General features: G+C 43.4%; 1 protein-coding gene across 1 annotated transcript; it reads left to right on the plus strand.

Annotated features, from left to right (window-relative positions):
• Positions 1-17,347: 17,347 nt before the first annotated feature.
• On the plus strand, positions 17,348-54,871 carry atp1a3a (ATPase Na+/K+ transporting subunit alpha 3a; the record flags this gene model as incomplete). Its single annotated transcript, XM_083782256.1, has 23 exons — positions 17,348-17,365; positions 19,240-19,365; positions 23,220-23,279; positions 24,814-25,017; positions 27,058-27,171; positions 29,525-29,659; positions 30,400-30,517; positions 31,894-31,982; positions 32,553-32,732; positions 35,883-36,081; positions 39,392-39,636; positions 39,931-40,123; positions 41,984-42,159; positions 43,343-43,479; positions 45,014-45,164; positions 49,318-49,486; positions 50,124-50,278; positions 52,288-52,411; positions 52,615-52,760; positions 53,310-53,440; positions 53,923-54,024; positions 54,110-54,201; positions 54,775-54,871. The coding sequence occupies 23 exons, from the start codon at positions 17,348-17,350 to the stop codon at positions 54,801-54,803; spliced, it is 3,093 nt and encodes a 1,030-aa protein (XP_083638382.1). The 3' UTR covers positions 54,804-54,871.
• Positions 54,872-72,089: the final 17,218 nt, after the last annotated feature.

Here is a 72,089-nt window from a genome sequence, read left to right on the forward strand (position 1 = left end):
CATTATGGAAATTAAATGTGCAAATGAACGGTGACATGCGCGCAACCAGGACTGCGGACGATGTTATCTTAACATCACATCTGACTGCAGGTTCTAATAATCCTAGAAATGATCACTAAAGATGTCCCTCGGCAGCATTGTTTCATAATTGAGCCCCCAGACGTGCTTTTACATCGCTATGTCATGGTATTTGTAATTTATAATAACTAACCAGTATGAATGGGCGACACACAGTGAGGGTGGGGACTGGGAATAAATATCACCCATGTTAGGCTATTATATTAGTCTGCCCATTGCTTTGACATGGTGTTATATGTTGCTTGTTGTGGTGCTGTCATTTCCAATATGCCTTAGGTTGTGAATATGTTAAATCTTCGGGTATACCAAGTGGGTACAGAGACAACTGCGTCAAAATGGTTCCTCGGTGGTGGTGGTGGGTGCCCCCCAATGTTGATGAGTGGGGTCCCCATAATTATAGCCACAATAATCACATCAAGACTAGACTCAACGCTTCTTCCACCCGTTGTCATTTAAAGTCCAGCTTAGAATAGAATAGAAATGACGTGTTTCATAAAATGCATCCTGTTCGTCAGAGAGAGACCACTACATATAGACCTTACATGATGTCATCCTCTGTCCTGTCAATGCTGTGTGGAGGTACCCTTGCTCTCTCTCTCTCTCTCTCACGCTATGAGAGTGCAACTCGAAATGGTGTCACCCTGTCACGGTTTGTGGATGCTGTGTCCATTGGATTGCCGGAGGGGTACGCCGTGCACAACTCTCCGGCTACTGCGTCAAAGAGAGGGGAGAAGGATGGAGTGGGAGTGTGTGTGTGTGTGTGTGTGTGTGGGGGGGTGTAGTGGAAACTCCCGTTCAGAGGTCTGTGATTCGTTGACATTGAATTTGAGCCATGGAGGGTATAGAATGTAAAATGGATAAGATTAAGGAGGGGAAATGAGTGAGAAGGGTTATGGGGCAAGGGGCGAGAGGACGGGAGAGGGCTTCAGTTGAAAAGATAACCGTGGCCATCGGAACCGATCAATATGGGCCTCAAGCCATGGGAAGCAACGCTCAGGCTCCGCGGGCAGAGATGGAACGAAGGTCACCCGCCTGTAGGCCACGCTGAGAGGACGGTGATCCTCACAGCATCACACAGACCCACTGAGTAAAGCAGGAGGGGGGGGGGTGGTGGTGGGAGAGAGTCTGAGAGAGAGGGAAGGCTCTCCTCCTGTGAGTCACCTTGAGAAGGATGAACGGCTGTAGGATGGATTGAGGGACTAGGGGGAGGAATGTAGGTGGATTATATTAAGGAATGTGGTACCATAATGACACAATTATAAGCTGATGGTAAGGCTGGTATATGAAAAAGATGGAGGGAAATGGAGAGATAGGGAGAGAGAAGGTTGAGTTGAATGTATACACCTAGCCCTGGTCCATAGCTCTAATGCGTTGCATTTAGAACTATGTTACTGTCAACTTCCGGAGCTCGCATGAATGCAGACCAGCCTCTCGTCTTTAGCGTAAATAAAAATAATGCTTTTGCTACTCACCAAAACAAAGGCGGGTCGTGTCATTAGAAAGCCTACTTTCCTTAGTGGAAGCACTCTGAGCCCCCCACCACACGTATAAAAGGTAGCCTACTTTTTGGACAGAAAGGGATTTTTTTTTCACAGGAGGATAAATATTCTCCATGAGGCAATTCTCTGGGCAATATCAGTAGAGGGTGCATTGGAGTAACTAAAAGTATTTTTTTCCCGGTGGAAACAAAATCCCTTTTTGGCCTAAAAAGTACCGTTTATACGTGTGGTGGGGGGCCCAGAGTGCGTCCACTAAGGAAAGTAGGCTCTCTAATGACACAATCCGCCTTTGTTTTGGTGAGACGAGAAGCTTGTGTGTGTGTGTGTGTGTGTGTGTGTGTGTGTGTGTGTGTGTGTGTGTGTGTGTGTGTGTGTGTGTGTGTGTGTGTGTGTGTGTGTGTGTGTGTGTGTGTGTGTGTGTGTGTGTGTGTGTGTGTGTGTGTGTGTGTGTGTGTGTGTGTGTGTGTGTGTGTGTGTGTCAATTATAAATTATTTAGGTCCACTCACTCACTTGCTTTTTGATTTAACCAAAGAAATAATCTACCCAACCCTATACCCTTACCATTTAGTTTGCTATTAATTGCCAACTGTCATTCTCTCAGTCAGAATTATTTTTCTTCTAATTCAGAATTTGAAAACTGCAGCTTACTTAATACTTAACCATGACAAAGCTTCCATTCTGCATTCCTTCTTCATAGATGGAATGCACAGTATAACAGCCTCTCTTATAAGATTAATACTTCCCGCATTGGAACATCAAAGTTGAAATTCCACTTCCTGAGTTGAAAGAAAACAGAGGCTCATTTATAAGGATGATAGGAATGTTCTGTTCTGCTACAGAACACAGACATAATATTCTTGAACATCTGTGATGCTTCGGGAAATTCGTCCAGATCTAGGCTACAGCCTGTGGCTGTACTACTACTACGGTAGATTCTGACTCATCCATCTGTTCTGTCTGCATCTAAAAAAAGACATGTTCTATTGGAGTGAGTCCATAGTATCTACTATTATGTAGTCTAATTTAGTTCCAAATGTAGATGTAGATTGTTTATTTTAGTTAAAGGTGCCATCAAATCCAACAGGGTTTACAGAAAATGAAGAAAGAAATCACAGCTCTTAAGAAACAACTTAACTAAATGATTTACCATAGTTGGAAAGACCCCGATCGTCAAGGTTTTGAAGAGCAGATAGGTTCCGTCTCTCTTGTATGACTCACCCAGTGATGATGGGGACTGAGACAGTGGTTTATTATTAGGGATGCACCGATCCGATACTCGTATCGGAGATCGGCGCCGATCCAGGCTAAAATTCTAGATCGGGTATCAGATCGGTGGCCGATCCATTATCCGATCCGATCCGATCCTATGTGTAATTACAGTATGAAAACAACTCTACCTCCTCTGTGACACAGCAGTGTAGTATTGACAGTATAACATGTGGAATGCAGCCAGGCTAGCCTGCGCACACATTAACCTGGTCTAATTGTTGCACAGTTATTTAATAAATAATTCAGTGCATTTATATCTGTGTTTGTTACATTTTATTTTACAAAGTTGGGAAAGTAATGTTTAAGTCAAGCCTTGATGTTGCCTTACACAAAATAATGATTCCAGACTCCACACAGTGAGGCATACAGCTTAATAGGTTATTACGTTTCTTTGTGGGGGGTATCGGATCGGTACTCTGTATCGGCAGATACTGGACCCCCATGTATCGAAAACGGTATCGAATGCCAAAAAGCCGGATCGGTGCATCCCTATTTATTATCATCATCATCATTTTCGACCGCGGTCGAGATCATGGATTTCACAATGCCACGCCAGACTTTCCGGTCCTTTATTGCCATTCCCAGTTCCGGCTTACTGATGCAGCGATATAGCAATGACATCAGGGAACGACAGTTTTCTACCTCTGGTCTGCTTTGAGGCAGGACTCCAGAGAAGAAGGGAAGATATAACCTCATTTTCAGCTCTGTAGCAGTGGCCGGCAAACTGTGTTCTTCTGGATCGGACTAGTGAAGAAACACGGGGAAGGTTGCCGTATATTAGATTTGTCGATGGGTGGCTCTTCCAAGACAGATTTTGGGCTCTCATTAGAAGGCGGTGTAAGTGCCATCCAACAGTTTCTCTAATTTCTTTGAAAGTGTCCATGTCTTGGAGCCATAGAGTAGAATCGACTCAACGGTCGTGAGGGTCGTCCTAAATATTTTTACCTTTAACATCTTTCTAAGCTGGGATGACCAGATCTTATGCATGTCATTGCAGGCTGACCAGGCCATACCCTTCCTAGTTTGAAAGAAGAAGATATATATGAACCCAAATACTTGTAGTCATCAACCTGTTTCAGAGGAGTGTTGTTAAGTGTTTTTAACTTTTTATAATGTGGTTATTGTTGGATTTGCATATATTTACGTATTCAGTTTTCGTCTCGTTGAGATAAAGACCAACACAGTTGAGAGCCTGAGCGTATTCCAATGATTGACGGATAAGTGCGATGTCATCAGCGAAGTCAGTGTCGGTTAGGTATTTAGCAGGATGACGAGAGCTTCTCCTAGGGTTTAGTTGGTAATCCTTATCATTGATAGTATCAACTGACATACGAAGAACATATTAAACAACAATAATATATAGAATAGTTATATTATATATGTTATATTATGTTATATTACACACACAGTTAAGCATTGGGGACTGTGGGAAGAGTACCCATACAGTCAATGCAACCGGACACTGTCAGGTTGGAATTTAATTTACTGGCTGCATACTTATTTCCCCCAACACCATTTAACGTTAGGGATCAAAGTCAAAGTCATACTATTTGTCACACACGTTACCACAGTGAAATTTGTTCTCCGCATTTGACCCATCTCTTGGAGCGGTTGTCGAGCCGCAGCCAAGGAGCGGTGAGCTGCAGCCGTGCCGCGCTCGGGAATCATTTGATTTGTAGATTTGACCCCCCAAGCCAACCCTTTGATGCTGAGTGCCAAGCAGGGAGGCATTGGGTCCCATTTTTACAGTCTTTGGTATGATCACTTATTATCCCCATACATAGATGGTCATGTGACATCATCAGGGATGGACCTGATCTCATGGTAAATGCGACCTGCTGTCGCAATTAAGCCCATAATATAATATTATATGGAGATACTTGATGTCATCAATATTGGCCAGCAACTCTACCACTGACCTCAAACCCTTAGATCTCCATATCTGGATATACTGTATGCCAGAACCTGTTCTGACATTCCATATTATGTTGATCCTTCCCCATGCATCCGTCCTCTTCGATGTCTCCCTTTTGACTGATACCTGTCCATTCAAGACTGCCCCAAAGTTATTAGTGCAGCCACGCCCGGCAGCCAGCGAAAAGTAGAGTTCTCAACAGGCCCCGCTACCACCCTTAGATCTCCATATATGGAGCTGACCTGTTCTGACATTCCATATGTTGATCTGACCTCATCAAACCCTGTACACTCAAGACATGCTCCTTATATGGCCAGTACAGAATTCATTCCATGTTGATCTGACCCTCCATGCCAAAGCGCCAGCGTTCGCCCAGCAGTCTGCCGTCAATGAGGCGGATGTGCGCACACATCTTAGGCGTCTTACTGGTTGTTATTATCGTTTATCGTTATAAAAAAATAAAGGTTCACAATAATCATATCGTGGAGATTTAAGTTCGCGGAAATTGTCGTGAAATTGTCCTCCGTCATAGACTAGGATGAATTAGCTTTTGTTGAGCTGCAAATTCACTACCACCCTAAAAGATAAAAAATGAAAAATAGTAAAATACTATAGCCTACTGCTACTATACTATTTATATCCTATACATGATGAAGACTTTGTTGGAGACTTTGTTCGAACATGTTGGCTTATTTAAACTTTTCTAAATAAAGTAAGTACCTTAACTTTTATCCACCCTCTCGTCTTTTTTTTTATTATCCTTTGAGTGCTCGGATCGCTGCCTTTTCTTTAGTATTCCAGTCCCACTGATCTTTGAAGCCCTAGCCTACTTTACATTTAAACTTTTATTGCATCTTTTGTCACTACCACCCTCTATCTATATTTGATAAAACAGACCTGTAAAGAGTACATTTGGTATGCTCTTATTTAACTCTACACAATTCGATTCACCAACAAATAGCAATGCGTAGTGAGCTTGTAGATCGGGTATTTTTGGTGGACGTTCCAGCCAGAATAGGGATGCTGGGGGTTCAAGTGGTTAACAAAAGTCGCATTTTAAGTTTGAATTATCGATTTGATTATCGCGATATCGTTAATCAATTATTTTTGCCACTAATCGTGACATGTAATTTTCATATAGACCCTACCCTATGGCTTGGTACCGTATACACACTTTGCCACGTGAACGTGTATTGGTTATGGTCCACCTCTGGACCCAGATATGTACTATCTCAAGTCATGCCGTCTTAATTTTGACTGTCCTACTCTTTGTCACAATAAGGAAAAGAAAAAATACCAACTTACCAAGGTGCATGTTTATACTGGCCAAACAGGAGTGATGACAAAAAAAGCTACACTATAGAGTTTAACAGAGCAATGAAATACACCATCGTCATCTTTTTTTGTTTTGGTTGTGTTGCATAATGAGTCCAGTCTGTCAATATTTCCTCTGCATTGACTGTGACCACTCTGTTTCCTGCATGTCTAGTTTCCATCCTGTGTGTGTGTGTGTGTGTGCGCGTGTGTGCGTGCGTGTGCGTGCGGATCCATATTACTTCTACGTATCAGCAGTGAGGGTCATCCAATCTTCCGATAGCTGCCGTTTGTTCTGTTGGGGTGGCCACATGAAATCGCTATACTATGAGGTCACTATGACATCATTTCTTGTTTGGCGAGCAGAGCTGGGTGGGGTCCAGTTGTGTGTGAAGGGTAACTTGTGGTTTTACATGAGGGGGCAGGAAGGTTATAGAGCTTACAGGTGTTAATCGCAACACACAGAAGTGTGCAGTAAGGTTGTTAGCTCATTGGCGCATGGCCAATTATGTCATAATGGGTCTAATAATGTAGATTTATTGTTTGGTATTTCACAGGAGGAAATTAAGTGGCCCCTTATGTATGCTGAATGCTGTGTGGCTTGAGGGTACTAATGGAGGGCGAGAGAGATAGAAAGAGAATGTCAGAGAAATGAGAGCAAGAGCACACTACAGAGTGAAAACCTGCTTGCTCCTGATTAGCAAGGCATACAATAGAGCTAGTTCCAGGAATGGCATTGACATATTACATAACATACCTTCACATCAAGCGCGTCATGAAAATAAACGGGGATAAAAATCCAATATACTTTCCTATTTATTCACACAGGAGTCTTCAATTATTTGTGGGCCCAGACCCCAGTGGATTGGATGTTGCTAGGAAACCTCTCATCCCTATCCTTCAGCACAATGGAGACAGAAGCTGTCAATGCAATTCTGTCAACAGCCATTTTCTGTCAAGCTCTTTTCCCCAACATGCTGTGTTCTACAGTTGAAATGGACTGGCAGGAAATGTGGGCAAAACAATGTACTTGGCTTTATCCTTGATTCAGTCATCACTTTAGCTGTTGGGTCGATATTGTATTCTAAAATGGTTTAAAATGAGGGCAGTAAAAGGTCCATAATAACAATGACATAGATCTCTGGATTTCCTTCTTGTTTGTACTTATTGTCTCAGACCGTGTCTCTGTCAGTCTGTGAGCATCTCCGGCACTGAAACTTTGCACACACACTCCCTCCCAATAGGCCAAGTGAAAAAACCTCGGCCCAAATTCTTCAATCATGGTGGCGATTTGACAAAACCTCACATCTTGGCCTATAACTCTTGAACCAAGCAATGCCTTGCTAACACTGTTGGGCTACAGAGGGAATGGAACCCTGGTAATGTTTAGTGCCATTTTGCAACATAGATGATGTTAGTGATGTTGTTGGTGACGTTTAGAGCTAGGTTCTGCCCTTTATCTCCTGTGTATATCTGCATTGTATTGAGATATTATAGAACAGTTATGTCCAATTATACAGTATAATGGGCTTAAAGTTCTCAGTCCTGAGGATCTCATGGGGGTCATTTAATGAGATCAGATATCAAGATCAAGATATTCTAGCTTGAAAAAAGGTTTTAAAGTTAAAAATCAACCAAAAATGGAATATACATCACAAGTGATGTGTGTGAGCTTGATTAAACCTGCTGCAGTTGAGCAGATCAGAGAAGTAGTGAGGAGCAAGAGGGGAACAGATGGGAGGGCTTGAGGGAGAGAGGGGGAGGAGGTAGAGAGAGAAGTCATGTTTGCTGAATGTAAACAATGGCAGGGGAACGGATGAATGGATGGCTGGCCATAGCTGTATGTAAAGATAGATGTGATGGAGAGATGCACAGATTGACAGGTGGGTGGCTGGATAGATTGATGGTTGCCTGCCTGGGGGATAGGGTTGTTGAGGTAGCCAGCACTACCAGTGTTTCAGAGTGCGAGCATCTACTGATTATATATATTACTTGCATTTCCCACCGATAACCATATACAGTATATTATTTGTATTATTTAGAAAGTACTTTAGAAAGTAGATTCAGATGTGACCGACACCACACACAGTGTAAGTAACAAGTATCATCAGGTCATGGATTTTGGCTCTTCAAAATAAGGGTAAAACGGGGGGAAATCCTAGCGTGAATTATAGCGAATTAATTCATTCATCCTGGCACAATCAGTAATCACTAATTCAGGGCCCTACAGTATATGCGCCAGGCAAAAACACATGGCAGTGGGACAGTGGACACAAGCAAGCTAAGACATGATGCACTGGCAAAATGGGGCCCCCAGTCTTACTGGCATATTGGTAATTGGTATGAATATATTAATTGGTGGTAAAATAATCACACACGCAAGCTTATTGCCTGGATACAGGGATGAACAGATACTGAACATGTCTAGATTAATGACTGGATGCATAGACTAATGGGTGGATGGTTATATTGATGAATGGGCGATGGAGGATTTCTTGATCTTCTTTTTGTGTCAGTCAGTCAGTCAGTCGGTAGCTTTCTAGGTCGGTCCATCCACTGATGTGTGCACTAATGCATGTCATTGTATGCAATTGTGATGATCTTCTACATGGCCATCATGACTAATATACAGTACACTACTACTACTGAACTTCTACACTGAAATCAATGTACTGTACTGCCTCCTGCCTCTTATTTAAAACGTGGCACAGAATGGTAGTATTGGCACACAAAAGGTAGTAAACACACACACAGTGTCACGCACACGCACACGGACACACACACTCAAGAACAAAATTAAGTTCTTCCATTTTCCGGCATCGTTCCCATTTGTATCTGGGAAACCAAGGATTCTGAGCCAGCTGGTGTGCAGAATGTCACTTATCTCACCATGATGATTTTCTGAAGAGCCCTAGCTACTTTGCATATTAACTCGCAGAGAAGTAGCCACACAGACAGAGATAAAGACCCAGAGATAACATGGTTACCTCTGTCTGTGGGGATTAGGTTTTGGGATTGCAGACTGTTCAAACAGTGGCTTCCTTTCTAAAGTCTGTCGACACATTCCGTTCAACAATAACATTATATTATCTTTAACGGTGCCGCAGACGGACGGACACACGGACTCACACACACACACACACACACGTGACACACGGACGGAGTACAAAACTTACTCTCTCCCCATGCCTTCGGCCTGGTGCACAGAGCAATGTTTTGGTGAGCAGGCATAATCAAGCAGAATGGAGATGTTGTCAGGTCCATGTTAAAGAGATTGTAATTACTACCACCAGAAACATATCTTAAGTGCACAGTAGGGTGCATTTTAAATGACCTCATTATCGTTGTAGGGAAAACCAGTCTTGATGATCTTCCGGTGATATACGATTCTATATCACCAGTTGGAACAAGCTTAACTGTAGATTGGGAAATAGACTGTGTGTGAGGTTCCCTACGTTGAGAAGTAATTTGGGAAAAGCAAGGTTAGTGATATAGTATAAACCATCAGTCTTATCAAGTATAAACCATCAGTCTATCTAATCTAAGCTGCATCGTTCTCATAGTACAAATCTGTACAAATATAAATAGTAAATACTGTATATCTGGATTACAATACGTAGGCTATTTGAATTTACCTCCCGATTACAAATGTTATTTTTATGTACTCTACTATTCCATTCATGGAAACTGCAGCAGTATCCTGATCATTATTAAGTTGTGTGTATTTAAGCAGGGGTTTTCCGGAAATTAAAACAAAGCTTACATACAGACAGTATGCAGCCTACTTCAGACCTGTGCTGCTCTGCTGTGTCTACAGGCTAAATGGTGAAATTACATTCTGTTCAGACAATCTGTTCTGTTGTGGAATGTATAGAACATCTGGATGGATGCAGCATCGGTTCCACTGTCTGCAGAGACAGAGACGAGCAGAGAGACCACAGACGTAATTCATACATTTTAGTAAATACAATCTTTAATAGGTCACACCTTATAATTCCTGACAGGTACTTTTGTCAAATTGCAGCTGGTTAGTGCGCTTTGAGTATGGACACTCCAGGCTAGTTTGTGGATGGCTTACCCAGCTTCACTGCATAACCCGCTAAACACGCCTTTTATTCCATTGTCTTTCCCTGCGTAACACGCTTAAACGCGCAATTTCTTAATATGTTTAATTCGCCGTTTTTTTATGACTTTTATGAAAACCCGGTTTGTCGTGGACATCGTGACGAGGCCGACATGTTATGATGACGTACCCGGAAATCGACCTATAAAGGGCTTCTGGGAAACTGAGTCCAATGTAAAGTGAACGAGGTGGTATAGACAATCTGCTTTTTGTTTGTGAGCTGCATCACGGAAGTGGCTTATAGTCCGCTCAATAATAAACGATGTGAGTATTTTCAGCCGGATAATCATGATACGGAGCTAGAATTACAACGCATTGACTCTCCAAAGGTAACTGTAAACATCGGCAGCGACCGTAACTTATGATGTTAATCACGGCAATAAAGCTTAATGCCCACTCCCTTTCATCCGCTGTTGCACACTCTTATTGTATTGACATTGTGAAATATTGACTTGAGTGGTAGCCATGCCCACTAAACAAATATACATTTTTATAAATCAATTGTGCATTTTCACCCCATAGTTAATGATTTTTCGAGGCTTGATTATTGTGACAGCCTTAATGTCATCATAAACATACAGTACAACTCATATCCCTGAAAGGATATGGTCAGAGAATATCAGGAAGAAATGATATTCTAATGGAATGTGTTCGATTGCAATTGGCAAGCCTGGTTATCCATTGTAACGCCACTTATCTGATCAAGTGAAACGTAAGAACTTGCGAGTAAAACGGCAGTGTTTGGTTGGCAGCGTGTGAGTCAAAACTCTCGCCAGCCTTAGTTATTGTCATGAATGGTTGTGTGCATGTGGTTGTGTGCACATCCCCCACACACACACGTGTGTGTGTGTGTGTGTGTGTGTGTGTGGGGGGGGGGGGGGGTGAGGAAGGGGTTTAGAGGGGGGGGGGGGGGTGAGAGGGGTTTAGAGTGCTGGAATAGCCAATGGCAAAATGATGAGAGAGCAATCTGTGTCACGAACAGCCATAGGCGTAGCAAAGCTCAGATGCTTTCAAAAGCCTCCTGGGATTGGATGTTAGAGCAAGAAGTTAGACTTGTGGAGTCAACTCAGGCTGAATGCTATTGTGCCGGAACGCAAATGCAGTCGCGCCCTCTCTGATTGACAGAGGCAAATATATTCCTAGAGTTTTAGGGCGGGAAACATTTATTCCAGCAGCACAATGGATAGGTTTGCAGTTACACAGCAGCACATTCTGTACAGGTGGAGGAGCTAAATGACTTAATGAAAAGGGACTAGTCAAACTTGCACATTGTCTCCAGAATATTGCTGATGCAATCAAATCAAGAATGCTAATACTGGCCCAGGCCGTAGCGTAACGGTCTGGGCACCGGACTGGTGATCCAGTCGCGGTGTGCCGCGGGTTCGACTCCCGGACCCGACACGGCCTTTACCGCATGTCATCCCCCCATCTCTCTCCCGTTTCCTGTCAGCCTACTTTCTATCCCTTAAAAAAAATCAATAAAGGCGTAAGCCGCAAAAAAATATCTTAAAAAAAAAAAAAAATGCTAATACTATTTAGGAACCGTTGGGGTCAAATCCTGGTCACAAGGATACGGTTGAAATTGTCGGCAGGCGGCAAAGTAGCAGAGATGATGGCAGTGTAGCTTACGGTTATGCTCTCAAAGTAGCAGAGATAGTGTAGCTTACGGTTATGCTCTCAAAGTAGCAGAGATAGTGTAGCTTACGGTTATGCTCTCAAAGTAGCAGAGATAGTGTAGCTTACGGTTATGCTCTCATTTGAAGTGAATGAATTAATGAATAGTGCTCTGATGAAGGCTGCATAGCCGAAACGCGGAAGCGTTCCTTTTTGGTGTGTGCCAATAAAGAAATGGAAATGTGAGTACTTTGTATGCTCTACCTTTTTGGAATTTTTTTAATTCCTATTTTTTTAATGAATTGTTTATTTCTGCCTTAAATCATGTACAGGATAAATTACAGCAAACTTTACAGAAAATGTTTGGACCGAAAAGGTGTAGGCTGAAGCCGTAGCTTATAGTGCCTACCCTTTTTAACTTCATAATAATACGCTAATACAAGTAATAACAAAACAAACAACAAAACTTTGATACAACAGGCATTCCAAGAGGTTTATAGTAATGTTTTATATTGATCAACTATTTTATTTTTAGACAATTTCTTAAATGTATAGATTGTATTGCAACTTTTGTGGTCCTTATCACAACTATTCCATATTTCTGCTGCCATAACAGATGTTGAACATGTGCTAGTGAGAGGACTGCGGTACTAGAGAGAGGGATTAGTATTGTTCAGTGGGTTAATCTGGTGTAGTAAACAGGAATAATCTGAAGCCCTGTTGGACGCCACCGTCCTGGGGCGAACACAGCTGCTGTTCTGACAGATGGCCACACACACACACACACACACACACACACACACACACACACACACACACACACACACACACACACACACACACGTTTTAACCATTTATTTATGTTCGCACAAAGGAGATGCATACAAGTATTACAGTATACACAAATATTATAGGTGCAGTAGGGTTACATTTCAAGTCATGGCATGTGTTTTCATGATACAATACTCAGTACTCTATGGCTCTATGCCATATGGGTACAAGTCACACACACACACACACACACACACACACACACACACACACACACACGCACACACATAAAGAGTAATGCCTGCATGAATAGAAAGAGAAACCCACAGATACAAACTTCATATAGAAAAGTCACTTACACTTCAATACATTGGAGGATGTAAACACAATGAAACACAGAAAAGAACAATAAAGCACTTAAGCACCTACATCCACTCACTGAAAACCAGGTGTCGGGCAAAGTTCAGAATAGCAAAGAAGAAAGATAAGGTCCGCACTTAAAAGGTCTATTGAATAGTTCCTTTACACCATGGTGTAATGGAACCATTCAATAAACCTTTTAACCTCTGGAGTATCATCCAGTGTGCAGACCTTATCTATCTTCAACACAATGAAACGCATGACACAGTAACCGTGCACACACACACACACACACACACACACACACACACACACACACACACACACACACACACGCACACACTCCCGTGTGAGTAGAGATCTGCAACACAAGCTGCTTCCACTGGTCTCTGTTGCTCATTGCCACACCAAGTTCATTCACAGTCAGTCCTGTGTCCCTGACTCCCAACTCTGAACATCTGGAAATGTGAGTGGTCTTGTTCCTCTTGATGGGCAGGGTAGTCTCCACAGAATAATATATATACTGTATGCTCTGTGTCAGTGTCCAGCAAAGCAGAGTCTTCTTTCTGCCACAACAACTGAGATGGGGGCATGCCTCCGTAAACCTGAGCTTTGGTGGCTGTGAGGGCTGTGATCCCAGCCCCACAGTGAGATAAGACACTCACATTTGCATTCTACTCTAACCTCTAGTATTGACATTTGCAATGATTATTATATTATAATGCATAAAACACAATCAGTATTTGAAAATGGCTTGGTGACAATATGCACTGTTGTACTAATGTTCTGTTCTTTATTTAGTTCCTGAAATGGCAACATATGGGGCAGGGGGTGGAGTCAGCAGTGATGCAGAGGACCATACCAACATACTTGATTGAGAAGGGGGGAATTGGGAATTGGTTAGGGATTCCAGTTGGCTCTAATTGCTGTCCACCCCTTTGTGTGTTGATTGGTTTGGTCCACCAATATATAAGTCTCCCTCATGTGTCATTTGAACAGGTCGGTTGGTTGAGTTAATTTCCTGTTTGGGTCCACGTTATTTTAATTTAAGTTATTTTAATTTAAGTTATGTTAACCTCAAGGGCCCTACCACTTCAGTTGTTGAAACTTTTGTTAATTATTTGCTACTTATGACATTAAACCAAACTTTGAGTTTGAAAACCTGTGTCATCTTTAAGCTTTGACTGCTGGCCAGTCCCTCACAGTGGCCTTCCATGAGAGGTTCTGGACACGCATGAGGAGTCTTGCCTATGTTCCGTCAAGACGATCCCGAAACTCCTTATTCATTGTCCATGTTTCGGCACCATAAAGAAGGATACTTTCCACACAGGCTTTGAACAGGTTGAGTACACATACAATACTTACTCGCACATGCATACTCACACTCACAGAAATTATACACATACTGTACTATACACACTGTGTGCTATATACACACAAACAAACAAACAAATATCTAAAACAGCCAGATGTGTCCAAAGTGGGAGATAAAGTATGATGGTTTACCGCAGGATGGCTGTCTGTCACCAAGCCCTTTACTCTGCCAGGGCCTTATCTGGCCAGACAAAATTACACACATCACAAAGCCCTCAAATCAGCCTGAAACCTCCCAGCCCAGACTAATACTCATAATAGCTTTCACAAAACACATTATCCTCAGCCTCAGCTCATTACCACCAATGACCTACACTCTGTTGTGCATAGAAGGGTTTTACATGCACAAAACCTTGGTTTTTTTGGCTGTAGAATTGAGGAAGTTTTTCTCCGTTTTGATAAAGATTTTCTCAGCAATTTAATCATTATGTTAATTCCCCTCGAACAATGAACTACAAGTCGGTCCCCGTTGTTGCTAACCCCCACTTGTTGGTCTAGGCCGGGTGAGAACAGAAAACGACAAAGTGAAGTTGCATTTTCACTTTTTATTCTGCACTTACACAGAGGCGCCAAAGTGATTGAAATCGCTGTATTGTGCACGCCAAGTGGCTAGGTGGTGGCGGTGAGACTCTCTGCCAGACCAGTCACGCATGCGTAGAACCACTTCCGTTCTCCTTCCTATCACACAGCTGTTTGTTTACACTGAATTAATCTGTAATAGCATACACGCCGTGAGCCATGACGTCGCACGTTTTGCCGTTTCCCCACATATTGCATGTTTACATGGAGAGACGCAAAGATTTCCGCTCTGGAAAGGGGTTTCACTAGGTTTCACTAGGTTTCAACTACTGTGTACAAAGAGGCTCTACGCACACCAAAGTCCTTGTGGCAGTGCCGGCACACGGGAGAAAACTGTAGAGGAGATCTTGAATAAACAAGAAGGTGGCCGCACACACCAATAGCTAGAGTACCAATATTTATTAGGACAGCAGGTAAGACATGAATTATTCAACCCCAGAAAAGGCCATTGCCGTAACCGGAAGGCACATCTTCTATTTTATTTTGTGGTTTTCTCTAGAGACTATTAGAGTGAGTGTAGACGTGTGTCCTCATACACATGGAGTTGCCACTTGCCAGACATTTATTTTTACCCGACAGTGAAGAATTCCACCATTATATGACTGAATGAATTTTGTAAAATGACAACCATCATGTATTAACTTTTTCTGGTTAGATGATTATGAAAAACTTTGTTTTAGGAAAGGTATTTTTGTTTTAGCAGATTTCTTATGTAAAGCCTGGGAAAAATGCAGAATGTTGTGAAAGGGAGTTCGAAAAAACATTTTCATTTTTTAAATTGTACATTTATGCAATATTGAAGCAATGTTTTGTATGGTGTGTCCTACAGTATAAGTCCATGTGGGCTGGCACCTCTGGTGCATGACACATAAATAAAGAATCTATCTCTATCTAGCTCTGGTCCATAGCTCTAATGCGTTTAGAGCTATGTTACTCGACTTCCACCTCTCACATGAATGCAGACCAGCCTCTCGTCTTTAGTGTAAATAAAAAATAACGTTTTTGCTACTCACCAAAACAAAGGCGGGTCGTGTCATTAGAAAGGCTACTTTCCTTAGTGGGAGCACTCTGAGCCCCCCACCATATGTATACACGGTACTTTTTGGCCAGAAAGGGATTTCTTTTCACCGGAGGAAAAATATTCTCTATGCTATGAGGCAATTCTCTGGGCAATATCGGTAGAAGGCTAACTAAAAGTGTATTTTTTCCGCCTGTACCAACGAGATGCGGAAGGCCTGTAAAGTTTTCAGCACAAATGCGATTTAGTGTCCATTGCACTGTGGGCGGAGTAATCTGTCCCCAGTCTCCACAATGGAGGATGGGTACTTAACTCTTCTGCCACTCGGATTCCCTGGCTCATTTTGATAATGGTTTTATTTACATATTTCTTTCCCCCAAAAATGTGGTTTACGGTCTAAGAGGTGGATAAATGTGCATGTGTGCTTTACAGGTGCATTAGGTTGGACAATGTGTCAGAGAAGGAACAGAAAGATGTTCATATAAAATGTTGTTGTTTAATAGTGTAAGCTGAAATGGCAGATCTTCAACCTCACAACGTGTTGCAATGCCAGTGCGTATATGAAGACGCGTATCCATTCGTCATTAAAAAAACAAACATGCAAAGCGTTTCATAAGGAATTAGCGGATTTACCATACATGTGGGTCAAATGCTAGTGTGCTGGCGTTAGACCCCTCCAACGCTTTTCTTAAAGGACCAGCGCCCTATATCTTTATTTATTTTTTAATATTTTTTGGGGGGCCAATTTACATATTATCCACTTACTTTTGTAAAAAAAAAAAGGGTTAGGAAGAAATTCCCCCGTCAGTGATTATGGTGGGCTGACATTTTGCCTTCTCACTGAAGACCCTTTGGGTTTTTTTCCTGGATTGTGAGATGTATGCTGGCCTGGGAGACAGAGAGAGAAAGATGCATTCATCTTTGCTCCTGTGATCCCCCATCACATGTACACATGTAGCCCAATATGTACCAGATATAGTATAGATATGTATTGTGCAGTTTGCAGTAACGGTTACAAGCATACATGGACACCTCAATGATGCATGCGATGCAAGTTCACTCACATTGTTTCACACAACAGAGTGCATTGATTTACGTGTGTACATACACATACAGTAAAGGCACATGTGCAACTGCAAATACTATACATATGATGAACACAAGTACTGTACACACATCCACGCACCAATTTCCATATGATGTGATGCTATGCTAGGTGAGAATGCCGATTAGCCGACACCAACTCTTAATCACCTTGTGTCGGCTCCCACATGTGTCATTTTGCTCACTACCAGTTCCTTCTCTCTCTCTGAACTCATCCGTGACCCACAGGAGGTCTCCGTAGAGGTCCGCCCCCGTTTCATCAAGCGCCTTACATTTGTAGCATTCTTGTGTAAGACGCCATCCATGGCATTTTCCTGCTACATCCATGATGTCGTACAGCAACGACGTAGAGTCTGTGGGGGCCACGGGGCCATAGCCCCCATGAAGACTCCCAGGCCCCCTTTAGGCCCCCATGAAGATTTTCGTGGACATTTTACATTTACATTACATATTTTCTGGGAATTCCGAACATTTTGGACCTCTCCGCCGGCAATCTGAGAATCCCATCGTCAAATATTCGGGAAAACAGCGCCTCCCCTGTTGTTCCTCAATTGTTGCAAGGCAAGAGGTGTTAAAAAGTAGGCTATTCAAATGCTAATCAGGTTTCTTTTGTAGGCCTAGTTGTTCTTGAGTCGTGACATAATAACACTGATCAAGAATTCACCAAAGAGACCTAACCCTACACAGACTAGTGAGACTACACACTGACTCGAGAAAAGACATATCGTCCAAAATAGGCTGATCAGTCGCTGTCTGCGCTGTCTACGCACCCGCCGCCTATGATCTCTCTCTCCCTCCGTATCTCTCTATATCTCCCTCACCCTCTCTCTCTCTCTCTCTCTCTCTCTCTCTCTCTCTCTCTCTCTCTCTCTCTCTCTCTCTCTCTCTCTCTCTCTCTCTCTCTCTCTCTCTCTCTCTCTCTCTCTCTCTCTCTCTCTCTCTCTCTCTCTCTCTCTCTCTCTCTCTCTCTCTCTCTCTCTCTCTCTCTCTCTCTCTCTCTCTCTCATAATAATATAGTCCTGAAAGTCCTCACCTTGGCTTGGACATTGGCCTATAGAAGCTGCTTTAAAAGTACCAGCGAAAACAACTTATTTGTTTCCGCGCTGCTGCGGAGGGGGGGGGGGGGTGCGGGGAGGCGGGGGGGGGGGGGCCTTGAGGATTGATCAAACTCTTCGGCTCCGTCGTACAGCAGTACTGATTGCACTGTATACATTGTTTGTTCTTCTCTGTCTCTGTTCTCTGTCTCTCTTTAATCTTGTTTTTAAAATTTTCTATACAATATTATGCAAACATGTTTTTCTCTGTCCCTTTGTCTTTCCCTTTTTGCTTTTCTCTCTTAAGTCCCTCTATATTCCCCTCTCTCACCTCTCAGCCCAACTCTGCCTAGTCCTTTTGTCTCCCCCTCGTAGACAAAGTCAAATCTGTGTCTGTGTAACCTACCCACCAATGGCAGCTGTCTGAGTGGCAACCAGCACTCTGACAAGTCTGTCATCTACAGTGATGATACTTCTAATCACAGTGTCTCACTCAGCAGAGGATTGAGTCTCTGTTTGGATCACAATCTAGTTTTGATTGGGGGGTGTTGATGATTATGGAAGGAATCAGAGCTCCACTCCACTCATATTATTAGATTAGCCTCGGGGCGCCCGCTGGCCTAGTGGTCCAGGCGCATGCCACATATAGGCTCTGGCCTGGCGTTGCATGTTCGACTCCCGTTCATGACGACCTTTGCTGCATCTCAATCCCCTTCTCTCTCTCCCTCTTTCCTGTCTGTCTTCACTGTAACTCAATAAAGGTACAAAAGCCTGTGTGTGGACTGTGGAGCAGTCTGTCTGTCTGTCTGTCTGTCTGTCTGTCTGGGGCTGTCTGTCTGTCTGTCATGGGCAGTCTGTCTGTCTGTCATGGGCAGTCTGTCTGTCTGTCATGGGCAGTCTGTCTGTCTGTCATGGGCAGTCTGTCTGTCTGTCATGGACAGTCTATCTGGAGAAGGCAATGTTTCATATCCTCTAAGGGGGAGGAAAAAAATCATCTTCTGTTGAGTTGTTCTGTATGTCATCAATGTGTTATCCTCTGTGTGTTATTAAGCATGTGCAGCAGTTGTATCTGGTTTGACCACAATGTAACCTTCAGATTAGCGTTTGTATGTATTACAGTATGTATTGCGCTTTTTTGCTGCAGATACAAATACAAATAATGTGTGTGTGCTTGTGTGTGTTTCAGTATGGACGGTCTGACAGCTACCGCGTGGCCACCACGACGGACAAGGATGAGAAGGAGTCACCTTCCAAGAAGGAAAAGAAGGATAAGGGCAAGGACCTGGACGACCTCAAGAAGGAAGTCCCATTGGTATGTACACCACTGCCTGGTTCCACTGACTAGGGTTACTTGGGATCCTTTAGGATTTTAACAATGTCGGTTCCTTAACCATTCCTATAGGCCCAGGGATTCCATTTGTACACTCAGTTATGATGGTCTGTGAAATTCAAAAGTTTGAGAACCACTACAATTATAACAGACGTCGAGCCCCATTAAGAACGTCATATGGTATGACATATAATATGACAGATTTGAAGAGATGGAGGCGTGGCCAATGTCATTTTGCCATTATGAGCACGGTAAGATGCGACACCTCACCACGCACATCACGCACATTGTTCATTTGTCAAGCATTGGAAAACAGCTGTAAAAATATTTATTCTAGTTCATTTGATTCATAAATGAATAACTAAGCCTTTGAAATGGCACCTACTGTATACCTTTCAGATCGGAATGGAACTGCGAGTATATACGCCGCATATAGGCTGTCAATCCGCATGCGTAATGTTCCCGGAATCGTCTAACCCGAACATACGATCTCACGTGATATATTATTTAACTGGAACAATAGCATGATTTATCATACTATCATACAGCGAATGAAAGCAAACTTCTTAAGGATTATGGGGAATTTTACATTTAAAAAAACGGTTGAGAAATCACAGAATCATGGGCGTTTCAAATCTCAATTATTTTATGAAAGACAAGACATTAGACGGCAATCGACAAGGACCCGACAAGGACAAAGATATTGCATGATGTATATGCACTGTTGCACACACGCTCTTATTTGTTTCTATGGAAAAACAGCTGTAGTTTATTTTATTTTATGTCATTCGATTCATGTAAGAATAAGCGTCACCTGCAGTCACTGCAGTGCGTAGTGGAATGACATCAGGGGATCCCCGATGTTATGGTCTTCGCTTTATAGCGTTTTACTGAAGTAGAATTGAATCGGGTGTGATACAGCGTATGAATCCAAACTTATGGAAATGTTTAAAAAACATTTAAAGGTTGAGAAATGAGCGAACTATGACGATTTCAAATGTCAACATTTTACCAAAGAAAACCGTCCCTCCTGCAGCAGAGAGCGCTGTTGCCATGTCTCATAGAAACAAGTAAATAGGTCTATAAAATTAATCCCAAAAGAAGCGCCTATAACAGGTGTCTGCAACCTTTTTTAAATGAAGTGTCATGTTTTTATTTTCTAGATAGTGAGAGTGCCATATCAAGATCAATTTGACACATTAAAATTTCCAACATGTTTTGATTGTCCACAAATACATATAAAGTTCTTCCTTCTTTTTAAATATTTTCTTGCACATTATTATAATGATAATTATAAATATATATCCCCATGCACTGCATGCAGTCAGAGTTCATAGTTTTAATGAATGTATAGAATGTGCTGTGCAGAATTGTAATTTACATACAAATGTGGGGGATCTCATAGATGTTTAAACCGACAAGTGGTCACCACCCTTTGTGCCAATGTGGCACTGGTGCCCATTTACAAGCTCACAACGCGTCCTGATCATGATGTGATGCATTGTGAGCTTGTAGATCTGCTATTTTCAAAAGGAATCTTGGAAAAAAAGTGACAATTGTGGAATATCTTTTGAAACATTTTATTGAATCATTTAAAAACACAAATCTGTCAGGGCACAAAATATTTAGTTAGTTGGGCAAATGCATTCATCTGGGGGTCCTTGACATGGCAATGTCACTGTGTGAGGATCACTGATTTAAACAACATTAGGAGAAAAGCCCAAATAAGCACTTTAGAAACAAGAAAAGCAACCACAACTACCAATATTTACAAGCAACTATACAGAAAAAGAAGCCCAAAGATTATAATAAACAGACATGGCAACACTCCAAAGCAGCGCACAGAGCCGCTCTTGTGTAAAATCAAACATTGCTTTTTGCATTTAAGAGGTGGTCAGGTGGCCTGCAGGTGTATCGGTATGCGCAGAGTGTTTTTAGGTCAAGGGGCTTAATAGCAAATTGCGCAAAGCGAATATAATTAACATATGGATATGGACATACTCCCCCAATGCTAAAATATGCAGGAATGTGGTATGCCATATGTGTGTGCGTTCAGCACGGCTTCCATAATATGAAAGGGCGCAGAGCGAGGCCAAAAATCTGTAATACCGCATGGGTTTTGGACGTTCAAAATCCCAGTCAGTTATGTTCACACACGGAAAAAGTATACATCAGAGGACAAATTGATTGACATTGACATTACTTGCAACCAAGTATAAATCTTGCTTTAGTCAAACAGTACTACCAGCTCTGTGCCAAGAGACAAAAGCTAAAGTGACACAGAGCCTCAAACAAGCTGTGTTCATCACATTAACCACAGATGGATGGGTGGAATTCACAAGATACTCAGAGCAACAGTATATTACAGTCACAGCTCATGTTATGACAAGCGAATGGGAAATGAAATGTTGTGACCTACAGATTTGTTTTGTATTGTTGCTTACCTGGTGTACTTTATTTGATAAATACATCTATATTCTGATAGCAATCATTGTGATATAGGGGGCTTAAAATAGTTTCAGCCTAAAATATGTTTTTAGATCAGGATATGAATTTGAACCAGGATAGAGAACTTACAGAATACACAATACAGGATACACAAGTGATGGGGAAAAAAGATGATTTGAATTTAAGCTGATAAATGCTATTTGTGTGTTTCTCTCCTGATTGGATACAATTTGTGTCTATACAAATCTTTTGTTTACTGAACAAACACATAGTGCTCACAATGTTGGAATCAATATCAAAATAGTCTTCATTCTGAGGAGGTTGACACAATGCTAAAAGTGTGTAACCAATGAGGGTCAATTCTGTAATGTTGTTTCTTTCTTTATTTCATCAAACTCTCAATATACAGTAGACTCTTGAGAGAAAAACAGAATTCCGTAAACGGCATATTCCTGGCATTGATCCAGTTCTCACAACTCTGATCCTGAAGCAATGTAATTGATAGGGAGCTAAACCAAGTATTATTATTGAACTGTGGTCGTGGCATAGTTGTGTGGTTTGAGGTTAATATGCCAGAGAAATATAATCCCAGTGAAGGAGGGATTTCCTACTGTGTGGAGCCATGAGCTAAATATATAGGAATGTCCCTTCCTTTACACGGGGGACGGGGGAATCTATACTGTTAATGATCTGCTATGCGTGTGACATCATCATCATACTCAGAAGTTATGCGGGAACGCATACTGAGTGGCAGTAAAACCTACTTTCTGGCCTTGACAGCCCATACATCCAAACAGAAGAGTCCTATCTGATTGCATTTTACGACGTTAAACTCACTTTGCCACTCGTACTCGAGTTGCATGTGCATTATGCATGCCCTCTATTGAAGGATTTGAGGCATTACATTTTGATCGACTCTGTTCCACAAATATATATTGTGAAAATGGGCCGTGTAGATTATTTTTTTGCAGTAATGGTCTTTTTTTTTTTCTTTCTTTCTTTTTTTGACGCATTAAAAGATCTTAAAAGTCCTTGTCATGTGGGGACACAATCATGTGGGGACCCCCCTGGGTGTCCCAACCCACAAGTTCAGAACCACTGCCTTACCTGAGACCTGAGATCGGAATTGTCGAGCATGTCTACTGGTATGCCAAAGGATAAAGGAAATGCCAGGAATCAATTGAAGATAAAATTGACTCACGAATATATGCTAGAAAAACCTCACAGCCTTTTTTCTTCGTTTTTTTTTTTTAAGATTGTGCTTTGACTAGAAAGGTTTCATAATGATTGACAGTATTTTGTAAATACTCAATCCATGACAAAATGTCACTGAAATGTCAGCATATAATGGCTTATCCATAATTATGTTTGTTCTTTTCTTTCTACAGACAGAACACAAGATGTCCATTGAGGAGGTTTGCCGGAAATACAACACTGATATCGTCCAGGTAAATTGAGATTGGCAATTCTTTACGAAGATATTTAGTTTAGAGAGAAAATAAGAGGTTACCTAGTCTAGAGCCCTGGGGGACTCCATACAATGTATTATATAGGGTTTAAGTGGTTAAAGAACATTCAACCTTACCAGTGGACTGGCAATTAATTAAGTTTATCCCTTTGACTACGAGTCATTGTACAGTACCATACAGTAGTTAACACATCAGGGCGACTCTACAAAGTCAAGAAGTAAGCTTGTATATCTGCTGTTTTTGGATAGCCAATGCAATAATCTAAAATGACACAGATGCTTGACATTGCTGCTGATCCTTTTCTAAAGCATACTGCATGTCGTTTGTTTGACTAACAAGGAAGCCACTGGGATGTGGAAACCATTCATTTCAGTATCAGTGTTTTGCATTCAGGTATCAGTGCTGTTGTTGAATTTTTATCTAATTTATTAATGTATTTATGAGGATGGAAGACGCATCTGTTTTATGACAGAAAAACAGAGCAGAGATTAGAAGAGATTAGAGGAGACAAGAGAGAGGTGATAGCTCCATCCAGTCACGTTGAAAAGGTTTTTTGTGATTTTTATGCAATTTCAGAAAGTTGTGAAATTTCAGAAAGTTGTGAAATTTCGGAAAGTTGTGAAATATGCAGAAAGTTGCGAAATATGCGGAGAAATGCGAAAAGTTATATAGAAATATATGTTTGAATGTTATGTTAATATTCTACGTGTACAACAGAGGTCTAGGTACGGGAGTGTTGTAGGCTACTCTCTCTCTGAATAGCCCTGGGATCCGTCTAATTACTGTACAGAACGCCATATCTCTTCATAGGTCAATTAATTTTGCCCTCACCTGATCATCTCAGCATATGAAATGAAGTTAAACAAGCAGATATCACTGATCATATGATTGTCATTTGACGAGACAAAAAAAAGAGTCCTGCAACTTCACTCACTAGACTGTGATACCAAAAAGAACAGACCTACAAGCGAGCAACCATCGCGTCACAATGCATCAAGCTGAGACCTTGGGCTTTTTGTCAAGCAAGGAACACATCAATCATATACTGTGGGAAAGATAGACGCCTCAATATTACCCATGTTGGGTTTTGCATGGAGGGAGGTGGTCCACAGGCCACGTGACGTGACTCTGCGAAACATGTCACTCTCAAAGACACCTGATTTCTTATTTTGAATGCAAAAATATATATTTTTGCACCATCCACTGCAAAAATACAATACAGTAGGTAAAGCACTGTAGAAAAGCTTGTCAGACGTGTTTGGTGTTGTGTTATACTGCGTTTACTTGATGATGCGGAATTTGTCCGCAACTGTTCACAGACAGTGATACCATGTGATGTTCATTGATGAGCCATCCTGCTCTTCAACACCTACCTCTCTCACCACTCTTCAACCTGTTCTTTTCTCTCCTCCCTGCAATGGCTCTCAACCTCTATCTTTTCTTTCACTCCCTCTTTTGTCCACCTGACCGTCTTCCCTCTGCCCCCTCCTCCTCCTCCTCCCCGGGTGTTCAGGGTCTGACCAATGCCAGGGCAGCAGAGTACCTGGCCAGGGACGGCCCCAACGCCCTGACCCCACCCCCCACCACCCCGGAGTGGGTCAAGTTCTGTCGCCAGCTGTTCGGGGGTTTCTCCATTCTGCTGTGGACCGGAGCTATCCTCTGCTTCTTGGCCTATGCCATCCAGGCTGCCACCGAGGACGAGCCTGCCGGAGACAATGTAAGATGAGAGAGAGAGAGGGAGAGAGGGAGGTGTGGTGGGGCAGCAGGTTGGGTTGGTGGGTCGAGGGATTGGTGGGGAGGTACAGTAGACAGACATGGTGCCAGTGTTGATTTTGACGTCAAATTTTGATTTAGTTTTAGTCATATTTTAGTCATCTAAAATGTGTTAGTCTAGTCTAGAACTAAATATGAGATTTTAGTCGACTGAATCTACAGTTGATTTAGTCGACTAAAATGTATGTTGGTGGGCCTTGATGGTGTCATAATGCCTGATTTTACACTTGGTTGCATGCTGCAAATAGCAGATCTACAAGCTCACAACGCATCGCTCGCACTTGCTATTTTCAGAATGCAACCATACATTTTAGTCTAGTTTTTATTTTTTTGATGAAATCGTCAATATATAAGTTAGTCTTGGTTTTAGTCATCATAGCTTAGTTTATTTATTTATTTTTAATCAGTGAACATTCTTAGTTTCCGTCTACGAAATCACCACCGCAAGGTGGTGGGCTGCTCATGCCATCTGTGCTGCTACAGCGGTGGAACATGCAGATGCCAATGAGTAGATACAGAGAGGAAAGGGAAGGATACATAAGAGAAAGGGATTGATGGATGGTAGGATAAATACAGTAGGTAGTTCCATGCATCTTGGACGTGGACAAACGGCTGGATGCATAGACTGATGGATGTATAGAAATAGGGTGGATAGATAGAGGGTGTTTCCCCCTATAGACTAATCCATGGAGCAGTGCCCTGTAGGCCAGGTGCTGCGGTGTAAAGCTGCGCTTAATGGTACACCGCAGCTATGGCCGCGCCCTGGGGCACCCCTCCTTGGATTAGTAGACTATAGAGGCTTGTTTTCGGCAAGTCATGAAAAGAGAGCTTGGTGACAGCATGGCGTCAGCTGAGCTGCACCCGACAGACAGGACTCCTCTCAGGCCGACAGATAGCATCGTGTCAGTGTCTCTTTTGTTTCCGCCATGGGGGGAGCATCACTCACAGCAGGCCAAGAGCAAAGGTTTATGGGTCAGCGTTGTTTCGTGCCGGGTCAGCACGTAGTGCTGAAGTCTCAAGGCTAAACGGCGTTGACACGTACAGCGTGGAAGGGACAAAGTGACAGAGACAAGCCAATGGGCCGGACTCTGGGGAAAATGCACAGACAAAGCGAGGACACAGTTGCCAGAGTCGGCATGAAGGACTGAGACACACTAGTCATTTATACTTTGTTGTACAACCATGTCATCTGTTGAAAGTACCTGGTTTTCAACCAAAATCTTTCAGTTTAAAAATCCTCGTCTTTTCAGCGAGCAACATCCAGTTATTATGTCTTATGACGTACGTACGGTATAATGCATATTGTACGAATAGAATGGGAACTGGCCTTGTGCTTTTGTCATGTCCACCGACCACACTCCCTCCGATGTGTACAGATACTGTCATGTTGTCAGACTGGTCACCGAAGTATGCTACAAGAGCAGTCAGTGCAGATAGATAGATTTATTATCCTGTGGGGGGAAATCAGTCGCCCAGAGGCGGCATAGCAGTTAAGGTTACAACTACTTCAGGACACGTCTGCCCTCTCGGAGCGACAACTGTTACGTATATAAACTGTTATGCTGTTGAATCAGAGCACACACAGTGTACTAGCCTACTGTACTTTTAGATACAAAAAAAAAGTTTGTATCTAATTTATAACAAAATATACAAATATGTGATATGAGATGTATTGTTGCTCTGAATGTGACAGTAATATTTATATCCTGCTTCCTCTCTCTCTCTCTCTCTCTGTCTCTCTCTCCCTCTCCCTCTCATGGTTTATTGGTTTTGGGGCCTCTTTGTTCATATCCAGTGTATTTATAGACGGTTGTGAGAGATTAAATATGAAAGCCAGATCTGTAGACTTTCCCTGTAGTTGTCTGTTTACTGGTTATTATTTTCAGAGTATTTAAAATAATGAGATGTCACTGAACAAAATGAAGACTGTAACATCTCCCTTCTCTCTCTCTCTCTCTCTCTCTCTCTCTCTCTCTCTGTGTAGTTGTACCTGGGTATCGTGCTGTCAGCTGTGGTCATCATCACCGGCTGTTTCTCCTACTTCCAGGAGGCCAAGAGCTCCAAGATCATGGAGTCCTTCAAGAACATGGTGCCGCAGGTATGACACTGGCATTGGAATGAGCCTAATGGGGTTCAATATGGTCGCATACTATGTCCAACACTGTTACTTATCAGGAAACAGGGAAAAATAACTTTCATTGGTTAGATAAACTCAGCAACAATAGTTCGGGAACTTAACTTTGGTCCATTATCTCTCCACTTTAATAATGCCAAGTGGTATTGTATGTTATCATTAGTCACCTTTACAACCAGGTATAGATTGTAAGGATCGCGTGTTCTTGGAATAAGCAACACAGCTAAACATGTGGATAGCGCCTCCAAAAGATTTCCCAGAATGGCAAGTGGTTGGTATTCAACCCTTACTAGTGGATTGGATGATTGCACTTTCCCACAATAATCGGGGGGAAAAAATACACATATTGGCCATTTTTACACTTTCTTAATTTTACACCCAGTGTTAGGGAACTCAGTAGCAGGTGGAAGATCCATGTACAGCCTACAAGGCCCGTAGCGGGCAGAGGCGATGCATCCTCTGTTCCTCCTCAGAGCTGAATTCAGTAGGGACACACTTTGAGAGAAAATGATATGGCACCCCAGTTTGTGCCCAATCGGCCTAATAGTCACCCTGGAATCCTCCTCACCAAAACATATGTGGAGACAGCCACGGACGAACGGTTCAGAATGCAGTAATGCTAGGAGAACCGGCATCAGCTCCAGGTAGTTTACGTGGGCAGCCCCGTAGGCTGTTGTTCCACATTCCACTGGCTGTCCTGCCTTCGTGAGTGGCACAGCAACCAGTGAGGCGGTCAGTCGTCTGTGGAAAGAACCGTTCCCACAGGAACCCCTTCTGAGAGAAAATGTCTGTCCCGCCACTGTCGTAAAGCCAGTGTGTCTGACTCTGCAGTCATGACTACTCAACAGGACAGGTGACTGTATATTCCCAGAGATTGCATCCATCTCTGGAAAGGCTTCATATGCAGTCAATGATATGGCAGAGGCCATGAGTCCAGATATTCTCATACACGTTCTGGAAGGACTCTGTGTGCTTTTCTAAACAAAGCTATGCATGATGGTGGAATTGAAACAGAAAAATCTGCACACCAAATAGCTCTTGTTAAAAGGATTGTAATCTGCAAAAGTAGATGTTTCGAGCAATGCCGGCTCTGAAATCTGAGATGGACACTTGTTGGTCAAAATGTCACTACTTTTGCAGATTAAAATCCTTTTAATGGGTGCTATTTGGTGTGTGGATTTATCTGTATTACAGTTCCTAGCTGATGGCTCATTGTTGTTATAAATATTTTTCCCCAAAAAAAAGTAACGATAGGTTAGGTAAAAGGTCCCTTCTCATGACAAACACACCGTTGAGTGGTGATTATGACTTTTAATGGTGTAGCAGATGAATTCTGTGCTGCCATAGCCCATCATTCTCAAATGTAATCAATGTAAAATATCACACTGAACAAGCCCTGATGGATTGATTACGTCCTCGTCTGTGTTTGACACAGAACCACATGCATTTAACTCTATGAAGTGGACTGACTTATTTTTAAATATAATTTATTTTAGATATTTTTCATATAGTTCAGGACACATAATGACAGAAAGAAAAAGAAAAAACACATAAACTAACTAGACGATAAAAAAAGAAAGGACACATGGGTGGAATCGATGACCATCAGTAAAGCAGGGGTAAATGGTAAATGGTGCATTTATATAGCGCCTTTATCCAAGGCGCTTTACAGAGATTGTGCATTACATTCACCCATTCACACACACATTCATACACCGATGGCAGCGGAAACCATGCAAGGCACCAACTAGCACATCGGGAGCAATTAGGGGTTCAGTGTCTTGCTCAAGGACACTTCGACAGTAACTCTGGGGGAGCCCGGGTTCGAACTGGCAACCTTGCGGTTTCCATCCAGGCACTCTACCCCTGAGCCACCGCCGCCCAGGGGCAGTTGGAATCCATAAGTGAAGGATGCACCATAGCAGCCAGATATACAGATCGCATATTACACAATTGTCAGGCAGTGCCAGGAATGGCTTCCACATTCTTAGCTTCTGAATTTACGGATTTGTTCCATCTTAGCAATGGAGAGCATCTCGTTGAGTCGAGGTGGACAGACTTTGATTATAACTTTCTCACACCTTTCTCCATTCTGGGCGGGAATCCCTTTTGGTGTTAGCATTATGTTATGCTTTAGCTATTAAATAATAGCAGATCTACAAGCTCGAGCTTGTAGATCTGCTATTTGTCTGCTATTTTTGAAAAATCGAAGAATGACATTTTTAGAATCTGATTTCAGGTCAAAAAGGGTTGATTTTTCCCTCTTCTCTTTCCCGCCTCCCTCCCTCCCTCCTTCCCTCCCTCCCTCCGTCTCCAGCAAGCCCTAGTGATCCGCGAGGGGGAGAAGATCACGATAAACGCTGAGGAGGTGGTGGGAGGAGATCTGGTGGAGGTGAAAGGAGGAGACAGGATCCCTGCTGACCTCCGCATCGTCTCCGCCCACGGCTGCAAGGTGGGACTGCACTGCACACACTCGCACAAAGGCATGCGCACCTCAATGCATTTAGACCCGAGATAAAAACATTCACTTTGAAAGAATATATGTTCAAAGATTTGCGCCACATTTCTACGATTTTTCAAAAATAGCAGACCTACAAGCTCGTAGCGCGACACTCGGTGGCGCGCTATGAGCTTGTAGATCTGCTATTTTTCAATAGCTAAATTATAACACCAAAAGGGGTTCCCGTACAGTATAAATCAGGCGTAACGCACACACATGCACATACATACATGCCTGGACATACATGGACAGCTATCAGCATGTATACTGACTCACACACACACGCATAAGTGCACGTGCACACTGACATACATGCACATAGGTAGACGTTCACGTGGTACACACACATGGTGCCTCTCCTACATTTCTACTATCTTTTAGTGTAGGTTTGCAATTAAGTATAGACCAAGTCTGATTCATCATGAAAGCATGTTTTGAAGCCTTGGTTTGTTTGCATCTCAGGTGTACATCAGATGATGAATTACACCTGTTCGTAAATCAAATGCTCGTTCATGTGTGCATTATTTGCATTGGTCCACGCCCTGTTTAACACCATAAAAGGCAACTGGAATAGCCAACTTAATATTAACACACACACACACCCCCTCTCCACAACAGATTGGACTGATTCAGGACACACACACACACGGACATATCTCTCTCTCTCTCTCAAATAATCCTGTTCTTCGCAGGTGGACAACTCCTCCCTGACTGGCGAATCAGAGCCACAGACCAGGTCACCTGACTGTACCCATGACAACCCTCTGGAGACCCGCAACATCGCTTTTTTCTCCACCAACTGTGTCGAAGGTACAGTACGGCCAACTGCCTGACCGTGACATCGGGGTCATTTGAACTGACGCCTGACTGTCATGGTCGCAGATGTTTTCAGCCAGCTATCATCATCACACACAGCTAGTCTTGCTTCGCTTTCCCTTCTACACACTACCGCCTTTGCCGTTCACCATCATCACCATCATCATAACCCATTCTGACCTGAGATCAGATTCATACGAGGTTTCCACTGGACACACACTGGTCTGATTAACTCATTCTGACCTGAGATCAGATTCTAAAAATGTCTGTCGTTCTTCGATTTTTCAAAAATAGCAGACCTACAAGCTCGTAGCGCGCCACTCGGTGGCGCGCTATGAGCTTGTAGATCTGCTATTTTTCAATAGCTAAAGCATAACATGATGCCAACACCAAAATGGGTGCCTGGTCAGAATGGGATAATCATCATCACCATATTCATCCTCTTGTTCTATTTCTTCCATCATCATCATCATCATCATCAATATCAGCATACACACACAGTGTCTCACACTATGAAACATGACTTTACATGTGTGCGGTTTTATTGGTCACTGCCGCTGATCTAAAAGATTTCCACTCGGCGCATCTCTCCCTCGCTCCTCGGCGATGTGCAATATGCAGAGTTTGAACATATTTGTGGGCCTATCGGTTTGGACAACCAAATGTCCATATGCCTATAAATGGGCATATTGGTCGGATGGGTGGTTCTGGACTACCTATCTGGAGTTTGACGCCTATTGGTCAGATGGTTCTCAAGATACTACAGATGTTTTGGGGAGGTTACACCAATACAAAATACACCATTATTGGTCATGGTGGGAAGAGGATGGTGTATGCTGCCTCCGTGTGGACATTATTTGGTATTGCATACAGTGTAGGGATCACAGTTGTCATCACATCTTCTTCACTCTCATTCTTGATTTTCACTCTTGTTCTTTTTTTCAATCAAACGTAACACATTCCTGTACATTATATTTCGTTCAGTCAGACAACTCTATATATTTATTGAGCATAGATGTACAGTATGAAGCATAGATTGGTCCCTATTCATTCCCTGTAACATTAACAGTTTAGTTAAGTTATAAGCCAAATAGAATTACAGGGAATGAATTAAGACCCCATGCAGGGGAGACTAGAAACAGAGCATACAGGTGAATGCTGGGGAGGCGGTGGGATTTGCAAAAAACTGATGAGCAGGAGGGAAGCCATGAATGAGCAGGTAGGCAAAGAAGTTTAAATAGCCGCTCTGATCAGATAAAGAATGCATGAGACTAGTAGGTAGGCACACTCATGAGTTGTCTGCCTGAACTATAGCTATGCAGGCTGCATATCATTTGTTAAAATCTATATATTTTTGGACCATTGTCCAGGCACGGCGCGCGGCATCGTGGTGTGTACCGGTGACCGTACTGTGATGGGCCGCATCGCTACCCTGACCTCTGGCCTGGAGACCGGCAAGGTATTTAAACACTTTCATCCTGGCGTCTGCCATTTGTGAACATTTTTGAAGAATCTTGTTGAAATTGTGAGCGTTTTTTCGTTTTTTTCATGTCATGTGAAAGCATGAAATCATAGCAGCTACATATTGACATATTGGTTGTTCAGTTTGACCCACCAGTGAGTTGAGAAAACAGGCTTGAAAGGTTCACTTCTGTGGTCTCTAACATTACACCTAGCTTCATGTTTAAGCATTTATTTCATATTTACATGTCGATTTCAGCTCTGAAATTAACTCATTTTGGATAAAAAATTGTGTTGTTCTCCTCTCCTGAACAGTTAGTCTTGCCGCCATGACTGTCTCTCTATCAAAGAGTCACATTTGTAGAATTGGACTCGGGTCCGAATCACTCTAGGTCGTCCTCAGACGAGCCCTCCATCATCTCTTCCAGTCATCCCGGTTCTTCATACCTCTGGGTTAATGGCTTAATAAACATAGAGCAGACGGTTTGTTATTGTCATGTCATTATCCTCCAAAGTTACTTGAATCCAAATCCAAACCCTCCACCTCCTCCTCTTCTTCCTCTGGCAGACGCCCATTGCCAGGGAGATCGAACACTTCATCCACCTGATCACAGGCGTGGCGGTCTTCCTGGGCGTCAGCTTCTTCATCCTGGCCGTCGCCCTGGGCTACACCTGGCTGGAGGCCGTCATCTTCCTCATCGGCATCATCGTGGCCAACGTGCCCGAGGGTCTTCTGGCCACCGTCACTGTGAGTAGAGGAGGATGGTGTGTGTATGTGTGTGTGTGTATTGCACCATACTACTACTAGGTTTCTATACGTGTGTATATCGGGGGGGTATATCGTTTGATTACTGCAGTTTGACAGTATATATTTCATCTTATCTGGGGATTGTAGTTTTTAGACTATAAAATGGACAGCATACTTGTGTGTGTGTGTGTGTGTGTGTGTGTGTGTGTGTGTGTGTGTGTGTGTGTGTGTGTGTGTGTGTGTGTGTGTGTGTGTGTGTGTGTGTGTGTGTGTGTGTGTGTGTGTGTGTGTGTGTGTGTGTGTGTATATACTGTACCTCTGTTTTCCAATATCCATGTCATTCTGTCTTTACAGGGTGGTGTTGTGTGCAGACCTGAGTCAAATAGCATCTTGCAGATATTTTAAGGCCTTTACACACCAGGGGCAATTTATTCCATTATTGAAAAACATACTATATGTATTATATTTAGTGATCTGAAATTGTGGTTAGCGGATAACGTAGACCAAGCGATTCACTTTTCATTCCTAGTGTGTAAAGACCTTTAGTCAACTTCAGTGATAGTTAGGTGAGTTTATTTGCTTTGTAAAAGACAACGAGAAAGACTTTTAGTCGGTTGCAATGCACTCGCTAACATTATTTATACTTAATTTGTCTGTCAGCTTATCTGGCCTTATCTTAATTGCTCTAATAATGTATTAAATCCCACCTCTGTACTATCTGGTCTTAGCCTGGCTCCAGACCATGAATCATTAGCCACGCCCATTAAGAAATGCCACACACATGTGAATTGAGGGGTGGTCTTATCATCATACATCATCACATTCCGGCCAATCACAATAGGCGTCCTCATTTTCTGTCAATCACAATTTGTGATTGACGACTGACGACGTCAAACAACAAACATGGCTGCCCCCACTGTGGTAATTTGCGACCATACCGATCTGGCTATTAAATTGCCCTATGATAAGTAGTTAATTTACAGAAACGACAGGTTTTAAAAACATCATCATCCGACATATTTTGCTAGTAGCGCTCATTGACCGTGTTTGTTTGGTTAGCAACCAAGTTAGCCACATTGACAACAACGTCATCTGCTTTGCTACTATTTGGATTGGTTGGTGTGAACCAATCACCGAAGACTGCCACTTTGGCAACGCCAATCCCAGAAACTGCTGCCGTGGGAAGAGCTTTCAGTCTGAATAATGATTTTAGACTGAGTATCGGGCTAATCTGGAATTGCAAGCTGGTTAGAACTGAGAGGATATCTGAGTAGGATACAGACAGGAGAAGTTATAGATGGAGTGCCGTGATTTTCTTCCAGTTTTTCATGTGTTCGAGGTGACAGTACTTCATTAGACCCCTTGCTGTGGTTGTTATGTTCAATGATGTCTTCCCTTTGTATTTAGGGTTTCTTCCTGGAGGCTGAAACCATGACAGTCAAACGTGAAAAGAAACAGTGATATAGTGTACCATATCATCCCCTCCCCCTTTATCATGCGTACAGCTGTGGGTGCGACTTCAGTTCAGGTAGATCACCACCCATCACCACCTGGCAAATCAGGCATACTTAATGAACTGGTGGGCGTGTCCACATAAAAATGACGGAACTCCATCTTTAAGAAGAAATACTTTGTAGCATACAGAATACAAGTCCTAAATGCAACCTACTGTTTCACTCAGGGCTGGTGGTGGTGTACTTTGTGAGCTTGTGTTGGTTGTGTAGGTTGTGTAGCCTGTTGTGTAATATCTGTAAACCCCTGTCTGCATCTGTTTCTGTGTTGTGTCCCGACGTGTCATGATATCTCTGTGTGTCTGTGTATTCGTCTGTGCATCTCTGTTTTTATCGTTGTACTAGCGTTGGCTTCAACATACCGTATGTACAGTATCAATGTGTCTATAGCTCTCTTTCTGTGGTGAGTGGTGTTGTGCTGTATCTGTCTGTGTATCTCTCTCTCTCTCTCCCTGTCTCTCCTATAGGTCAGCCCATATGTCTGTGTATCTATATCCTCCCTTTCTCTCTTTGTGTTTGTCTCTCTTCTTCCAGGCCTGTGGCTGAGCCTGGGTCATTCTGTGAGACCACTGGGTCAGTTGTCTCCAATGACAACGGCTAGCATAACGTAATGACCCTATTAGGCTAAACGCCGTCTAGTCGGCTACATTACATTTGTATGTGGCGCCGTCGTGCCAGCTGCTTGACTAGTTCTGTTTTTGGCCCCGCCGTGGTCTTGCCGTACATTGGCATGACGACATATAGCGATGCATACACCCTTCTGCTTCAGCGCCTCACTTGCTCATGCGTTGCGTTTTTTCTTTCTTTCTGCATCGCTCTTCTTGGCTGTTATTGAATTGGTAGTGCATCGTGCTGTAGAGGGGGGGGGGTATACGGGTGCTAGTGATCCGGAGGGACATCTCCAGGGGTCAGGGTAGAGTCGTTGGGATGAAGGCATGCTTGATTAAAATGGGAATGACACTTTCTAGGGTCATTTTCACATCTGCTCAGACTTTTGTTTGCTCCCCAGGTTTTTAAGTTGCTTGATTTAGATAGGGTATATTCATAAGAAAATCGCACCCGTGTGAACTGAGTAGTGCAGCTGTTCGTATTCCAAACAGACAGACATACACACGCGGCCGGTCATTGGAGCGGTTGAGAACCAGGGACGACTGTTTACAATTAGTTACGATGAATGAACATGGAATTTGGTGATGGATGGGCTTGCATGAGGGGGAGTTAAATTGATCAAATCAATATAAAGTGTCTATATTGAATCAAGCAGTTTAAAACGTGTGGGGTCCACACAACAGCCTGAGTGAAAATGACCCCTGAGGTGTTTTAAATTGAAATTCCCCTTTTAAGTTTACTCTGTGCCTGGAGTTGTGCATCTCTTCTGTTTCACCATTTTGACCGTCAACTAATTATCTTTCTCTTTCTTTTCTTCTTTCCATCACTCTTCTTTCCACACCGACTCGACCTGTCCCGATATCTACCATTCCTCTCTTTAACTCCCTCCCATCTATCCATTTCTTTTTGTCTCTGACCTCCATCTATTTCCTTTTTTATTTCACCGTTCTCTGTGTTGCTCTCGTTTCCCCTCTTTCCCTACTCTCGTCTCTCCGTCCCTCTCTCTCCGGTTTCCTTCCCTGACTTCCAGGTGTGTCTGACCCTGACCGCCAAGCGCATGGCTCGTAAGAACTGTCTGGTGAAGAACCTGGAGGCCGTGGAGACCCTGGGCTCCACATCCACCATCTGCTCCGACAAGACGGGCACCCTGACCCAGAACAGGATGACTGTGGCACACATGTGGTTCGACAACCAGATCCACGAAGCCGACACCACCGAGGACCAGTCCGGTGAGTTGGGGAGAGACATCAGTGATCACCAATACCACTGCTAGGTTTATTTATTTGGCCAAGATAAGCAGCAGCGCATTTAACACAAGGCTAAATGTAAATCTCGAGGAAGTGACATGCCGAGTGGGAATCGCACTATCTCTGCTAGAGATTAGGGGATGCAAGAAATCTTAATTTCTTTCTAATCAAATACTTGTTCCAATCCCTCAGCGATTACCGTAGCATTGTACTGTGCTACATGTAGCAACTGTCAGAGGACAGTGAATAGATAGTGTACATAATGGTATGTCAGTCGGATCTGAAACGATGGATGACTGCATAATAGCGTATAGGCTGATGTTAATTTAAAGATTGCCATACTTGAGAATATCTTGTAAATTCAGGGGTTGAACGTTGGGGTACCATTGAAAACCTATAAGGCAAGAATGTCACATTTGAATTATGCTTTAAGTAGCTTGTGAGTGTGACATGTCAAACTAGGGGTTATTCATGATTCTGAATCAATCGTTTATAGAGAGAAAAGGAAATGTAAATGAATAAACATTGAGATTGCAGAGCATGTTTGCCTATTTTCACAGAATGTTCACCTATTATGGTGCCCAGAATTGGGATGCTAAGGGTTCATGTGGTTAATATTTCCTGCTTCAAAATGTAGTAAAGATATCCTAATATGATATAATATGAATATATACAATTGTGGAGTGAACGGATGACAGCAAGGGTTATTGGATTAAAGTGCTTTTATTTTCTGGTGCCAGATACTCAAATTAAGTATTAGAGCCTCTAAAAACCTAAAATACCCTCTAAAAAACCCTTATGTCTAATCTAACTTACTAGGCTTTTTATTTATTTTGAAAAACATTTTGAAATGGTAAACATAGACAATCTGCATTGACACGTTGTGAGCCCGTAGCTCGGTTATTTTCACTGTTTTTTTAATTATTTTCAAAATGAAAAGATATGCCTCATAAGATTAGGCATAAGGAATAAGGCGCCGCACAAGATAGGGCCAGCCGCCACAAAATCACAAAGTAATATAGTTATTGCAACGAGGAAATTCTGACCGGACACCCATTTTGGTGTCAGCATCATGTTATGCTTTATCTATTGAAAAATAGCAGATCTACAAGCTCATATCGTGCCACCGAGTGGCGCGATACGAGCTTGTAGGTCTGCTATTTTTGAAAAATCGAAGAACGACTGACATTTTTTTAATCTGATCTCAGGTCAGAATGGGTATAATCAGACCAGTGTGTGTCCAGTGGAAACCTCGTATGAATCTGATCTCAGGTCAGAATGGGCTAAGGAAAGTCAGGAATCCTTCCCACTGCTTCAGCAGAGCGCTCTCTGTCTCAGTGTGTTGAAGAGAGAGAGGCCAGGCAGACCAAGCAGAGAGGGAGCAGATGGAACATGTTGTCGTGATGGAGGCGTGTGGAGAAGGCCACTTTATGCACAACAGGTGTGTTGTCACACCCAGCCCAGAGTCCAATTACTCTGACTCGGGTCAGGTGTGACTACCACCTACTGTAAAATATAATTTTTACAAATATAATTATGCCTGTTTCATGAACCTGCTGCCAGCAAGTCAGTATGGGGAATGCACACACAGGTCCGACACACCACGGACCAACATGCGGAAACAATGGTCGGACATGTGCTGCTCCCGTGCTTGCGGTTAGGTTTAGGTTAGGGTTTGAGTTAGGTTGTCGGTCTAATGACAGTCGGACCAATAGTATGTCTAAACTTTTGACGAAGCACATTTCTACGTTTTTCTGCTTTATTTTCCCTTGTTTATGAAGAGAAATGTTACATGTGATGCTGCATACTTAGATAGTATTATCCTCTATTCACTTTATCCACAAGAATGGTAATGGGCCTGTACAGGGGTGATTGACAGCTTTCAGGGACTGATGGCACCGCCCACACTAAGGTTTCATATGGAGGGAGTGGCACATAGGGAACAGGGGGGAAACTGCAAACAGAGGTGTAGGCCTACACAGGAGAGAGGAGCTCCAGGCGCCAGATACAGTTTAATTCACTATTGGTCATAGTTTGGATTAACCCATTCTGAACGGGCACCCATTTTGGTGTCAGCATCATGTTATGCTTTAGCTATTTAAAAATAGCAGATCTACAAGCTCATATCGCGCCACCGAGTGGCGCGATACGAGCTTGTAAGTCTGCTATTTTTTGAAAAATCGAAGAACGACTGACATTTTTAGAATCTGATCTCAGGTCAGAATGGGTTCGTCAGACCAGTGTGTGTCCGGCAGAATCCTCGTATGAATCTGATCTCAGGTCAGAATGGGTTAACCGTTGCCGGCGTGCGTGGTATGTGGCGGAGCCGGTGCTAATGGTGAGCTCATTCCAAACCTTTCTGCTGGGATTGTGACTATATAGGGGTACCCCAATCGTGTTTTTTTTCGTTGGATTATTCGTAGCGGATATTTTATATTTCTTTGGACACCTAGGAACTCTCAAGGAACTATTGTAAACGGCCGCGGGCGCGCGCTTCATTAAGGAAGAGGAGAGGACGAACGCAGACTTATTTATTTAATACTTAGCGCGGTTCTGCGCACTTGACTTTGGGGGGATTGTTTATCGTTTTGTTTGTTGTGAACGTTGTGGCGCAGGACGCTACAGAGAGCGTCAGGACTTGTTTGGGGCGGGAGGGGTTTTGAAAGAGTACTGTTTGTGGATTTCAGTTTGTTTGCCTGTTTATTTCTTTTATGTTATAGGGAGAGCGACAGGGACAGACGCACTTTGCCAAGAGCATTGCTTTGATTGTACACCGTTTGTTTGACATTAGTGCTTTTCTGCCTCTCTATATAAATAACTGAAACTATATTCCTACGATCCTGTTGTTTATTTTTCCTTAGCTAATGGTTAGTTAAGTGTTAAGTGTTAAAGGGCAATTGTTACAAACTAAAGCCTGTACCCGTCAGTATTCCTCATTATCTCTGCTCATGGAATACAAGAGTGCTCGTATAAATCTACGTCATACGTACATTTCCAAGGGGTGCAGTCTGTCACGGAACGCCCTGCGCTCCTCCACGTCCTCCCAAGTTATCCACACGACGCACAATGGAGGACATTAGGGAGGACTTCACACCTACTAACTATATGGATTAGGTGTGGAGTTGTAATTTTATGCCTGCCATGTTTCAGCTGGTGCAACCCTTAAAATGTTGCATCCAATGCACGTAAACGACGTTTGAACTTACGCACAGCCAGTGCTGGTCTTTAATCAGCATGTATGTCAGTATGTGTTTGCCACCCCTAAATAAATATCTCTACCCTCTGCTTTCAGGTGCGTCGTTTGACAAGACCTCCCTGACGTGGGTGTCCTTGGCGCGCATCGCCTCCCTGTGCAACCGCGCAGCGTTCAAGGCCGGCCAGGACCAGCTGCCCATCCTGAAGAGGGACGTGGCGGGAGACGCCTCGGAGTCGGCTCTGCTCAAGTGCATCGAGCTGTCCTGTGGAAACGTCAAGCAAATCAGGGAGAAGAACAAGAAGGTGGCCGAGATCCCGTTCAACTCCACCAACAAGTACCAGGTCAGTGAGTGTGCTGCGCAAAAATGTTACAGTATGTATTCACACACAAAGCAGTAGTGGAAAATAACTAAGTACATTTACTCAAGTACTGTAATTAAGGCCTACCTAGGCTCCAGTGTAGCCTGACAGTGTGTCGCAGGTTGGAGTCGCGATCCCGATGGCCGTTGCTGCGTGTCACTCCCCTTCTCTCTCTCCCCGCTTCCTGTCTAACTTCACTAAACTTTCTGTCGTGAGATTTTATTTGATATACATCCATGAGAATGGCCGATAACAACAACATCCCCCCTTTCCCAGCTCTCCATTCACGAGACAGACATTGAGGATGACGACCGCTACCTGCTGGTGATGAAGGGAGCCCCGGAGAGGATCCTGGACAACTGCTCCACCATCATGCTGCAGGGCAAGGAGCAGCCCATGAACGAGGAGCTGAAGGAGGCCTTCCAGAACGCATACATGGAGCTGGGAGGACTGGGAGAGAGAGTGCTGGGTAAGATGGGAGGATGGAGAGAGAGAGTGCTGGGTAAGATGGGAGGATGGAGAGAGAGAGTGCTGGGTAAGATGGGAGAGAGAGTGCTGGGTAAGATGGGAGGATGGGAGAGAGAGTGCTGGGTAAGATGGGAGGATGGGAGAGAGAGTGCTGGTTAAGATGGGAGGATGGGAGAGAGATTGCTGGATAAGATGGGAGGATGGGAGAGAGAGTGCTGGGTAAGATGGGAGGATGGGAGAGAGAGTGCTGGTTAAGATGGGAGGATGGGAGAGAGATTGCTGGATAAGATGGGAGGATGGGAGAGAGAGTGCTGGGTAAGATGGGAGGATGGGAGAGAGAGTGCTGGGTAAGATGGGAGGATGGGAGAGAGAGTGCTGGGTAAGATGGGAGGATGGGAGAGAGAGTGCTGGGTAAGATGGGAGGATGGGAGAGAGAGTGCTGGGTAAGATGGGAGGATGGGAGAGAGAACCCGGCTCCTTTCCAGGCGAAGAAGCAGCGGCTCTACTCCGAGGCTCTCTTGCGTGACTGAACTTCTCATCTCTAAGGGAGATGCCAGCCACCCGTCGGAGAAAACTTATTTCGGCTGCTTGTATTCGCGACCTTATTCTTTCGGTCATGACCCACACTTCATGACCATAGGTCATGCCCTGCCCCCCTGTCAAAAATAACTAAAATCGCTAAAACTAAAAAAAAGCAGCATATGAAAAAGATTTAACACAAAAAAGTTGTCCTTTAACCGCTTACGTGTGTATGTTATTGTGCAACAAAAAATAACCGGTCTACAAAAAGGCAACACATCACATTTTGACACATTTTGCACTTGTAGATCTGCTTTTCTTTTTAAGAATTTAATATATATGTGGTTTAAAAAAAAAATTGAAACTTTTCAGATGGTGTGCCTTCGATACAGATTTTGCCCCAAATAGAGGTGACATTGGATTTAAGTCATGGATAGAGAAAGGTGTCACAACTTATATGTCATTTATACAAAGAAGTGAAGTCGATAGTTTCAGATCAATACAAGTCAAACATGGTTTCGAACAGGCTGACTTTTACAGATATCTCCAGGTGCGGCACTATATCAATCAAGAATGTAAACTCAGAGAGTTTTCTGCAGTTGAATCAGAGTTCTTTTCCATATTGAAGTCAGCTCTCACAGTGGAGCCAAGTAAATCCATCTCTGAGTTATATGGCGCCATTTCAGATGCTAAAAATGAAAGCACGTTGTACATCAAAGAGAGATGGGAGAGGGATGCAGGAACTGAACTCTCGGAGGAAGTGTGGGAGGGGATCTGGGAGTTCCAGTCTACCTCAACTTGTTCTATGGACTGGAGAGAGCATTGTTGGAAAAATATTATTAGATATTTTAAGAATTTAATATATATATTTAATAATTTTGTACAGTATATTAAAATATACTGTATCTATACACACAATTACACATATATTGTTGGTGCCAAAAATGGGGATGCTAGGGATGATAAATTAGGACAAACACATGTAAACAGTTCTCCTCCTCTCCTCTCCTCTCCTCTCCTCTCCTCTCCTCTCCTCTCCTCTCCTCTCCTCTCCTCTCCTCTCCTCTCCTCTCCTCTCCTCTCCTCTCCTCTCCTCTCCTCTCCTCTCCTCTCCTCTCCTCTCCTCTCCTCTCCTCTCCTCTCCTCTCCTCTCCTCTCCTCTCCTCTCCTCTCCTCTCCTCTCCTCTCCTCTCCTCTCCTCTCCTCTCCTCTCCTCTCCTCTCCTCTCCTCTCCTCTCCTCTCCTCTCCTCTCCTCTCCTCTCCTCTCCTCTCCTCTCCTCTCCTCTCCTCTCCTCTCCCCTCCCCTCCTCTCCTCTCCTCTCCTCTCCTCTCCTCTCCCAGGTTTCTGCCACGTGTTCCTGCCTGAGGACAAGTTCCCCAAGGGCTTCGCCTTCGACACAGATGACGTCAACTTCCAGACAGACAACCTGTGCTTCGTGGGCCTCATGTCCATGATTGATCCTCCCCGCGCTGCCGTGCCCGACGCCGTGGGCAAATGCCGGTCTGCTGGCATCAAGGTGAGAGCCACTTTCCCCCCACGTTACTGTACTTCAAGGTTGTTGTTTTTTTAGTTGGATACTTCAATAAAGGTACAGCTCTCTATCTCTATATTGTCCTATCATCATTAACCTATGATGCTCAATACTTGTATAACCATCCCAACACTCTCTTAACCATTTAAAACCTATAATACTTTGTTGACTGGGGTCCTCTAGGGGTGTATATTTGTGGTTTGTGTGCTTATTATACTACCATAAAGGAAATACGTAGACAGACTATAGTAATTCCACTGCTGCTGCAAGGCTATTTTGGTTGCCACCTGCCAGATGTTTCTAATCAGACAACAGCAGTTAATTCAGTTAATTTAACAGCAGCTGTTTCTAATAATGGATTGCATTTTTATAGCGTGTGGGAGACAATAGTGTGGAGGATATTCTATACTAGATATTATTACGTACGATATTATTACGTAGGTGTGAGAGGCACGCAGAGGCCCTCACACATACGTCACACTCCGGATCCGACCGATAATGTCTGACAGTCGTAGTGTCGGGAGCTTTGTCAGATTACCCGTTGTACCTGTGTCCCTTTTATGCCCAAACTGTCCCTATATGGCGTAGATCTCTGTGTCTGTCTGTCTGCCTGTGTCCCTCCCTTTTATGCCGATATATGCCCTGATGTATGCCCCGGCCTATACCCTGTAGTGTAGATTGGACATATTGGTTTGATCAGCAGTTTTGGACTACTGTATAAAGTGTATATCCATATATGCGCATATATGATGAATTGATCCAGAATGCCGCAGCTCGCTTGGTCTTCAACCAGCCAAAGTTCTCCAATGTCCCCCTCTTCTCCGGTCCCTCCATTGGCTACCGGTGCTGCCCCCACAGAGTACAAAACTCTGATGCTGCCTTCTCACGTTGGTACATGTCCGGCACCTGTCCCAGGAACAGTGGTTGGGACCTGGATCTCCATATAAGCCTAAGGGCATATAGGGTTTCTTTAGTTTCTTTATGGTCGTCAAGTTAAGTCAGAGTGGCGTGGCCGTAGTCCACTGGCCAGTCCTCCCTTAAGCCAATTTTAATATATAGGATATTATAACAATTAGTATTGTCTCACTCTACTCGCTCAGCTTTCTTTGTCGCCTTCTTGTTTTTTTACCAACTTGTCTATTCATTGTATTTAATCTTTTGTGTGCAGGTCATCATGGTGACCGGAGACCACCCAATCACAGCCAAGGCCATTGCTAAGGGCGTGGGCATCATCTCTGAAGGCAACGAGACAGTAGAGGACATCGCTGCCCGCCTCAACATCCCTGTCAGTCAGGTCAACCCTAGGTAACATACAGTACACATCCCTGTCAGCCAGGTCAACCCTAGGTAACATACAGTACACATCCCTGTCAGCCAGGTCAACCCTAGGTAACATACAGTACACATCCCTGTCAGCCAGGTCAACCCTAGGTAACATACAGTACACATCCCTGTCAGTCAGGTCAACCCTAGGTAACATACAGTACACATCCCTGTCAGCCAGGTCAACCCTAGGTAATATACAGTACACATCCCTGTCAGTCAGGTCAACCCTAGGTAACATACAGTACACATCCCTGTCAGCCAGGTCAACCCTAGGTAATATACAGTACACATCCCTGTCAGCCAGGTCAACCCTAGGTAATATACAGTACACATCCCTGTCAGCCAGGTCAACCCTAGGTAATATACAGTACACATCCCTGTCAGCCAGGTCAACCCTAGGTAACATACAGTACACATCCCTGTCAGCCAGGTCAACCCTAGGTAATATACAGTACACATCCCTGTCAGCCAGGTCAACCCTAGGTAACATACAGTACACATCCCTGTCAGCCAGGTCAACCCTAGGTAACATACAGTACACATCCCTGTCCGCCAGGTCAACCCTAGGTAACATACAGTACACATCCCTGTCCGCCAGGTAACATAATACAATACACATCCCTGTCTGCCAGGTAACATATACAGTACACATCCCTGTCAGCCAGGTCAACCCTAGGTAACACACAATACACATCCCTGTCAGCCAGGTAACATAATACAATACACATCCCTGTCTGCCAGGTAACATATACAGTACACATCCCTGTCAGCCAGGTACTGTAACATACAGTACACATCCCTGTCAGCCAGGTCAACCCCAGGTAACATACAGTACACATCCCTGTCAGCCAGGTCAACCCCAGGTAACATACAGTACACCAAGGGCTGTCAGATCCAATCTAAAGATTCAAGTCCAATTCGAAATTGTAATTAAAGAAACTAAAACAAAGAAATCCTGCTTTAAATACTGTAGAAACAGTATTTTAACTATTTCAAAATGTTAAGAAATAGACAAAAAGGTTTAGGCATAAGGGTTAAGGCGGTGTGCAAGGTGCTAGTGATCAGTGACATCACGTCGGGGTACTCTGCAGACGGGCAGACACAAAGACGCGCTGTGAGTTGATTTGGAGCAGCTACATGCATCATTGCATCTTTCCAACGTCATGTCGCTGGCTTCCATTGGCAATGAATGGCAGACTGCATCTATGCCCTTGTGAATGCACCAAAAGAGTACACGAGAATTAGTGGTATTCCCCTTTAAGTACACTTTGATGCCAATCATTTTGTACATTTACTCAAGTAAATCTTGAACACCGAACTTTTACTATATATATTTTTTTTTTTACTTTTACGAGTATTTTTAGATTGTGGTATTGATACTATCAAAACAGCTTTTGTACTTCCTCCATCAGTGCACACAAGCACAACACAAATACACGCTTCCTTCGCTCATTTGCCCCAAACCCAGTAGTATGTCAATAAATACTCAGCCGGAACCGTGTGAATGTTGCAGGGATGCCAAGGCGTGCGTCATCCACGGCACAGACCTGAAGGAGCTGAGCCAGGACCAGATGGACGACATCCTGAAGAACCACACAGAGATCGTATTCGCCAGGACGTCCCCGCAGCAGAAGCTCATCATCGTGGAGGGCTGTCAGAGACAGGTACTAGTACACATGCACGCACAGTGTATGCACGTGCACAGGCAAGTGCACGTGCAGTTGTCTCAACCCACTTTAGACCTGGAAAGCCCATACGTTGTTGTTATACCTTTCAACCCGGGAAAGCATCGGCGTCATTTTAGTTGTACTAAGTTTCAAATTTGTATTTTTTTCCCGTACCGTATCACTGCCACCTGGTGGACGCAAGTGCCAATGCTTATAGTACGGTAGCTTAGGGCCATATTTTAGAGAAATGTGGACACGGCTGACAAAAGCGCCAAATTTTTTCCACATGTTCTCCATAACCATACGTTTCATTTTGGAAGGGGAGCCACGTCATCAAGATGTCAGAAGGCGGCCATCTTGGCGTTCAAAGATGGCCGCCATGTAATATCTATAAGTGAAGCTATCTCAGCTTCTAAGCCACCTAAAAGGTCAAACTTGGTGTCAATATATACATTTTCTTTGTCAAGGAATGCAATATAACTATAGGGAATATCAATAAGTGACTAAATCTGCCAATAATAGATAATTTTGTTCATTCTGGCAATATATGTACACAAGTATGGTTCGTTTTTGGACTTTACTTTGATGTATTCCTATTCTGTTTGGTTTTGGTGCTCATGTAAGTGATGGTGGACAGATTACAGAGGGACCCGCGTCTGCCACCAACCTCTCTCGGGTTTCAAATCAACCAGGAGAAGAGCATGTTAACTCCGACACAGTCTATAGACTTCACCGGTATAACACTATACCAATCTCTTTCACAGCTCGCCCGAGCCAAGAGAGAATAGAGGCAATAATACATTCCGCGGCACCATTCAAGAGGGATCGTTCGATTCCTTTTCATGCATGCCTCCGGATGGCGGGGCTTATGGCCTCAGTGGTTCACATAACCCGCCTAGCCAGGCTGAATATGAGACCTTTTCAACGTTGGATGACGCATACCTATGCACCATCGCCACCAGAGGGTAACAGTGACGTCACAATGTGTGCTGGCCCTGAAATGGTGGGCAGACAGAGGGCGTCTCTATGGGCAGACCTCTGACCAGGAAAGTCGTCACCACAGACACCAGCATGACTGGCTGGGTAGCCACACTGGAGGGCACTACAACCAGAGGGATGTGGACAGAACAACTACGGTCCTGCCACAGCAATTATCTGGAGCTGATGGCGGTATTCCTCGCTCTGAGGGATTTCGAACCGCGCATCCGAGGTTGTCACGTCCTGGTCAGGGCGGACAACACAACAACTATGTGCTACATCAACAAGCAAGGGGGACTCAGGTCCCCTCGCTTACACCAGCTGGCTCTGCGACTCACGATGTGGTGCGACGCTCGTCTACTATCCATCACAGCGTGTCACATCCCGGGTGTTCTAAACACAGGGGTGGACCTGCTGTCCAGAGGACCCCTCCGCTACGCAGACTGGTCGTTACATCCCCAGGTAGCGAACCAGATCTGGGACAGGTTCGGGACACCCAAGGTGGACCTTTTTGCCTCAGAGCAGGACACGAAGTGCCCTCTCTTCTTCGCCATGGGAGGACCATCGACATTGGGGCTAGACGCTCTAGCACACCAATGGCCCAGGTCCCTCCTATACGCCCCACTGAGTCTCATTCTTCCCACTCTGGACAGAGTGAGGACTCGGGGTCTGACGGTACTACTAGTAGCACCAGCCTGGGGTGTCTGGAGGACGGAGATAGCCCCCCTCCTCTACAGCCAACCATGGCAGCTCCCTCTACGGGCGGATCTTCTCACGCAGGCGGGACGAGTAATCTTCCACCCCTTCCCCAAGGACCTAGACCTATGGGTCTGGCCCATGAGAGGCTAATGCTGAGTGAGGCCGGTCTCCCTCCGAATGTTGTCGCAACAATTCAGAAGGCCAGAGCCCAATCAACAATGACCCGCTTTCTCAGTTTGCGTACCGGTGGACCTCTACAGGCTTTCCACCCCCCTCCCTTCGCTACTGAAGAGGACAGGAGGCTGAACTGCCTTTGCCCAGTGAGAGTGCTCCGCACTTACATGGACAGAACAGGCCCCTCAAGGATAGGTCATCAACTGTTCATATCCTGGGGTGACAGAACCATGGGAAAACCTGTCACAAAGGTTACTATCTCAAACTGGATAGTTCAGGCCATTCGCCTGGCCTACACCACTCAGGGAGTGGAGCCCCCGCTAACGCTAAAGGCTCTCTCCACAAGAGGCATGGCAGCATCCTGGGCACTCCACAAGGGTGTCTCAATCCAGGATATCTGCACAGCGGCAAGCTGGTCCTCCCCCTCGACCTTCGCCACATACTATAACCTAGATGTGGCAGTGCCCTCTTTAGCGTGCGCGGTCTTGGGAGCTGCCGCACCATAAATGGACTCCGATCAAGTCCATCCCACAAGAGCTCTAGAGGAAATGAGGCAACGCCCCTCCTCCCTCTATAAAACCCAGGCTGCCTGGGGCAGTCGCCGCCCTACCCCAGTTAGCCGCTCCGGGAAGACACTGACAGTCTAAGACTGTCACCTTTCCACCCTGTGGGACCGGGCTACAAACCTAAGGTTTATCCCCAGCCCTTATTTATCCTCAAGTCCTAGGACTCACTGGCTAGTTCAGGATACGGGAGTTCATAAGGTCCCATAGAGCGAAATATTTTGCGAACACAACTTAAAAGAACATGAAGGTTACTTTAGTAACCATGGTTCTTTAAGTAAGTGAGTGAAATATTTCGCTGAACACCCTTTTGTCTTGCTCTTGGCAGAAGGAAAAGTGTTCGAGTGAGGCGGTGACGCAGACACAGGCCTTATAAACCCTGAGGCTTTGGGCGTCTGACGTCACCACTCTTAAACCCACAGGACATTAATGATGCCCTGTGCTGAGTTCATAAATGAAATTCTGTACCTCGGTTTCGGAACGAAAACCTCCCGCCACTGGCAGGGAGGAGTCTGAGAAGGTCTTAAAGAACACTTAAAGACGCCACAACCTTATGTGTCTTTAAGTGTGACGCCAGTCAGGGTTTGCCCTGACTGGCTCTCACAGGAGAGCCAGTCCTGTGACAGGTTACAGGTGCTCATGTAAAAGGCACACTGGAATTGCACAGCTCTTTGCAGTTGTAAATGTAACAGATAATTTGAATGTTGTTATCATTCACTTCATGCTCCATTTTTCAATGTATCTGACTGCTAAAAGAGTTGAAGATGATGTAAATATGTTGCTAGAATGACCTATTTATTTGATATTGGCACAAATAAACATCTAGTGATATTCTCAATGACCTTATTGCATTCCTTGACCCAGATAATGTATATTTTGACACCAAGATTGACCTTCTAAGTGGCTTAGAAGCTGAGATAGTGGCACTTATAGATATTACATGGCGGCCATCTTTGAACGCCAAGATGGCCGCCTTCTGACATCTTGATGACGTGGCTCCCCTTCCAAAATGAAACGTATGGTTATGGAGAACATGTGGAAAAAAATTGGCGCTTTTGTCAGCCGTGTCCACATTTTTTTGCTAAGCTACCGTACTATTAACTGCCGACCCGGATCTACTTGGTTTTAGTGTGATGCACGTCTGGTTTGGGCGTTCATTTTAGATGCTAAGATATTAGCGTCAATTCTAGCGAGCTAAAATGAGGCCATCCTTGCTCTAGAAAACGCCAATGTTCCAATCGGGATCACCGGATAATCAGAAAAGACCTCCAAACATCTGCATTTTGTCAAAACCATGGAGAGTTATTCAGCTTTTTAGTCAGCCTGTATACAAGAAGTGAACGGCACTTCGCATGCATGAAACCGGTCTAGGATCGCTGAAGAAGGAAAGGCCAAGCAAAAATAAAGAAATCAGTGATCCGGTTTGATATCAATAATAAAGCTTATAAGACGGAACGTTCCGCCAGAAGCGGTTGCTGATCCATAAGCGCACAATGCCTCACAGCACACAATTATCTGAATCAAAAACAGTAGTTCAGAAAACGTAGGTTAGGATTTAGAAGGTGTTATTGGAATCGGACTCGTGTCTTATTAAACTATACATAGACGTACAGTATATAGGCACCGACGTGAACTGCCTTATTTAATTCACCGAAAGGCAAGGCATGAAATGATACTTCACAAGCTGATTGTGGTCGGTCAGTTCTGTGCTGTGTCTCTCTCTCTCCGTCTGCCAGGGTGCCATCGTGGCCGTGACGGGTGACGGTGTGAACGACTCTCCTGCCCTGAAGAAGGCCGACATCGGCGTCGCCATGGGGATCTCGGGCTCTGACGTGTCCAAGCAGGCGGCCGACATGATCCTCCTGGACGACAACTTTGCCTCCATCGTCACAGGAGTGGAGGAAGGTGAGGAGGTGGAGGCGTCGCATTGGGTGCTTTTTATAATGACTAACGCAGTCCTGATGTCCCCTGGGTCACGGAAGTAATTTCTCTATGCAGAATAACATTGAGTTTTATTAGTCATCTCATATAAGACAAAGAAACAAATTGTCCCTGCACTGTTGTCAGGGAGGTGGCTGGTTTACGATGGTCAGTCACTCATTTGATACAGTATGTTTCTGGCAAAAATGTAGTTACTTCGGCGAAGGTAACGTTAATGTTTTCTCGCTGTCAGTTGATGCTTCATATCCATATGAGTCAAACAGCCATGCTCATTTGTTTATTTTTGGAACACAGTTCTTATATGACACAATATTAAACATGTCGTCTATGACCCATAAATGAATGCGCAAATTAGTTGGGCATAGGGTTCACGCACCAGATATTGCCGATCAGATACTTTTGGCGTGCGACACAATGGTGCACAACCAAGTATAAATCTGAATCACTCTCGGATAATTAGCCTGAGATCAATACCATTTTCGGGTTTCTGATCCCCAGAGCACTTCTAAAAATCTGACTTGACCATGATTTATCGCTAGCATAGGAATGCATTGACTGCTTTTCAGACACGTCGAACATGTTTTCCCTTTTCCTCGTTTAGGCCGTCTGATCTTTGACAACCTGAAGAAGTCCATTGCCTACACCCTGACCAGCAACATCCCAGAGATCACTCCTTTCCTCTTCTTCATCATTGTCAACATCCCCCTGCCCCTGGGAACCATCACCATCCTCTGCATCGACCTGGGAACTGACATGGTGAGAGACACACACAAAACGCAGCAGCACAGGAACCAATCTAACCCATTCTGACCTGAGATCAGATTCACACGAGGTTTCCACTGGACACACACTGGTCTGATTAACTCATTCTGACCTGAGATCAGATTCTAAAAATGTCAGTCGTTCTTCGATGTTTTTTCAAAAATAGCAGACCTACAAGCTCGTAGCGCGCCACTCTACGCTATGAGCTTGTAGATCTGCTATTTTTCAATAGCTAAAGCATAACATGATGCTAACACCAAAATGGGTGCCCGTTCAGAATGGGCTAAATAGGCCAGTAAAATACACACTGGGCATATAGTAGAGATAGACATGAATACGTATTTATAGGTACATAAAATGTATATTTATGTACAGGAAATATGTATATAAATGATATGCTTGGGTTTATGTACGATTGCATATTTCGGTATTCTTGGTTTGTTTCTAGCTAAAATCAGCTGACGTAATAATAATTGTTCATTATTATCATTATAATCATTTTGTCGAACAATGTTCTGGAAATGTGTTTTTTTTTCCTCTGTTTTGTGTGTAACTAAGTTACTCTTCTAATAGGGTAGGCAAGGCATAATAAGCCTCAGCGTTTTATGCCGGTGTCACCTACAGTATGTTAACTAAATTGTATTTAACCATATGGTAAACCACAGAAAAAAAACTATTCGTTCATTTTATATACACAAAGAGACGCACACAAATGCAGGAATGATTCTGAATGCACCAACTGATGACAACATGCACGAAGACAAAGAACAAACAATAGACACATGTGCATACACACATACAATCATACACACATCATCACCCTGAGCACAGGCCAGCAGTGTGCATACATAACCGTGTGTGTGTGTGTGTGTGTGTGTGTGTGTGGGTGTGTGTGTGTGTGGTGTGCAGTCAGTCACCAGTCACGATCGGTGGTGGACACAATGAGCATTCACCTGTATGTAGTCTATGTTCTGTATGCACACTCATGCTTGGATGCCCATGGCTGAACATATACTGTATACCATACAGCATGGGTTATGCACTGCCTAATCTAATATGTGCACAGGTACACACACGCAATAATGTATAGCAGGTATCAATTTTCCTCATGCACACACACACATGACTCCACATTATGTAAACCATCTGCCTTCATTCAGTGTGCAGGCATAAAGTGATGCTCATCCACCTGAAAATGATTAGTCTCTCTGCCTTTCTCTTGGGACTTCATCTCTCTCTCTCTCTCTCTCTCGTTCTGTCTCTTTCTTGCACTCTCCTGCCATCCTTCTTAATCAATTCCTCCACACTTTCATGCCCCTTTAAACCCGTTAAAACCATCTGTGTCATTTTAGATTTTAGCTATATACTGTACAGCAGCGGTCCCAAACCTTTTTGGCCGTGCACCCCCGTTACCTCCTGACCTAGCTGACGCACCTCCCAATGCTCAGTCTCGTTGTATTTGGCGGAAAATTATAATTTTAAAAATATGATTATGGCAAATAATCACAGAATGTCACTCACTGCACTGAGAGACATGCAGCTGCTGTATACTCCCCCCGGCTGCTCTACACTGTACATCTCCTTACCACAGTGTTGTACCGGACTTTTCCGTTTGTGTTAAATAACACCATAAAACCGCCATTACCCTTTTCATGTCACACACCCCCTAGACAGCGTTCACGCACCACAAGGGGTGCACGCACCACAGTTTGGGAACCACTGCATACAGCATACACCACATGTGTACTGCACATGTGTACTGTACACGTCACTTCTTTGAAATGTGATTTTGTATGATTTGAACACAAATCTTCTCTTCTGGGGGTCCCTGACACAAAACATTTTCAGATGGGCGGGTCCGTGGCCAAATACATATCATTTTAGGGGTCCTTGACACAGAAACGTTTGAGATCTACTGGTTTAGAAAACATGTGTAGAATCTGTCTCAGGTATTGGGTTAATGGGTGAACCTCCATTGCTCTCTCTCTCTCTCCCTCCATCAGGTCCCAGCCATCTCACTGGCCTACGAGGCAGCAGAGAGTGACATCATGAAGCGTCAGCCCAGGAACCCAGCCAGGGACAAGCTGGTGAACGAGAGGCTGATCAGCATCGCCTACGGACAGATCGGTACGTCACACTTACACTCTCTTCCTCACTTTCCCTATTCCCTCCTTGTCCTCCTTGTATTGTTTTGATTGTTCTGATTATTATGCTGATAGGTGATGAATGTCTGCCCTTTGGTATCATTTGTAATCGTGTCAAACCGATAGACGAAATCAGTGAATCAATCATCAGTCTCCCTCCTCCACCCCCTGCTGTGCATACGACAGGTATGATCCAAGCCCTGGGAGGGTTCTTCTCCTACTTTGTGATCCTGGCTGAGAACGGTTTCCTTCCCTCTCTGCTGGTCGGCATCAGGCTCAACTGGGACGACCGCTCCATGAACGACCTGGAGGACAGCTATGGACAGCAATGGGTACGCTACACAGGGATTACAGCACAATAAAACCTCTCAGCTGAAAATGTTTATATGACCAGGTGCCATTTGTGAAACTTTGTTGAAATGAGACCCCCCCCACACACACACACACACACACACACAAGCTTGCAGATCAGCTATTTCTTGGCAAATGTTTGCCTATTATAACTTACCCAGAACAGGGATGCAAGAGTTCATGTAGTTAAGCCCAATTTCATTATACTTGTCTATGACAAAGCAGTGTCACTCACCAAAATTCAGTTATTGTTGGTGAGCGACACTGTTTACATATTACGTTAAAATATGGAGATAAGAGGTTTCTGCCCGACAGCAACGATATGCCAAGTATAGTATGGTAGCATTTTTGCTTCCCTCTCTCTCCCTGTATAGACATATGTCTCTCTCCCTGTATAGACATATGTCTTTGACCTGTGTTTTCACCCTGCCTCCCTCTCTCTCCCTGTATAGACATATGTCTCTCTCCCTGTATAGACATATGTCTTTGACCTGTGTTTTCACCCTGCCTCCCTCTCTCTCCCTGTATAGACATATGAGCAGCGTAAGATTGTGGAATACACCTGCCACACGGCCTTCTTTGTCAGCATCGTAGTGGTGCAGTGGGCGGATGTCATCATCTGCAAGACCAGACGCAACTCTGTGTTCCAGCAGGGCATGAAGTGAGTACAAACATTTCAGCCACAGTTAAACTAGTACTACTGCCCCTGCTCCACTCCTGTCCTAAAACACACTCCTCTGGACAGAGCCTCTCTTGGAAAGAATCTTAAGACCTGAGGCCGATTCTAAAAATGTCTTCTAAACGTATGATTCTATTTCAGTGGTTCTCAAACGTTTTCATTTCACGGACGCCCCCAAAATTATATGGATTTGACCGCGGAGCAGTATTTCAAAATATTTCGTTCCAGGGATGCCAGGAAGCAAAGATTTAAGTTAAAAATGTTCGCTAAAAGCTTTAATCAATTATAGAAAATATATGTGTTGATAGACATATTTAGAATATACTGACATATTTAGAATATACTTATATATCAAGAAAATGTACTCAATTATTCTCTCTCTCTCTCTCTCTCTCTCTCTCTCTCTCTCTCTCTCTCTCTCTGAGTGAGAAGGTGTTGACTTGATTCTGTTTGTTTTCCGCCAGGAATAAGATTTTGATCTTTGGCCTGTTTGAGGAGACTGCCCTGGCTGCCTTCCTGTCCTACTGCCCTGGCATGGACGTGGCACTACGGATGTACCCACTCAAGTAAGGAGCAGGCCCTCCCTATGCACAGGCATCAGTCCTTCCCATTGTCTCTCTCTCATTCTCTCTCTTTCATTCTCTCTCACAGGCCTAGTTGGTGGTTCTGTGCATTCCCGTACAGTTTCCTCATCTTTGTTTACGATGAGATCCGAAAACTCATCCTGCGCCGGAATCCTGGAGGTAAAACAACACACACGCACACATGCATGCACGCACGCACGCACACACACACACACACACACACACACACACACACACACACACACACACACACACACAGGAAGAACATGAAATAACCAAGTATATCCACACTGCACACTGTGCCAAAGTTTATATAGTAAGTCACGTGATGACCAGTGGACTATGAAAGGTCTTGGTTTATTTTTTATTTTATTTTTTACTCTTTACATCCAAAACCTCAATTGCTCAAAGCATGCAGTGCATAAATCTGAATCATTGTAAATGACTGACCTGAGGTCTGTAATCATGTATAGCAATATTTCTGAGAAGAGGGGGAAAGAAACTGTGCATGTATTCACTAAATGCAACACTCATAACATTATCTAATAAAGACGTGACATGATTTATTTCAGTACTAGTTCAAAATACAATTCAAAATGTAGTCATAATACTACTAATAATAATATAATAATAATAATAAAACAATCAAAATAACATTTAATAGAGGGAATCTTCTAACTCTTTGTCTGTCTCTTTGTTTCTCTTCCCCCTTTCCTTTGTTTTCTTCTGCAGGCTGGGTGGAAAAAGAGACGTACTATTAAATTATCAAACCATTCTTTACTTCTCACCCTGTTCCTCCCCTGAGCTCATCCCCCCTTTTCTCTGCCCCTCTGTCTCTTTCTCTCACTTCTTTCTCTCTCTCTCTCTCTCTCCTTCCTACTCCCACCCATCCATCTCTCCTTGACACACCCCACCCTCCCCTCCTCTTCACCATCCTCCCATCTCCTTCTAATCTACACCTTCTTCTGAAAACAAAAAAACTAAAAACACACACACACACACACAAAACACCAAAACAACAAGAGGACCAATGACAGAGGAGGAGAGAAGAGAATGGGTGGAGTGTGGCCCCTCCCCTCTCATCCTTTTGTTTTCTTCTCCCATCCTCTGTCCTCCTCTTTCACAGCATTAGTCTGCCACTGGTTGTACTGTTCTTTGAGATCACCGTTGTAGATCCACTCACTCTTCATACAGCCTGATTTTATACTCGGTCGAACGACGACGGCGTCGTGTGCAGAAAATAGCCGATCCACAACAAGCACGCAACGCGTTCGCTTTATTAGATCAGCTATTATCTGCGAGGGACACCATGGTTACGACACAAACCACGCTGCTGTGAGGAAACTCCATGAATGGTAACAATAACGACGGTGAATTAACACTAAAAGAAGCCCTGAATGCTATAACTCCATTAAGGCTCACGACTACTACTACTACTACTACTACTACGACAGGGAACACCCAAAACACGGCAGCTCCCGTCTAGATTCACAACCGGCGATATGAGCGGGTGGGTGGCGTCCATTTTTAGATTCCTTTTGTGTTGTTGTAGTTGTAGTTTTTGTTTTTGTTTCCCCACCTCCCCTGACCCCGGGCCCGCTCTGCCCTCGATCACTGCCATCCTTCTCAGCTGTTTAACTGCCATTCTCTCTGCCTCCAGCACTCTCTTTTCACTGCCAGTCTTCTATTACAGTTCTATTACTCCCCCCCCCCTCCCCCTCTTCCCTCCCTCCTTTCCTCGTCCCGTTCCACTCAGCCAAGTCGAGGAAGGATAATCCCACTTGCGACCGCTGTGATGTAACCCACTGGTGCCATCTACTGGTGGGGGGAAAAGAATAAATAAATAAGTGGTCACCTCCTCGAATCTTTGGATCGAATCTCTTTAACCTCCCACACCCGCCTTTTCTTTTCGGCTCGTATTGTTGTTTTCTAATAGATGACCGAGTGTTTTTTAAGAAACTGAATTGTTCGTAAGTTTTATGTACCATTTTTTTGTCTTTTCTTTTCATTTTATTTTTTTTATTTTTTAAAGTTATGAGTGTGTCTGAGAGCTGCTTGTTTTCATTCGGACATGACAAAGCACACCGTCTCTCCCCCCCCCCCCCCCCCTCTCTCTCTCTCCCTCTCTCTCTTTCTCGCTCTCTCTCTTTTGCATTCTCTCTCTCAACCTCCTTTCTTACTTTTTCCTGGCTCCCAATGCCCCCCCCCACACACACACACACACACACACACACACACACACACTCTGTCCGTCCCCGTTTATATGTCTGTCTGTGAGCACCGTGCAAAAACTCCTCCGTCCTTGTAAACTCCACCTCTCTCCTGCACCCCCTCCTCCACTCCCACCCCCTCCCTTTTCCGCACATCCCCCCCATTTCCCCTCCGTGCCCTCTTCCGTGTTGAAAAAAAAAATACAATCTTTCTGTGTCCTAGGAAAAAGAGATTTCTCTCCAATTTCATTATTTAAAAATAATATGTGGAAAAATGAAATAAACTAAAGGGCCGTACCTTAAAAATGTGCGAAACAGCAGCTAGCAGCAGCAGCAAAAAAAAGGGGGAAAAAAGGGAGACATTTTAATTAAATGAAATAAAAAAAGGATCTCTCTTTTTTCAGTTTGGTCTCCAGTTTGTTTTTGTGTGTGGAGTTTTGTCAGAAAATGGAAATAAATGCTGTGACCAACTCTTCTATTGAATTAGTGTCAAGTCATCTATTTATTATCATTTTCCAAAGCCTTGTGTCCTGGCTATGTGGGCTATATCATATGCAACGCAACGTAACAAAATAACATGACACACTAGGGGTGCAATAGTTAATCAAACGATTAGATTTCATCAATGTTTCCTGTCATTTTTACCATTGAGCTAATCGGGAGCCTGCCTGCTCAGCAGATAAAAATGTATCAATAGAAGAACAGGGAGACAAACTCCAAACACCCCAAATCTATAAATTATATTGTATTAACAACATAATCTACCGTACAGATTAAAATGTATTCATAAAACAAGTGACATGGTGCCGCTTTAATAAAATACGTTCCTAATAATAGGTATGTACGGCACTATTGCAGTGTGACAACGGGTACAACGGGTTTTGCATTACCGAGGGGCATGCATTCCCAACGGGCGTTGGTCTAGTACAGTGCTTCTCAACCGTTCTTTAGTACCCTCAGTACCCCCTGTATCTCATTTCTTGATCAGGTACCCCCTTTAACCCCTTAGATGTTGCTTAGAAAGCAGTCCCGTTTTGATCGATGTCAATATACTTTATACTTTTCCCCACACAAAACAAGAACAAAAACAGGCAAACAGTAGAGTACATTACGTTAAACGTATTCCATAACAATAATCTTCCATTTCCTCACATAGTGTGTAGTACCTCTGCCTGCCCCTAGAGGTACACTACACATACCTTCTTTGAGAAACCTTCTGTATTGAACTATTGTTGATAATATTGTTCACACGTTGCAAAGTGTGTTTACGTGGTTATGGCTCAGATTCTAGTACAAATTAAAGAACTTGAAGATATGATATCCTTTTGAAATAAGCAGGATCATAGATGTCACTGTACTGTACATGTCTAAAGCTTATCATTTTGCACATAAGACTACTGTCAAATTGTGCAAATTGACTAGTAGAGTATGTGTGTTTGTATTGGGATGCTGCCTGCATGGAAATGTGAGCCCACTGTCTGCTGGACAGGACGATACACCAGCTGGACTGAATGTCTGCAATGACACTTGGACTTGAACTCATCGTGACCCACACAGCACTCTGCAGGTAACTGCAACACTTACAGACAAAGAATAGACAAGATTAGATTTCACTTTACAATCCCCTGGGGGAGGTTATTCTAGTTTTACGTTAGAAAATACAAAAAACACAATCTAAACTAAGGGCCATTCATGCTGCGCACTATAACAATAACTATATCGTTCACACCATCATCATCGGTTTAACGTCAGCTTTCCAGGCACCGCTGGGTTGGACTTGACTCTTGATATGGCTTTCTTCGACCTGGAACGGTCCATGGCCACCTCGTGATCCATGTTGGGCGCTTTCATGTCAGCCCACACGGTCGTCTGCCAGCTCTTCTTAGGACGGCCACTGGGTCTTGTCCCCTCTAAGTTAATCGACATTACTTTCTTCACCCAATCGTTTTCTTCCTTCCTTATCATGTGTCCGTACCATCGCAGTCTGCCTCTCCCCACCACATCCACTATGGCCTCCGCTCCCATCCTCTGTCTAAGCTCTGCACTGGTCTTTCTGTCCCTCAGTGACACACCACACATCCATCTGATCATCCTCATCTCAGCTCTGTTAAGCTTCTCTTCATGCTCCACCTTCATTGTATTTTATTTATAGTTGTTGATAGTTGTTTTATCGCCGGTTTTGACCCGGGGCAAGTACTACTGCACCCGTGTGAGCTAGGGAAGGCATTGGGAACCCATAATCGTGGCAACATTAATACATTGCTCTTATTAGTATACACTGCAAAATCCAATAACATGTTAAATGGCAGGCATCGAGCCTTTTAAAGATATATTTTTTTTGCGGCTTACGCCTTTATTGTTTTTTTAAGGGATAGAAAGTAGGCTGACAGGAAACGGGAGAGAGATGGGGGGATGACATGCGGTAAAGGCCGTGTCGGGTCCGGGAGTCGAACCCGCGTCACACCGCGACTGGATCACCAGTCCGGTGCCCAGACCGTTACGCTACGGCCTGGGCCGGCATCGAGCCTTTTAATAAAGATTATTCAGCCCTACTGTAATAGAAGATACTGTCCATGTTGGGCATCGAGCCTTTTTATAAAGATTATTCAGCCCTACTGTAATAGAAGATACTGTCCATGTTGGGCATCAAGCCTTTTTATAAAGATTATTCAGCCCTACTGTAATAGAAGATACTGTCCATGTTGGGCAGCAACATTTACACTATTATTATGGCTTTTTTTATTATGGCAGTGGTACTCAACCTGTGGGTTGGGATGCCCAGAAGGGTCCTCACGTGATTCTTTACGACAGAGGCCAAACGATCTACAAACTCACAACGCCTCACTGCGAGGCATTGTGAGCTTGTAGATCTGCAAAAAAATATCTGTGGAACAAAGTCAAACTAAATTGAATGCCCCAACTCTTACATTCCAGGGTGGAGGGTCTCCAGTTGAAATATGACTATTATGGGGGGGTCACGACTCATGACCTGAAAAGGTCGAGAACCACTGCATTATTAAAGACAAAATAACATAAACATCAAGACTAGTGGAAAATTGTCATCAGCCTGAATTTGGCATTCCATGATAAAGATATACTGTGCTGGTTCTAATGATTAAATTGTCTAACAGTCAACAGCATTATATTATCACCACAACACAGCAGCACACAATGACTGTCCAAAATTGAGAAATGGACAAAGAAGTAGGCTACACAGTGTGTGTGTGTGTGTGTGTGTGTGTGTGTGTGTGTGTGTGTGTGTGTGTGTGTGTGTGTGTGTGTGTGTGTGTGTGTGTGTGTGTGTTGAATGGTCCAGGAGACTGGAGGGTCTATCACTGTTAAGCAGCTTTATGACACGTGGGATGAGTGGGAACCTCAATCTATTTGATTGAGGCTGATTTAGGACCAGCCGTCCTTTTGGATTTGTGGGGCTAAAATCTGGTTTATTGTGACCGAAGGTGACTGAAGGTCGCATTTACTATGATATGAAATCCTGCGTCCGACCTGACCTCATCAAACCCTGTACACACACTCCATATATAGCCAGTACAGAATTCATTCCATATGTTGATCTGACCCCCCCCATGCCGAAGCACCAGCGCTCGCCCAGCCGTCTGCCGTCACCCAGGTGGATGCGTGCAGCACGTGACCTCATCTTAATGATGTAAGATGTTCTTGAGAAGTAATGCTGTTCTTGCCTTGCCTATAGCATTCACATTGCATCAATACCACCAATCTGCACTGGTCGTATTTATCCTCATATTTTTCCCTTATGGATGTTAAGTCCTACTTGTGAGGAAGTCTTTGCAAGTGTTTTGGTCTTGTCTTGCATATGATGGTGACTATGTGAGAGTAGTGCCAGGTTGTCTGCAAAATATAAAGGCTCATACATAGTCTGGATTTTCGGTGGTGAGGTGCCCACCGAACTACAACATGACCTCACGAGCCGCGGTGAAGAGCAAACCACCGCCACCGCCCCAGCCCTTCTCTCTGTTTTTACTCACCACCGCTCAACGTTATTTCAGCTCCGGTGGTCAGCTCATATACCACCGGAGCGGTGGTTACCTCACCACCGAAAATACAGACTATGAATAGGCCTTAAATTATTCTGTTGTTGTTCTCATAATCCAGTCAATGACTAGCAAAAACAGGAATGGAGATAATGGACCCTGTCTGACCCTGGTCTTGACTTCAAACTGGTTTGTGAGCTGTCCTGTATTACGATACAGGTCATTCCAGAATAGCAGTTGACATAGAGTGGTGAGTTCCACTCTAATGATAATGCAGCTATGATAATGTGAAGAGTGGCAATTTGGTCGACACATGACGTGACAGATTCATTCTGAATCCTGCTTGTTCATTCTATCCAGGATGACTCTATTTAGCACTTTCCCTGGCACAGAGAGTAGGGTGATCCCTCTATAGTTGTTGCAGTTTCCCAGGTCTCCTTTCTTTGGGAGCTTGGTAAAAAGGCCCTTTTTTTCAGTCTGATGGTATCGTTCCTTCTTCCCAGATTCTTTTGAATCGTCCTTTGTTTTAATACTGTTTCCATCTTTATCCCTGGCCGGTCTTTGTGGCCTGCTATATTTGCCTGACATCTTTCTGGTGGTGTCGTACAACTGCTTCATGTTTTTGTACGCAGATAGGCTAGCACACATATTAACCATAGCATTTCAATGAATGTAAATGATTAGGTTTAATTTCCATATTCTGACTGTTTACAAACTGCTGCCTCAAGTTACAGAAAGTGGTACTATAAACTTAGTGAAGGTGGCATGATATCAGTCGCTATTATCTGGCCTTTTTGTACCTACTATTTTTGAGAATAGTGCTAATTGGAAAAGACAATTTAGCGAGTTAGAATAGACTTATACAAGATATACTGTATAAGATGCACAAATTTGTGAAAATCTTTGAATAATTATGTATATTGTTAAAGCAAACATTTTTAACTCAAATCTTTGCTTCCGGGGACCCTCGAACAAAATGTTTTTGAGATGGGCGTCTGTGACCAAATACAATACATACGATTTCGGGGACCTTGACATGAAAAGGTTTGAGAACCAGTTGATATAGCAACATAGTCTACGTTTTTTTCCATTAGGATTTAGAAGACATTTTTAGAATCGGCCTCAGGTCTTAATGGGTTAAATTGAAGTGCTGCGCTTGTACATGAATGTGTGTTTGTATGTTGTGTGGGGTGGGGCTCGTGTGTGTGTGTGTGTGTGTGTGTGTGTGTGTGTGTGTGTGTGTGTGTGTGTGTGTGTGTGTGTGTGTGTGTGTGTGTGTGTGTGTGTGTGCAAGCGTGCGGTGGGGGGGGGTGACTGAGTGCAACGGTGTCCATGTTTCATGAATACTATTACAAGGCTCAGGGAACAAATGAGTGCTTTCCCACTTGACACACACACTCTCACACACACACACACACACGGACCTTTATCCTGGGGAAATAGGTCACCTCGTTCGTTGTGTGGGTCCAGCTTTTTCTTTCTCTCTTGTGGTTTTCATGACTTCCTCCCGTTGTCCATCAATTAAAATTAATCACTTGTCACTTACAGAGATATCGGTGTTCTATTGTAGGTGCTTTACAATGTTGCCCTGAGGTTGGTCTTTGTCCCTGCGGTGTCCTTTTCGCAGGACAATGTCTTCTGTAAATAGCAGCCGTCCCTTTGCAGCAGTACTAATCATAACACTATACTACCAATGGACTGCTTTCCTTAATGTCTTGTGCCGTTTGGGTGTTTTTTGTGGTGCCTCTTTTTAACCACTTAAAACCTGGTGTCCCGGGTTTGACACTTCATTATAGTTTACATTTTTCAACAATGGCAACAATGGCAGATCTACAAGCTCACAATGCATGAGTTGGCTATTTTGGCAATAGGGTTTAAGTGGTTAATTCTGCCACCGCGATGCTAGAGAAAGCATTCAACGACGAGTCATATTCTATTGGCATTAACAGACAACAAACTGTGACAAAATGCTGTGCAGTAAGCTTAAATTACAAAATTGACAAAGGCCTTCTAATAAAACTGCGAAGCAATCAAAGTAATGTTCCTGGCTCAGTTATCTCTGGCAGGATGTGTAGACATAACATACATGTCTTTAGATTAATTCCAATGTTTGAATTTGCAATAAACCCAATAGGTGGATAGCTTTGCGAATCGCGATGCATCGTGAGATTATAGATCTGCTTTTTAGATCTACGTAGGGATGTGCCGATGAGACATTTTGGCCGATGTCGATATCCGATATAATCAATTGCTGTTATGGCCGTTAACAGATATTACGTCCGATAATACGATCTCATTCTGTATTCAAAGAAATATAATACTTTTGTCCATTCTGAAAATATAGGGTAATATGTATCTGTACTGCAATATTTAATATTGTGAACTTGTAGATCTGTTAAAGCTGTTACTTTGGGCTTGTTTATTTGTAAAGACAATTGGACCGATTGATTCATCGGACCGATTAATCAACGAGCATGCACGTGTGCGCATGCACACACACACACACACACACACACACACAGTGTGGATGCTTTATGAATGCGTGATGCTTACATCAGTTTCACAGAATAGTAAAACAGTTCAGCTTGCCACCTAGCCCTCGGCATCAGCTATGTCTCATTATGGAACACACAAACACCCTCTCTGCCTCGCCTGCCTTCTTCCACAAGCACACAAAAATGCTGTTCCCCAGGCGCACGCACACACACAGTTATACGCACACACACACACACATACGCACACACTCGTGCACGCACACACACACACAGATACACATGCCTTCTCTCTGTCTCTTACTTACTTTACTAGCACAGTAAAATCCTCTTCTCTGATGCACACTCATAACCCTACACGCACGCACACACACACTTTGACTCCCTCTCTTATCCACAAGCACACAAATACCCCTTTCTACTTACACACACACACACACACACACACACACACACACACACACACACACACCTTCACATTTATCCACACACATTTTCACACCCACACGAATGCACACACACACACACACACACACACACACACACACACACCTCCCCCCATCAGTAATCTGGCTGGCCCATGCCCCCCTCTCTCTCGCTCCACTGTTCTGTGTGATAGAATATCGATCGGCTGGCCTCGGCGCCGCACCGGGCGAGAGAGGGAGGGAGAGGGAGAGGGAGAGGGAGAGGGAGAGGGAGGGGGAGGGAGAGAGAGAGAGAGAGAGAGAGAGAGAGAGAGAGAGAGAGAGAGAGAGAGAGAGAGAGGGAGAGAGAGAGAGAGAGAGAGGGAGAGGGAGAGGGGGAGGAGGGGGGGGGGAGAGGGAGAGGGAGGGGGGGGGAGAGAGGGGGGGAGGGAGGGGGAGATAGAGCGGGTGGACAGGGATGTTAAGGGGGGATAGGGGAGGGGGGCTTGGCTGTGGTCAGGCGTGCTCCAAGGTTGTCTCCACGGCAACAGTGGGGATGGGTCAGAGGGTTGCCATGACGCCTAATAGGTCACAGGGGTTAGAGGAGGAGGAGGGGGGGTCTATACGTCTGTACGTGTGTGTCTGAGTGTTGGTTAATAGGAGTGATTCTCAACCTTTATTTATTTCAAGGACCCCATCATTCTTTTCTTTTTTTTTGCAGTATAGGACCCCAATCTACACTGTAAAATCTGTGTTGATTTAACTCTGAGAGTATCCAAATTGACCATTTTGGTTCCATTTGTACACTCTCAGTGTTACAGAGGGTCCATTTAGGTAAAGGTAGATCCCTTGGTGGTCCCTGGACCCTACGTTGAGAAGCAGTGGTTAATAGGACATGGATTGGGTGGGGTCTCTCTCTCTGTTCTACATCCTATGAGGTTTTTTGAAAAGCGTATGTTGCTATACCATATTGCTAACATCTGAAATGACACAGATGCTTTCCCCGTTTTAATGCGTTAAACCCCAAAATAGAAAATCCATGCACTAGCATAGAGCCCTGGGGAACTAACCGTGCATTTAGGGTTTAAGTGGTTAAGTAATTTCCACATAATTATTGGAAAACAATTAAGCTGATGTTATTGTTGTTTAGATATAGACTAGAATGTAAATATTAAAAGGTGTACCTTTTGTCCTACCTTTGAGCCCTATATAGTCAAGTGATGGGAGATTATGTGAGCTTGTAGATCTAATATTTTAACTATTTTTTTGAAAATGACGTTACCAAACTACGGACGGCAAGGTTAATATGGTTAAAGTGGTTAAAGGAATGAAGGAATAAATGCTAAATTAACGCGCTACAAATTTGAGGCCACATTGAGGAGTATTAATGAATAACGAAGACTGGGACAGAATAGAATAATTCAATATTTTATATAAACTAATAAAATATTGTGTTTCACTTTACAAACGACAATGCTCATTGTAATCACTCAAAAAGTATCAGTGCCGTCAGAACAGTAACAAGTGTACAGCTGAGCTATTTTTAAGTGTAAATAAAGATGCAAACATTATAGAGGGTGGGGAGCAGGGGGCTGTGAAAATGTAGGCTGTAGGCGGGTGGGAGAGCGGGCGTGCCGCCGCGGCATTCTGGATCAGTTATTAGAGACGCCGTGTGCCTTTTGACCTCGATGATGACCTCATCCAGTCGGTCCTCCTTCATAAGTGATGGGACCAGAGGTAGAGTTCTGTCCCTTCTCCATTGCAACAGCCACTGACACAGTGCTGCCAGGGCCCCTCCCGTGACCACTGTAGGACACATCATGAAGATTAACCCATTCTGAACGGGCACCCATTTTGGTGTTGGCATAATGTCGTGCTTTAGCTATTTAAAAATAGCAGATCTACAAGCTCATATCGCGCCACCGAGTGGCGCGATACGAGCTTGTAGGTCTGCTATTTTTTTTAAATCGAAGAGCGACTGACATTTTTTTTAATCTGATCTCAGGTCAGAATGGGTTCATCAGGACCAGTGTGTGTCCGGCGGAAACCTCGTATGAATCTGATCTCAGGTCAGAATGGGTTAAAGACTGACAAGGAACCGTCACATGCCATTCAATGCTTTATTTTTGTAAATATATGTGTGTGTAAAATTACATACAACTGTTTTAAAAATATATATATATTTCATGCCTATAGTGCACTGGTCCCAAAGTTAACAACGGCAGCCATTCTGCAAGTAAATACAAATTCAAACTTCTGTTGCATGAAAAAGGATCTTACTTATTATTAGCACAAGAAACAGGAAGAAGGGAAATGCCCCGGGGTGAAGAATCATGGAACCTGGGCAGAAATATAATATTTCTATCAATTTCAATTCAATGTAAAAAAAGAAATTCACACCCCTGTGAAGTGAGGGGCGCTCTTATCATTGTACATCATCATGACATAGATACATTTGTCCATTTGCTCAGACACTATGACGTAGGATTGTCCATTCATTGTCAATGGGAATTTAATGTTTGTGTAGGACAAAGTTTGTCAACAATGAACATACACTAAAAGCTGGATATATCCTCCCTTTAGCCTATATTTGGTTAAAGGGAGTCTGACTCACCCCTTAGTAGAAGTGCAAACTCACTCCAAGTTCGTATCAGACTGAGAAAATGAAACAGAATTAAGGTTAAGATAAATGGACAATAACCTAACAATGCTTGTACTAATATTATTTACTCGTGTACCTGAATCCAACTACAGCGATGAAGACATATTTAAAAACATCGAGACAAGTGTGACTGTCTCTGTATCTCTGTTGTGGTGGTGGAGGCCTTTTGTCCGAGTTGGTCAGAGCGAAGCAGCTGGTACTATGTTTCACCACTTGATGGCGCCACAAGGCCTTTGCCCATACTGTGAGTAAGCGTCTGCAGAAAATAAAGCAAGTTTATTGCTGTTCGATAATAATAGCCTACCATTAGAGAAACAATGTAGATATGGGTGAGAAAACGTGCATAACGCTGAAAATTATTATTCAATTTAAAACTAGAATTACACAACTAAATGTGAGAGCAGGATATAGCCTGTATACTTTAGCGGCATGTCGGCATCCAGTCTACAGACTGGACTAACAAAAAGGTATTAAATAAATTATCGTTGAGATTATATTATGATGTGTTTTAGCGCCGTTACTCACCTTAAATCGATGACGTTCAGAAATTCATCTTCATTTATTATCATTTCAACTGACCCCATGGTTGTCCAAAAAGTTGAGTTTCAAGTAGGACTAGGCCTACAGTTAGCCTGAGTTAAGCCCCGTTCAGACCAAAAAAAGCTGGAAATAAAAATAAAAGCTGTTCATTCCAAGCTTCAAAACGCAAAAGCTGCTCTGCATAGAGATAACATGGGACCACGAAGCTAAAGCAGATTCTTTCTGTAGGCTATATAAACTGTGGTGCGTATGGCTGTCGTCAGCTTTTTCTGGTATGCCTTGTGTCAACATATAAGGGAAGGTTCGGCCCATCTCCCCAAGTATGGTAATAAAACCAACCGTTTAGCTGCCTTGTTGGTTCCTATGGTGCAGTCTGCCCAGAAAATAGCCGCATCTGCTATTTATTTAGTGGTAGGCTAAATAAATTAGTAGTACAATAATAATTATATTATTATTATCCCTGTTATTAATATTAGAGAACGTTTGTGGCTGCCAGCAACAAGTAACATATTTGACAGCGAAGTTGACAAGTCTGACTTGGTAGCTGCATTACAGATAGCCCATTGATTAAAAACAAAAACCCAAATCATTTCCGAAATTACATTTTTATTATCAAAAATAATAATAGGCCTAATCAATATCCGATAGTGTTTAGGCCTAGGCTACTGTTTAGGCTAAGCCTTATAGCTTATGTATTTTGGCATCTGCATATATAGCAGCATATGTAGGAATTCATACTGTATCATCACACAATCTTTACTGGACTGCATGACCTATAAGGTTGCATTTCATTACGCAATATTTTGTCACTTTCACTTTCTATTTGAACGCCTGTCCCTAGAACTTTTTATGTTTATTTTGTTTTAGCTAAATGATGAATTCTTTACCCATGACATGCAATCGTCTGCCATTTAGGTCCCAGGATGAGAGACCCATCACCTGCTGTTCACACACACACGCACACACACACAAGCACGTGCCTCCTTTCTTACTGCAGCCTCAACTCTGTCGTCATGGAAACTGCTAAGATGCCGAGTAGGGGGATGGAGGTAAGGGGGGGGGGGGGGGTGTGTTAGAGGGAGAAGGTATAGAAAAGAGTCTGTGAAGGACATGTAGGCCAGCATACAGTGTAAAGTTGAGGTCTGGCTGCTCAATGAGCCCTCATGCAGCTCCATGGCTTTCTGAACCCACTCTCACACAGAGAGAGAGAGAGCTTTGATTTTACTTTATGCTGTTGCCTTTTACCACCACTCTCCCTGTTTATTAAGCCTCTTCCATCTCTGCACTGTGGCTTATCCATTTCATCTCTCTCTCACTCTCTCTCTCACTCACTCACTCACTCACTCACTCACTCACGCACACATGCACACACACAACCTCCCTCATATAATGTCTCTCCAATACACTTCCTTCCTTCTCTCTCTCTCTCTCTCACCTATCACCTGCTCTTTCTTTCTCCCTCCCTTTCTTTCTTTCTTTCTTTCTGCCTCACCCTATATACCCCCCCGTCTCCCCCTAAGGCCAGATGGAAGGGGATTCTTTTATTCTGGGGGCCCGTGTACACGTGCCGAGGACACAGTGCCAGGGAGCGCTTAATTCACAATACCCCCCTCCCCTCTTTCATCCGGAGGCCCCAACAATCCTGGCCCACCTCCTCCCCTCCCTCTTGTACATGTACTTCTTTCTTTCTTTTCTTCTACTTCTGTCTTCATTTGCTTTCCTGTGTGTGTGTGTGTGTGTGTGTGTGTGTGTGTGTGTGTGTGTGTGTGTGTGTGTGTGTGTGTGTGTGTGTGTGTGTGTGTGCGCCAATGTCCCCTATAGGCTATAGTATAGAATTTGAGAAATGGATACGCGATGACCATTTTCCTGGTCCTCACAACTGCATGTTGTTTTATCGTTTAAATGTCTTAGAATTAGGCTAACAATATAAGCAAAAGATACAGGTGAGGATAAGGCAGGGGTTCGGGTTGGAGACATGTCTGATTTATACTCCGTTTCGTGCAGGGGACAATAGCAGATTTACAAGGTGGTAGATCGTCTTTTAAAGGAGAATTCCATGCTAGAAGGCTTTCTTACCTTTATTTGTATAGTTGTTACGTCCCCACCAAAGAGGTCCAGGTGTTATTTTGTGCAAAAGTGCATTATTGGCTATTTCCCCTATAAGCCCTCATGGGGGTTGGGTTTTTGTGCTAATTTGCTTATTTCCATCGAAATAAGTAGTAAAGTGTGCCGCTTGGGATACTATTTACATTATGAAGAGAGGATATACACAAAAGAGAGTTATGTTTGAGCGATGAAAATAAGCGAATTGGCACAATGCCCATTCAATTCAATGCAATTCATTGAGGGCTTATGGTAGGGGAAATAGCCAATAATGCGCTTTTTCACAAAATAACACCTGGACCTCTTTGGTGGGGATGTAACAACTACAAATAAAGGTAAGAAAGCCTTCTAGCATGGAATTCTCTGTGTGTGTGTGTGTGTGTGTGTGTGTGTGTGTGTGTGTGTGTGTGTGTGTGTGTGTGTGTGTGTGTGTGTGTGTGTGTGTGTGTGTGTGTGTGTGTGTGTGTGTGTGTGTGTGTGTGTGTGTGTGTGTGTGTGTGTGTGTGCGTGCGTGCACTTGTATAGCCTTTTTCTTTTTTAATGTACGGTTTTGAAACAATGGTGTCATGAAATGTGTAAGACATAGAGCACCCATAACCCTTGGCAATAACACACCCATTCCCTTTCTGTCACATAAAATCATCCCCTCACCTTCCCTTCATCACTATAGGCACCTCCCACACAGTGTGTCATGTCAATTATTTAATCGCATAATATAAACAAATGTTGATCTAAAATGAGGAAAACATTAACATGGGGCATAGCATGCCAGGAGTCAGACCTTAAATGCTGTTTGAGTTGCTGCCTGTAGGCCTGTTTGGGCCCTGTGGGCTTGACCTGCTGCCCCCCTCGCTTATAAAGTCACTGAACCTGAGAGAGAGAGACCTCTCCCCTATAGCACTACATACACTTTCGCCCTGACATTTCACACTCTGTTCAAAGGCAATGTGCAGAACTATATACCGAGTTACCGGCAGCGTTTATAGCTATACTCAACCTATTGTGTCATATAGGCCAGTGGTTCTCAAACTGTGGGTCCCCAAATGACAGTAAAGTGCCACATTTATGGACTTTTAAGACCTTCTGCCAACTTAAAAAATAGAACTGAAAAAAGACCATTACTGCATCAAAACCAATCGCCAACTTGAAACTGTACTGGTCAGTGCGTCAGACATTGGCCAAATTGTCAGATAATATATGAAGGAGGGGGAAAATAAATAAATATACCAGATCAAGCTCACAACACTTAACACGAGGCATTGTGAACTTCTTGGTCTTCTATTTTCATAACATGTCTAAATCGAATGCCTCACGATTCCAGGGTTCAGTTCAAATATGATTGTTTTAGGGGGGTTACTTGAAAAGGTCGAGAACAGTGATATACCAGGCTAGAATTCTGACATATAGCTTTAACTGGCTGTCAACCTTATTTGAGTGAGACTCATGTCTGTATTGTTGGTTGACACATGTCAAAAAATAAACTCATAGGCCTATTTGTATATGTCTGCAATGTTGTAGATGTAAAGATATAGGGCAGCACTTTGGCTGCCACTAAATGCTTTTATAGGCATGCAATTAGCAGTTCATTGTTCAGTTAGGCTGTTGTTACACTATATATATTGGGGCTAGTGCATTATTGGTATAGCCAGATATTAGCCTATATTATTTTAGGCTAACATATAGTCTAAATATAGGCTGTTTTCTAAGCACTGTTGTAATATACAACATGCAGCATGTTGTATATTACAACAAGCACTATACTATAGACCACACTAATAACACTATGTTGTTATGTTTCATGCCACTCTGATTTTAGCTGTAAATCACTCTGCATAAGTCGGTTAAAATGTAATTGTAATAGCAACAATTCAATGCATTAGTTTCCGAAAAGTTCTATCCTAAATGACAGTCTCTAATGATGGTCGACTGGTCCAAACATATTGCATTCTCTAGTCGAGGTGACCTTTGTACTGAAGGAAATGGGATTATTTAGTGCTTGTTCTGTTCGGGCGTAATTGTTGTTGAATGTGGTCAATATTTATTCGGCGGTTGGTCGGGGATAATTCGGGGTTAACGTGGATATAATAAAGCCCGCCGATTGAAAGCCGATAGAGGCCCCCGCGGGGAAATCGATGGACACACTGAGTTAATTATGAGAAATCAATTAAAATGCGGGGAGGAAGGAAGGAAGGAAGCAGGGCCCCTCTGAAAGACTGCACGCTGCTTCTATATCAGCTCTGTGTTGCATTGCGGACCTTTGTGACACTTTGAAAGTTTGAATTGAAAGGACAAAAATGGAGAAAGGAAACATGGCTCATTTCGCTGCTGCTGCAGCCGTGGAATTTATTTGCTTATCAAAATCAAAATTCGAGATTCTGATTAGGCCCGTCCATGTCTTTTTTTGTAACATTTTCTTTTACACATAATCATTTTAATGTTTTACCAATTAACACACACACACACACACAAGTTTTTAGACATATTCTAAACTTCTGAAAATTCTGTCATATATATATACATCTGAGATAAATTCCTTATTCATAACTATAGGCCTAGTGGCCTATACCTCCTGCTGTGCAAGACGCACGTCACGTGGCTGGCTATAGTGGCTACGTACTGCATGTGCTGATTAAGTAACAGGCTAAATTAGATGAAATAGATATGATGTGTGTTGCGCGCGAGATCAATATAGGATTTTTAACCCGTGCTAGATTAGATTGAATATGCCGTCCAGGTTAACGCGTCATTGCTCTCTCTCTCTCTCTCTCTCTCTCTCTCTCTCTCTCTCTCTCTGTGTAAAACTACAGTTGCTCCGCACGGACACACATATAGAAACAAAAGTAGACATATTGCCCGGCTATACATGTCTACTTTTGTTTAACAAGTTTGATTATGTTAATTATTACATATTTATCTACTTTTCTTTGTTGATTGGCTTCTAGACTGATATTCTATTTAGAAAAGCCTTCCGTGGACAGGTTTTGAAATATTGCACTCGTGGTATACAAAGCACTTTAAACAATGTATCTGGTTCGTCCAATATGGCTGTGATGTCAAATAAATAACACACTAAACACAGCATAACATAAACGTTTTCTAATCAACACATCGGTGCGATAATTAGCATTTGTTCACCGCATCATCAGAAAAGCCGCCAGATATATGAGATATATATATATAAGAAAATATAAGCTAAAACAAATGCATATATCGTGATGTGTTGATTGAAAATAAATTATTGAAAATAAAGATTGAATTGTGATTTGTGTGAGCCTGAGGTATAGGTATATAGGCTATAGCCTAATATGGATAAAAGTTGGGGTAAAAGTTTGAGTCTGTAAATGTTAATGACGGGGATTAATATGTGAGGAACATAATTTTGTTTGATAGACATATATATCGTTTTAAAGGTTAGGGAGAATATACAGCTGTTTTCTGGAATAGCTTGTTTTGAATATAGGTCTATATAGTCTACGCATGATATTAATGTAAATAAATATGCAAATATTCGTATTAGGCTATTAGATTACTCATTTTAAATGTGAATATTCCTATAAAGTTGCCTTTAAGTGTAAATATAAAGAAAACGTTTAATTTTGACCTGAACTAAAAGATATTTCTGGATA

The sequence above is a fragment of the Protomyctophum parallelum genome, assembly GCF_964188405.1.
Source record: "Protomyctophum parallelum genome assembly, chromosome: 1".
In the NCBI taxonomy this organism is placed as follows: domain Eukaryota; kingdom Metazoa; phylum Chordata; class Actinopteri; order Myctophiformes; family Myctophidae; genus Protomyctophum; species Protomyctophum parallelum.